This window comes from Eulemur rufifrons, chromosome 2 (genome assembly GCF_041146395.1).
Source record: "Eulemur rufifrons isolate Redbay chromosome 2, OSU_ERuf_1, whole genome shotgun sequence".
NCBI lineage: Eukaryota > Metazoa > Chordata > Mammalia > Primates > Lemuridae > Eulemur > Eulemur rufifrons.
Genome location: NC_090984.1, coordinates 36,307,912 through 36,380,000, shown reverse-complemented (window position 1 = coordinate 36,380,000; position 72,089 = coordinate 36,307,912). Strand labels below are relative to the sequence as shown.

At 40.5% G+C, this 72,089-nt stretch overlaps 1 protein-coding gene across 2 annotated transcripts; it reads left to right on the top strand.

Annotated features, from left to right (window-relative positions):
• The first annotated feature begins 18,045 nt into the window (after positions 1 to 18,045).
• AQP9 (aquaporin 9) lies at positions 18,046 to 58,145 on the top strand. 2 transcript variants are annotated; one of them, XM_069483469.1, is made up of 6 exons: positions 18,046 to 18,376; positions 39,016 to 39,142; positions 43,382 to 43,519; positions 44,672 to 44,790; positions 50,852 to 51,069; positions 56,199 to 58,145. In XM_069483469.1, exons 1-6 carry the CDS (start codon positions 18,266 to 18,268, stop codon positions 56,371 to 56,373), a joined length of 888 nt encoding a protein of 295 aa, XP_069339570.1. In that variant the 5' UTR covers positions 18,046 to 18,265; the 3' UTR covers positions 56,374 to 58,145. The 2 variants fall into 2 exon arrangements, with proteins under 2 accessions (XP_069339570.1, XP_069339576.1); XM_069483475.1 differs by lacking the exon at positions 50,852 to 51,069 and having other exon boundaries at positions 56,199 to 56,350.
• The last annotated feature ends 13,944 nt before the right edge of the window (positions 58,146 to 72,089 follow it).

Genomic DNA, 72,089 nt, shown 5'->3' with positions numbered 1-72,089 from the left:
GAGGCACCACACAGGATCAGAATAAAAATTCAGTTCATCTGAGGACTTAGCATCTCCAGGAGGAACACTCATGTAATGAGGAAAAACAGGGGCTAGAGCTCAGGCTTGGACACAAAAGTGAGAGAATGAACAAGAGAGAGGCCAAAGACAGAGCGTGAGGGACTGTTCCCCAGCAAGGAAGTGGGTATAGCCAGAGAATGATCAACTGGAAGTTGCTCATCGTGGATGATCCACATACCATGGAGGTAGCTGTGAGGATGATGTCCCCAATCTGTAGCCACCAATTCCTCTAATCAATATAATGATTGACTTCTACCTGAGTTTCAACCTCTGAACCAGATCTGTTCCTAGGAGGAGGGAAATTTAGGAACCCTAGGTCAAGAATTCACTAACTCTAAGATTAATAAGTTGGTTTTCAGTCAGAGGGATATTAAGATGGAAAAGTATAGTTAATTGCTTCTGAATTGGGGCAAAAATAACAAAAACAACAGAAGTGAAACATTAATAAAGCACAGGACATAGTGCTTTATTTATTAATGACAAAAGGTATAACCAAACCTGTCCCAGGAAATTCCAGACATCTGGTCTGACTTGATCATGGACAACTAGGTCTACGTCATTATTTGAGAAGTCTATACTAAGGTGCCTCTACAATATGCAGACAGCTCAAGGGAAAGTTCACTTTAAATTTTATGAGGGAAAGGATAGAACATTCTGGAGAAAAGCATGGAGTCTGGAACCAGGAAGGCCTCTGTTCAAATCAGGACCGCTACCATTGCTGCCCTTCCAGGCAAATCTCCTGATGCCAGGAAGCCCACTTTCCTCATCTTTAGGATGAGGAATGTACATCTTTCCTCATCTTTAGGATGAGGAATGTACATCTTTCCTCTGCACATTATGATGTTTCAGTATCTTAAGAAAATCTTTCTGGCTGGGGAGAGACTGCAGCTCCCAGGGCTAGCTGATTCTTAAAGATTAACAAAGGGCCAGCCAGGAGCATGTCTTTGGTATACAAATCAACTGCCTGGAGCCACATACTGTCTATCTGGTCCATACACTGCAGGAGTCAATATTTCTTTGCCTTAATCACCTCATGGCCAGGTGCCAGGCAACTTGGGACCACCCCTCTATCCCCAAACCCACTGAAATGATCAATCTAGCTATTTAATCCTTAACTGTTCACCCTGTCTGACTTTCACTTCTTTTGGAAATCCCAATAAAGGCCTAAACCTTCCCCAGGTCCTGTCTTCTGCCCTTGGCCACCCTAGTGTCTTTCCCACGTAGCCCCATGTGGGGTAGCATGGCATGCCAGTCCTCCTGCCTCCAGGACCTGAGAGTATAACACATTTTGTTTTTTCCTGAGCCTCTCCTCTCTCTCCTTGTGGCCGCACCTGACTGACCATCACATAAACGATTACAAAACAGTATTCACCAAAAGCAATTTGTGTGGTGCTGGCACATCACTGTAATTAGGCAGCTGCAAAGTGGTCCACCCTGGAGGTGTTAAACAAATGTGAATGTGCTCCTCTTGCAGTCACATCCTACCTAATCTAATCTCCTGCATCAGATCAACAGGGTGCTACCATGAAACTATAACCCACTCAACTATATTGCAAAACATCTGAGGTCATGGTGCTGTTATGAAGGAAAGGGGCTGCTTGGAATCTAGAAAAAGTGTAGACAAAGAAGAGTAATAAGTATGGTGTTTATACTGTGTCACATGGAATAATTTACTCCTCAGAACAATCCTGTGAGGTATGACCCATTATAATTCCCTTTCTACAAATGAGGAAACTGAGGTGCAAAGCAGTTAATAACTTGCTCAAGGTTCCACAGCTACTAAATGGTGAAAGAAAAATAGAAACCCCAGCTCTCTAATTCTGGGGCCTTCAAACTCAACTCTATACTCCAATCTCTCTCTCCAGAGTAAGGAAATGGTCTCCGGCACTGCTTTCTCTGAGTGGTGAAGTCATGACCACTGAACACAATGTTCTGGTTCCTTCCATGGAGAGATCCCCACAACAGAAATAGATGCACCAATCAGGTTACTGTCTGAATCCCTCCAGGACAAAGTGGTGGGGGTGAGAGTGCTAGACTTTCCATTACAGAAGGGTTCTGGTTGCTGGGCTAGATGTTGGAATGGGTAGGGACGGTGCCAAGAGTTATCTGAAGGACGGAATCTTGGGGTGAAAGTCAAATTGAGAACCAGGGACCATTTCAAGAAATATCAATCCCAGAGCAGATGGACTGAAAGCTGAAAACCTGGCTGAGGAAAAGGGAGTATGAAATGGAGCCACAGGGTGGAGTTATCAAGTTTAAAAGGATCTGGAACCTGGAGTGTGGAATATGAAGCAAATTCTTTCTTGAAAGGAGCCAGCCCACGGGTGGAAGGAGCAGATCAGTCAGTGAGTGGTTGAGGCTGCCGATTTCCTCTGTTCTAATCCATGTTCTCTAGCCTCCCAAGAGGAATGCGGCTTCTCTGGTAGACTTAGCTGCTAAGGAGTTATGTGCTAATCAGCCAACAGGGCAACATGGTTGTTTTTCTCATTGTAAATTGATAAATAGGCATCTTGTTCATTAGTCAGTGTCTTGTTCATGAGTCAGTTCACTGGGACTTTGTCATATTTGGGCAACACAATAAAATTAAGTTCCCACGTCTGCAAAGCTGAAGACAACACCCTGGGTCTCAGTTGATTCCACTAAAAAAAAAAAAAATCTTCTTTCAGAGTTAGCCTCTCACTTTAACATGTTTTTAGGGCAAGATGTTCTAGGAATTCTATATACTAAGAGTTCATGTAATTCAATTGCATGCAAATTAAATGGCAATAGTAAATTCCATAAGCAGTAGTGGCACTAAGAGATGGCTTGTGGGACTTTAGAAATCTCCTAATCTCCATCACCTCCTTCAAGTCTTTGCAAATTTAATTATAACAAGCCTGTTTTCAATGTGTATAACTGGTGTTTTTCAAATCCTATGTAAAGTATCTTCACAAAACAGTTCCTTCTGTTGATGGTGCACACAACACAATGCCAAGTCACATCTTCCAGCTCCTCTTTCAACCAGACTTTTGACCCTAAGTCCCCCAGTGTGCATGAGTGAGACCAGTGGCAGAACAAGGAGGGACAACACATTCTAGGGGAGAGGACATAGGATTGGGAATTAGGATTCTCTCTTCTAGCATTCTAATCCTGCCCCCACCATGAGCTGACTCCAGGGAAGTCAGTGAGCCTCTTATGCCTTATTTATGATAAAGGATTTGGGTTATGTGTGTGTTAAAGCCTTTTTCAGTCCTAAAATTCTGTGATCTTGTGAATTTCTCTACAAAAAAGTAGATAATGTCATATAAATTTCTTTGAAAACTTGCCAAGCAAAGTGATCAGTACTTGTCAACCAGCTAGTCCTCATCTCTGTTTAAATTTCACCCTAGAATATTTGATAATATAGAAGTTCCACACATTTACCAAATTTACCAACACTATGTGGTTTCTTAATTGGATTAAGATTGTCTTGAGGGCCAGGGCTGCTTTTCATTTATCTTCCTGTGCCCAGGACCTAGCAGTGTGCTAAGCACTCATATACTCAAAAAATGTTTACAGAACTGAACCAAATCAATATGGTTAAGAACAATATGTCATAATATAGACAAGATAGGCAATATGCTCAGTCAATAGGTTTGAAAACAGTGGATTAAACCACTTTCAAGATATCACTTTATCTTTTTCCATTTACCAAATATAGCAAATACTTTAAAATTATAGATAAAATGCTCATTTAAAAAAATTCAGAATATTATGGGTGTACAAATGTTTTGATTACATAAATTGCTTTTGTACCATTTGAGTCAAAGTTATAAGTATGCTCATCCCCCAGATAGTGTGCACTGTATCCATTAGGTGTGAATTTACCCATTCCTTCTTCCCCACCCCCTACCTGCCTGATTTCCGATGAGTGTTATTTCCATATGTGCACATAAGTGTTGATCTATTAGTTCCAATTTAATGGTGAGTACATGTGGTGTTTGTTTTTCCATTCTTGTGACTTAGAGGAATGGTCTCCAGTTCCATCTAGGTTAATACAGGAAGTATTAGTTCACCATTTTTTTATGGCTAAGTAGTACTCCATGGTATACATACACCACATTTTATTAATTCACTCATGTATTGATGGGCACTTGGGTTGTTTCCACATCTTTGCAATTGTGAACTGTGCTGCTATAAACATTCAAGTGCAGGTGTCTTTTTTAACCTTTGGATAAATACCCAGTAGTGGGATCGTTGCATCAAATGGTAGTTCTACTTTTAGTTCTTTGAGGTATCTCCATACTACTTTCCATAGAGATAGTACTAGTTTGCAGTCCCACCAACAGTGCATGAGGTTTCTATCTCTTCTCATCCATGCCAGCATCTGTTGTTTGGGACTTTTTGATAAAAGCTGCTCTCACTGGAGTTAGGTGATATCAAATTGTGATTTTGATTTGCACTTCCTTGATGATGAGAGATGTTGAGCATTTTTTCGTGTGTTTCTTGGCCATTAGTCTGTCTTCTTTTGAAAAATTTCTTCTTTTTTTTTTCTTCTTGAGACAGAGTCTTGCTCTGTCACCCTGGGTAGACTGTAGTGGTGTCATCATAGCTCACTGCAGCCTCAAATTCCTGGTATCAAGGGATCTTATTGCCTCAGCCTCCCAAGTAGCAGGGACTACAGGTGTGTGCCACAATGCCTGGCTAATTTTTTCATTTTTAGTAGAGACGGGTCTCACTCTTGTTCAGGCTGGTCTTGATCTCTGGAGCTCAAGCCATCCTCCTGCCTCAGCCTCCCAGAGTGCTAGGATTACAGGTGTGAACCACCATGCCCAGTCTCTTTTGAAAAGTTCCTGTTCATGTCCTTTGCCCACTTTTTAATGGGGTTGTTTGATTTTTTTCTTGCTGATTTGCTTGAGTTCTTTGTAGATTCTGGTTATCACCCCTTTGTCAGATATGTAGCATATTAATATTGTCTCCATTCTGTAGGTTGTCTGTTTTCTCTATTGATTGTGTTCTTGGCTGTGCAGAAGCATTTTGATTTGATCAGGTCCCATTTATTTATTTTTGTTGTTGCTTTTATTGCTCTTGGGATCTTCTTCACAAATTCTTCACTTAGGCTGATATCTCTAAGAGTTTTTCCAACATTTTCTTCTAGAATTCTTATAGTTTCATGCCTTAGGTTTAAGTCTGTTATCCATTGTGAATTAATTTTTGTGAGAGGTGAGAGGTATGGATCCTTTTTCAGTGATCTACATGTGGCTATACAATTTTCCCAGCACCATTTATTGAATAGGGATTCTTTTCCCCAATGTATGTTTTTGTCTGCTTTGTTGAAGATCAGATGGCTGGTACCCATACTGCAGAAATTATTCCATAACATTGAGAAGGAAGGAATCCTCCCCAACTTATTTTATGAAGGCAATATCACCTTGATACCAAAGCCAGGAAATGACACAACAAAAAAAGAATACTACAGACCAATATCCCTTATGCATATAGATGCAAAAATTCTCAATAAAATCTTATCAAACCGAATTCAACTGCATATCAAAAAAATAATTCACTGTGACCAAGTAGGCTTCATCTCAGAGATACAAAGACGGTTCAACATACACAAACCTATAAATGTAACCCATCATATAAATAAAAGCAAAAATGCAGAAAAAGCATTTGAAAAAATTCAACACCCTTTTATGATAAGGACTCTTAACAAAATAGGCATAGATGGAACATACCTCAAAATTATTAAAGCCATATATGACAAACCCACAGCCAACATCACAGTAAACGGAAAAAGTTGAAAGAATTCCTGCTTAGAACTGGAACCAGACAAGCTTGCCTGACTTCTATTCAACATAATACTGGAAGTCCTTGCCAGAGCAATCAGACAAGAGAAGGAAATCAAGGGTATCTAAATGGGGAAAGAAGAAGTCAAACTATTACTCTTTGCTGATGATATGATCTTCTGTCTAAAAAATTCCCCAAAGATTCAACCAAGAGACTCCTAGAATTGATAAATGAATTCAGCAAAGTCTCAGGCTACAAAGTCAATGTACACAAATCAATAGCTTTCATTTATGGCAATAACAGTCAAGCTGAGAATCAAATCAAAGGTGCAATACCTTTCATAATAGCATCAAAGAAAATAAAATGCTTAGGAATATATTTAACTAAGGAGGTGAGATAACTAGTTAGGGAGAACTATGAAACACTGAGGAAAGAAATTTCAGAGGATGTAAACAGATGGAAAAACATATCATGCTCATGGATTGGCAGAATCAGCATTGTTAAAATATCTATACTACCCAAAGTTATCTACAGATTCAATGCAATCCCCATTAAAATACCAATGTTATCTTTTGCAGACCTCAAAAAAAATAGTTCTAGTCTTCATGTGGAACCAGAAAAGACCCCAAATAGATAATGCAATCCTATATAATAAGGATGAGTCAGGAGGCATCACTTTACCAGATTTCAAGCTATACTTCAAGGCTATAGTAACCAAAACAGCATGATACTGGCACAAATCAGAGACATAGATATGTGGATCAGAACAGAGAACACAGATATGGTTCCAGTTCTAAGCGGGAATGCTTTCAATTAAAATGCTCATTTGAAAAGTGCTATTGACTGCCAATTTGTTTGAAATACATTACAATGTTTTCTTTATGTCCTTTAGTTGCATACTAAATTTCAAAAGTCTCTTTGATGTCATGAAAGAAACAAAACAAACAAAAACAAAAGTGATCTTGCTTCATTTAGTCAACTCACTTTCCCTTAAATTCCCTCTGAGCAAATATTTGGATAAGTAGATGGTCTTCATCTTTGTACCTGAAAGATCAATAAACTCAGATCATTGAGGACATGGAAGTCACAGAGTCCTTGGTGAGCACACATCAGCCAGGACTATGTTCAATTCAGATTGTTCAGTCAAAATAGAGCTGATTTAAATTTTTTTGTACTGCTTATATGATCATTAATTGATTGATTACTTTTATCAATTCAACTATCAAAGTCACTCAGCTTTGTGGGAATTTGATCACCTATTCAGAGATTAATCTACAAAAGGTCTATCTAAGTAAACATGGTCAAAGTCTCCAAATTCTTTGTATTAAACCAGAGGATGTTTCAAGGTATTTTTTGAGAGAATACTTCCATTGAGAAATAGGGCATTTAAAAGCATGCCTTTAACTCACTACCAGGAGCAAAGGTTTTGGTGCCAGGAGCATATTCTGCAATGAGTTCCTAGATAATGGTCTATTTGAGGCGATGTAATTTTGTTTTTAATTTTCTAGAAGTCATTGTAGCATATTTTTAAACAGCTAGCAAGTTAATTTTTTATTGTAATAATATAATCCTTGCTAGTTTCAGGAGATGAGGGAAGGTTCCTTTGCATATGTGTCTCAGTGTCTTCTGAAGGTCTATGGATAGCCATAGGATGTTCTTCAGGGAAGGATGCCACGTCTACTCTGAGAATAAGGCAAAGGTCATCTAACTGAGAAGTAGATTAGTGATCATTGCTGATTCTTTCCATCATGTTACAAGAAATATGATGTTAGAAGATGACTATCTTGAAAAGAGCTCTAAAACCTGATTTTTGTGTCCTCTGTGCTTAGTGGAGCAGTTGGAATTGTAATTTGTGAAGTAGCTTCTGGAAAGGGAGCCTTCTGATATAGAACTGTTATAGACATGACTGACAATATAACCAATTGAAAGAGTGATAGTTACTTGCTAGAAAAAGAAGGAATTCCCAGATTCTTGGGACTGAATGGAAAGCATCCTGGGCTAACATATTAATACAAAAAACCAGTAGGTATCTGGGACATTCTACTGGCAAAGCTCAAAAAGTAAGCAATGGACTCCTGGCCCAATTGCTGAGAGATATGGGGGGACTTCAGTGTCTTTCTCAGGAGATTGTGTCAAGTATCCTTGCTAGTGAGGTAGCGGTGGGGGTGGGAAAATGCATGGACCTACAGGGAATGGAAGTCCTAAATTTTTTAGTCTACTAACACTAGTTTACTAGTGTGGGACATGTGATTTCTCACCCTGATCCCCAACCTGGTGAGCAATTTAGGCTCCTGAAATACTAATGTTGTAACTATAATACTGTCTTATACACAGTTGTTGCTAATGCCCTATCATCAGGGCACAGGCTTTTGTGTTTTTGCAGTTCTGGATTTGAGTTTGCCCTAGATCACTCCTGCCCTGTGTGATCAGCTGGTATGACAGGGAGACTCACATGGCTGGGGCTGTGGAGTCCATCTGGGGCAAGTGACAAAGACCAAGCCCTTGGCCTCTGCCTCACTCTCACAGAGAGCTGCAATTCCACCTAAGGGAGCTTTTCCCAATTCTAGTGTATTCATTCTATGAAATATCATAATCATAAAGAAATTAGGGTAAGTTGAACAAAAATCTATCCGTAAGCCAAAATCTCCTTTCATTTTTGACAAAATGGGATTTCTCTGTTGTGCTTGAGCCATGATGGTAGAAGATACAATAGATCAGGAGTCCAGAGGTTTAGATTTGAATCCTCACTCTTCCACTAGCTGCTTGATTTTGGACAGGCCACTGCTCTTTCTTGAGCTTCAGTTTTCTTACCTACAAAGTGAGAGTTCCTTTCCCTATCTAACTCAACATGCATTCATTGAGAGATTATGCACCATGGACACACTAGATACTGGGTAATCTAATAGTCAACATAGTTTCTAACCCTTAAGGCTTGCACAGTGTAGGCAAGTAATAAGAAATTGCAGTTGCAATTCATATCTATCCCCTTTAATTTACAGGATTGTTTTTAAATACAAATAAAATAATTTATGCAAATGCTCGATCAACTGTGAAGAGCTGCTATGAAAAAAAAGGTCCAGCATTCTGCCCATACTTGGTTCTCTGTAAATATTTCTTATTTCTATGATGGTAATTTTATTGTATGATGTTTTGAGTGTTTGGTAAAGATAAACTTTTAGGTTTTCTTAGTTCATGAAAATGCAGTACATTGAAATGAGGTGATGTTTCTGAAGCAGAATATCTAACATGCCCACCTTGATCTCTGGTCCTTTCCCAAAGCCATATCCATCTGTCAGCAACCTTTCCTTGCTCCTGAACCCCCTTGGCCAGAGGTAACAACTATCTTGAACTTATTGTTATTATCCATTTGTATTTCTTCATATATTTGTCACCTATGCTTGAACTCTAAAAGCATGTTGAACAATTTTGTATTTCTTTTAAACATAAAAATAATGTTCTTTGTGCATTCTTCTGTAGCCTGCTTTTTTTGTTCAATGTTATATTCCTGAGATTCATTTATGTTGTGTATAACTGTAATTCATTAATTTCTACAGCTTTATGGAATCTCATTATAAAAAGTTACTAAGTTTGTTTATCCATGTAACTATTGATCAGCATGTGTGTTTTTTTCTCGTTATTTTGTTATTAGAAACAGTGCTGTCCTGAACTGCTGTATATATTTCTTAAGGTACAATATGTGATCATTTTTTTCAGTGTGTATTCCTAGGTGTGAAATAATCAGGTCATTATGTACACATATCTTCAAATTTATTAGATAATGCCAAACTGAGTTTCATTTCAAAAGAGGTTTTTACCAATTTACACTGTCACCAGAAATGTACTGATGACCCTACGTCTTTGCTAACTCTTGATACTGTAAGTTTTTATGCCAATCTGGTTGGTATTAAGTGTTATGTCATTGAGATTTTAATTTGTATTTGTTTCATTACTAGTGAAGCAGAGGATATTTTCATGTTTATTGGCTTTTGAGGTTCTTCAAAGTACCTCTTCAGATCTTTTGCCCATTTTTTCATTTGGCAAAATGAAAAAAATGGTGATTTACTTTTTCTTTATACTTAATATGTATTAGATATGTCTGGTATATGTGATGCAAATATTGTCTTTCAAATGTCTTTTGACACCCTTTATGACATCTTTTGATAAACAGACATTTGTTAATTTTAATATAGTCAAATATATCAACATTTTCTTCTACAGGTTGTGCATCTGATGTCTTAAGTTTAGGAAATCCATTCTATCATGACAACAGATGTTAGGCCTAGAGTTTTTTTTACTTCATTCTAAAGTTTACTGAAGGGGGGAGAAATGAGACACCATGACCTACAACAGTCTAAAGGTTGGATAAGAGAGAAAGAGTCAGACCAGTCACTGTTAATTTCAACTGTCCACACAAAAGATACACAAAAGATTTCTAGAAATAATTTATTACAATTTCCAAATATGATTAATTCAGCTTTGATTAAAATTGAGACCACAGACCACAAACCTCAGTAGCAAGAACTTTGACTTAAGTAATCTTGAGAATAGCAAGTTCTAGAGTAGCAGGTCACCTTTGTTCATATAGACAAGAGGGAAGACTAGTGATAGTTACATACCAGTTACAAAAACTTAAATTATATCTATTCTTATTCTAAATCTTGTCCCCAGAAGATTGGCTTTGTTTGTTTACTAAAAAACACAAAAACTTCCTTGCAATATTGAGAGATTTCTTTTCAAGTTTCAAGGTCTGTTGATTTGTAACATTTAAAATATGAATGACAGTTAAAGGAAAGGTATTTATTAAAATGTTGGTTTCTGAAATTTTTATTTATACACCATCTGGGGATGGACATACTTGAAGCTCTGACTTGGGGGGGGGGGCGGGACAAGGGTAATATATGTAACCTAAACATTTGCACACCCATAATATGCTGAAATTAAAAAATATATATAAAAAACTTTTTATATCTAGACCCAAGAAAACAACAACAACAAAAAAAGAATACTAAAAAATTAGTTGATTTTAAATAAAACAAAACTGTAATTAGCAAATAAAATTAAGGCACAGTTTTTAAAAAATAACAATAAAAATGATATACTTCTGGCAATTGAGACCAAAGAGAAAAAAAGTAAAACATAAATAGATAATGTTTGAAATGAAAAAGGATACTTTACTACATCTGTATTAATAATTTTGAAATTCTAGATTAAATAGAATAATTTCCAGGAAAGCACAAATGACTAAAATTTACTTAAGACCTATAGACAATACTAACTATAGTAGATACTAAAATATTCTCAAAGATCTGCTACCTAAGGAGGAGTTTGGCTTATATTTATACATAAAGAGAGCCCATCAACTTTTATGGAACAGATAATTTTTGGGTTATTTAAATTGCTACATAGGATAGAGAAATATAGAAATCTTTCCAGTTCATTTGTTCATGGCTAACATTAATAAGATATCAAAGTCTGACAAACACAAATTACCCTTTTATAGTTTTACTTGTAAATATCCAAGTAAAAAAATTAAAAATAAATATTGAAAAATTAAAGCTAACAGTATGTGTATATGTATACCATGATGAAGCAGGGGCCTTTTCAGGAATGCAAAGCTGGTTCAACAACAGAACACTTCAAATGTAAGGTAATTTATTAATGACATAAAGAAAAACAGAAGTTTTTGAAATGAATACTTCTCATTAAATATTCAAAGACATTTGATAAAATCCAACATCCATTCCTGTTTAAGAAATAACATTTCTTAGTAATTATTAATAACAACAAGATCCTTATCATGATAATAGGAAATATAAAACTTAATGAATGAGGCATTGTCTTTAAATTCAGGAACAATACAAGGATGCTTGTTTTCATTATTATGACTCAATATTTTTATAATGGTTTCAGCCAATACAATAAGACAAGAAAAAGAAATAAGAAAAAAATAGAAGTATTAAAATGGAAGACATGAAATGATGACTATTTATAGTTCATATTATATTCTACCTCAAAAATCTAAGATCTTTAATAGCTACATGCTTCCTTGCTCATGTCCAGTGGATGACAGAGAACTGAGTTCTTGTGACTTTCACAAAAGTGAGGAACTCCTTTCCAAAGCCCCAAAAAGCCTTTTATCAAATCTCATTGGCCCCAAATTAACTCACATTATTATTCCCAAACCAGGTATCGTTTTAAGGGGGGGAAATTTATTCTGATAGACTTATATTAATAATCATTGTTTACCCTTAGACCTAAGAATGGTCAGTCTCGTACCCAAAGCCCATAGTAGCACAGAAAAGAATGTGGATCTCCAAATGCAAATTTGTTACTATTAGAAATAGAGTTTAATAGATGCTAAGGAAGCAACTGAAAGTGTTCACTACAATAACAAGTAGAAACCTATTTTAAACTATAAGAAAGTCCAGTAGAGTGGGCATATACAAGATATATACACAGAAATAAAGAATTTCGCTTATTATGATCAGTTAGAAATTAGAATAAAAGATCTCATCCTAACTCCAAATATGAACACAAATAAATATCAAATGCCTAGAAGTAAGCTTAACAAGAAATTATGACCCAGTGGAGAAAGCAAGCTACCTTAAGAACATAAAGAATACTTGAATAAATAGAGAGATGGGCTATATTTCTGATTGGGAAAATTCAGCATTATAACTTTACCCATAAAGTTAATGCCTTTTCATTAATTCTAGTTGGAAGGAGATTAAACTTTAAAAATGATTCTGAAGTTCATCTAGCTAATAAATGTTTGAAAATAATAATGAGAGGAGACCTACTCTATAGAAAGACTTTAAAAAGTATAATAGTAAAGGAGTGATTAAAATCACAATTTTACTTCTGGGAACTTTTTATATTAATATATGAGAGACAAAAGTTCAAATCAAATAATATTGAAAAATTTGTCAAAATATTTGGGAAAAAATATTAGAGTTCTACCTTATACTATACATCAAAATATAGTCTAAAAAATTAAAGATTTAAATGTAAAATATAAAACCATAAAAATGCTAGAATAAAATATATGACAGGTTAATATTCTTGTAATTTTGGGATAGAATAGGTCTTTCTTAGCATAAATACAAAAGTTAGAAACCATAGAGAAAAAGGTTTACAGAATCAGGTGCATAAAATTTTCTAAACTTCTATATGAAAGCCAAATACCATCATCATACATCAAAAGATAAACAATTAATTGGAAACTGGTGTTTTATGTTTAACAGATAAAAGATTTATATCCTGATATCGTAAAGAGCTAAACCAAATTAACAAGTAAAAAGTGAACATTACTGATGAAAAATGAGCAGAGTACATGAATATAAAACTTATAAAAGAAGAAAAACAAATAGCTAAAACATGCATAATGCTCAACTTCCCTGTTAACTAAAGAAATATATAATAAAACAATGTTATCTTTTATGGGAAAAGGTTTACATCACCCAATATTAAAGGGAATGGGAGAAACAGGCATTTCAAAACACTTTAAATATGCATACTCTTTGATGAGTAACTCAACTCTAAGAATTTATGCTAAGAGACAGAGACAAGTATATAACTAAGGGTGCTCATTGCAATGTTGTTTTAATGGTGGTGAATTGGAAACAACCAGTTGTCTATCTAAAGGAACTTATTTAAATTATGATAAATTTATACAAGGGAATATTATATAATCATTAAATAGATATATTATACATTGACATAGAAAGGTGAATGGAACATTTTAAGTGCAAAAAAACTTTAATCTAGTAAATGTAGCATAACCCCACTTTTAGTGGAGGAAAAAGAACAAATATTTATATAGATCTACTGAAAAATTCCACAGGGATATATTCCAACTAGTTAACTGTGGTTATCTCTGAGGCCAGGGATTATGAGAAATTTTAATTTTTATTTAAATCCTTGTGATTTTTTCCATAGTTTAATATGGTTTTAGACTCAAGGGGAAAAGTTTATTTCTTCCTCAAATGGAAAAGAAAGAGAGTAGAGAAGATAGATGAAATGGTAATTCTACATGAACAACTTTGAAGGAATATTTTTCAGCAGAAGAGAGATCTGAGCTTGTTTTGGCCCCTGGGAAAAAGCCAATATTGGAAAGAGAGGGGAATGTTGATTGGCCAATGTCCCAGAGGGGCTGGAACAGAATACCAGCAAGGAACTAACTTGAGGAAGAAGAAGAGAAGGAATGAAGGACAACATAAATAGAACTAGGGCAAGTTTTTGAGAAGTAGAAACAAAAAAGGGAACATAGCCAATGATCCCTGTTTGTTATCCCAATGGATTGGGAGAAAAGCTAACCAGCTGAGTAGGAGGGCTGGGACTGTGAGCTGGAGGGCATAGAAGAAGCCGATGGCTGCTGCAGTATAGAGTGAAATATGGGGTTGGGATCCAAATCACCAAGTATGCTTGTGAGATACCTGGGCTCCAGCCCAGATCTAGAGCATCAGAGTCTCCAAGGGCAGGTGATTCTGACGCATGCTAAAATCTGGAACCTTTGAAATCAAAGGGTAACTAAGGATACAGGGCCACAGCTGATGCTGTATCACAGTTATGTGCAATAGAGTCAATATCTATGTGATATACATTTATGTTATTTTCTTCAGCATCATTCAGCAGCCTGGGAAGAGAATATCTGAGAAAAAATAGTTGGCTGGGCATACCCAGAGTTGGGCTTTGGCAATGTGGGTGTGGAAGAAAGTCACCAAGGTCAGTGGAACGTGAGATGCTGGTAAGCGCATCATTAGCCTGGGCAGTCACCAAGCAAGAGCAAGGAAGAGAGGGAGGGAGAAGGAGGGAAAGGGACTGGAATTTATGAGGAGGATGTCAAGCAGATCTCGGAAAGTCAGCAAGTGGGTGAAATGTGAGGACTAGAAGTCAGTGAGATGAGTCTTGCTATTAAAGATTGTGAAAGAGGAGCAGTCCTGGGTGGTGACACAGTGACCATGCAAAGGGACTTCTGAATTAGAGTGGAGGTAAAGGCGGCCACAGTAGGAGAGGTCGGGGACATGAGGCCAGAGGGAGAGGTGGTTACCCTTCGGAACACAGGCTTCTGTCCTGGGATGCCATGAGTGCAGGCAAAGATGGTCACTCAAGGCAAAACCAGATAGACCGAGAAGAAACTGCTGGTGAGAAGAAAATGTCAGGAGGGACAGAGTCAAGGGGGAATTAAAAGAGCTGCTTAGGCCAGGAAATTCAACAATTTCCTGTGGAGCACATCAGTGTTAGAACCATTGACAGAAAAATGAGGCACTATGTTGGCAAAGGCAGAATGACCTCTCAGATGTCCTTGTGGTGATAGCTGGAATTTTGGTTCCGTACCTTGCTCACTATCTTACTGTATGGTGTATTCCTTTGGAGGTCTTTGTCACTTACACTATGAATTCCTTACTAGTAGAGATCTCTCTTCCTCATTTTTAAATCACCACTACTTAATGCTGTGCCGGACACATGGTAAATGCTCCATGAAAGGTTTTTCTGGATGGAAGAATGAAAGAAATTAAGCAGCCTCACGCTTCCAATGAGAACTTTGGAGTGAGGGCCTCCTCCTGGGTGGAAGGAAAGAGGGATGCTATTTGTTGCTTACCTTCTTAGGATGCTTTTGAACATTTTGTTTGGTGGCTGTCTGGGGAATGTGAGTGAACTATGAATGATGAGGAGCAATTCGTGGTGCTGGAGATGAGAAGCATGACTGTCACCTAAAAAATAAAAGAAATAATGATGATGTCATCTTCTACCTAAGCATGAAATGTTCAGTGTCTCAAGCTTAGTCTCTGCTCTCTTCAAGCTCTCTCCCAGGGAACCTCCTCTTTACCTCTGGCTCCAGTTATCACCTCTGTGAGCACACAGACATTCCTTTTGTCTCTGGACCCATGTCATCTCTCAGAAGCCTCTGATGCTCAACTTTGCATGAGCAGAATTAATGATCTTCCACTGCAATCTTCCAGGGTTTCTCTCCCAGAGTTTGGCACCACCTTCCCCAGAAAGCCAGGAATCAACCTTGATGAGTCTCTCTTGCTCATCTCCCACATTTAATCCACCCAGTCCTTCCAATCTGAAGACATAAAAGACCTCTTGATTCCTTCCATTTCTGCATTGTCAAAGCTACCACCTAGTCCTGGGATTCTGTAATATCCCAGAAGGGATCTACCTATGCCTATTCCAGGCCCCTGCCAATCTCCTCTCCACCACACAGCTAAGATGATCTTTTCAAAACTCAAATCTGACGGTGTCATATTCCTGTTTAAAGCACCTCTATGACTCATGATGCTTTGAGCCCTAAACACTACTTATGAGGAAGCTCCATATGGTCTGACCCCCTGCCCATGGCTCTGGGCTCATTTTGAACGTTGTTTATTCACTCCCTCTGGGGGCCAGAGATGGGTTTATCTCATTCTTTGACAGTCACTGTGCTGTCCTGCGCCCCTTCCCACCCTGCCCAACCTCCACCAAAGCCTTTGTACGTGCACATCCATCCCACCTCAGGTAGTTAATCCCTGTACTTCTTTCTGATCTCAGCTCAGACGTGATGTCCTTGGAGAAGCCATTAGCTAGTTCTCTGACAAGGTGAAATCCCTTTGTATATTTGTGCATAAAAATATGGCCCCCATCTTTATAGAGTACTTCTCAGTTGTGATTTTATTTTTGTGCATGTGGGATTGTTTCACTTATGTTTGTGTCCCTCACTAGACTCTAGGCTCTGTAAAGGGCAAGAACACTGTGTGCTTTTGCTAAGTGCAATGCTTGGCACACAATAAGTGTGCAATAAATAGTTGTTAGATGAGCGAATGAAGAGAGCAGAGAACACTCTTGTGTGTTGTTATTATTAATAGCTGTAGTCACTGTAATAAAGTCCTGTTTCTCTGGTCTATCCACTGGGACTTGGGAGTAATGTAGTCACAGGTAACTCTTTCAGGCAATGGTATCCATGACAGTTTAACCAAGAGTTAAGGCCAAAATGCTGGGTTTTGTCCTGGTTCTGCAGTGGTGTGTGGCCTTGGGCAAGTTATAACTTCTTTAGGTCTAAATTCTAAATTTCACCTACAGATTAGGTGTCACCTTCTGCCCTTGGACTCTTACCAGCTGTTTTCTCCACATCCTCTCCTCCCTTCCTTCCCACCTGCCTCCTCAGCTGGAAATGACTGAGGGCCTCCTGCAAAGGAAGGGAGGGCCTGAAACAGATCTGGCTTCTCCGTGAGAGGATTGAGAGGAAGCACACCACGTGGGGTGGGTACCGTGGGTGCCTTGGTATTCAGAACCTAATGCTGTATTCTATTTCTTCAGACAAACCAGTTTTGAAACACAAGGCTTGAATATCTGGCAGGACAAGAAGCTAGTTCCAAACAGAGTTTGTTGCATGCAAGCATGTTAATTCATCAAATTTAAATGCAATGACCTAGGAGCCTGGGTTAGGTGTATTGGTCCCCCTCTTTGTTTAATTGGGATGATGTATACTCAGATCGATCTCTTCTAGCTCAGTTATGATCATGCAGTATAGAATTTCAAGCTGCTATTATTTATTTTCTATGTATTTTGCCTAAATATTTTATGGTTAATGATGGGGATTAACTTGTTTTTCAGATTGGAATCCTTCTTCAGAAGAAACTCAAGAAGTTGACTCCTTCATCTATCTGATTTTTGGATCCCAAACTATCCTCAGCAGACAAAGTCCAATTTCAGTAGCAAGGAGGCGGCCCCATCCTGTCTTACAGACTTGAAGTATGCAGCTTGCAATGGCCTCTCTGTGTGTTAATTTCTCCATCTCTAGATGGTGATGGTGGTTCCTACCAATCTCAGAGTGATGTCATGAAGTCACTGAACGGACACTGGAAGGAAACAAGAGTGATTAATCTTGTAGGACAATAAATCTATATTTTCCTCAAATTTTCAAGTTTGCATAACAATCTTCTCCAGAAAAGAATGTTTACACTGGATGCATCTATACCTGATCTGACAATTCCAGACTACACCCCAACCACCCACTTCCGAATAGGGAAAACAAAAAAATCAGAAGGCTGCAATTGTGTAACATGTAAATCTCTTTTGGACCAGGGCCCATCACTGTGGTTTGGCAACACAACCAGCACATCTCTTTTCTCATCTCTTGGGGAAAAAAAAAAAAAAAAAAAACAGAGAAAAAAATACCTTGAGAATAAAGGTAATGATTAATCTATCAGGCACAAAAAGGATCGTTTTGGGGATTTCAGGTTCTAACTTGCGAATTCCAACAAATAGCAGTGAACAGAGAATGACAGGTCCACCAGAAGAGGATTAAGTCACAGCCTCTAATTGGGACAGCATTTGTACAGTCAGAGAACCTCACCAGACATCTCCAGGAATCCGTGAGCAGTTGTCAAAACTTCCATTTTCTCGTGCGTGTGAAGCGGGGGGATCAGAACAGGCAGGTGTTAGTGGAAACAGTCGTCATCCAAGAAGCCCCACAATGCAGCCCGAGAAAGGAGAGAAGGGGAAAAGCTTAAAGCAGAGACTGGCCTTGAAGAGGAGCTTAGCGAAAGAAACACTGGCCGAGTTCTTGGGCACGTACATCATGGTGGTAAGTATTTCCTAATTCCCTAAATTCTGACCCAATAATGCCTCCCTAGTTGCCAAACTGGCGGTGGAGAGTTTTGCTTTGGTTTGTTTTAACTTAGCTATCAGATTTGTCTCTTCCAGGAAGCAACAAGTTACTAGAGGCTGTTTGGCTATTTAATGGCCGTAATATTAGGTTTTCATTTACTCATTGCATTTATCCACAAAAGTTGGTGGGGATGGAAGAGGGGGAGTGAAGTGCTTTCTTCATTTCAAGTATCTGCTCAGACTCTAAAATGGCTTTATGATTTAAAAAGCAGTCGTTAGGAATTGTTTTCACTGATGAATTGATCTGATCGTACCCTGCTGTTCTGGTAACTCTGTTACCAGAAATAAGCATGGACAGTCAATAAATACAGACGGCAAGAAACTTATCATCATGAAGAGTGCTTGGCAAAGCTTGTGTTGTCAGATCACTTGACTTTTAACAAATTTGAAATTGCACTAGGTAGAAGTAAGTTACTATGCAATAGTCAGCTTTGGTTTTGTATCATTTTTTTTTTTCCTCTGTTTAACTCAAGGTAATCTCTAAAGATCTTTCATTAGACAGTTACAAGAACCTTCTTGATATAAATGAGGGACTGATTCTAAGAACCTCTCGAGGATTTGTCCAGATATTTACTCAGCTATTAACAAGAGACTGGGAAGATTACTTAAGTGGCATGGGCTCTAGGATTTATTCTGCTGCATGTTCTAGCATTCTCTGAATCCTGCAGCCAGACCATTTGTGAATAGCTAGAGCTATTCTGTTTGTGAAGAGAAAATTATTGTCATGTGGCAACTATTGATTTCAACTATTTTTATATATTAAAAAAAAAAATACCTGCTCAAAGATTTCCTACTTCAGGTGTAAATAAATTTATTTTTCTTAAGGTTATAGAGAATTGCTCACAAACTTTATACATTAAAAGTTCTTTCCATATGATAAATATATAATAATTTAGAAGAATAAGTTTAGAATTTGTCAGCTAAGCTAAGATTGAGAAACAAATGTAAACTCAAAAAATTGAACTAGTGTAATATGAAGAAAGAGTCAAAGGTTTTCTGGTCTCTGAGAGATTCTTCTTACCCAGTTCATTTCAGTATTTTCAGGGAGTTATGGACAGGACTAAGACCCTTATGTTACTTGACAATTTGGCCCCAAAGAGGAGAGCAGTTGTCACCACAGACTGGCCCCAAAGAGGAGAGCAGTTGTCACCACAGACTGATTTCAGCCTCATGGTGACATGTGTTCCAGAAAAGTGAAGCAAATTCAGTTACAATTCTTAGTGCTCCGCAGAAAACAAAGAGAAGTGAATGAAACATCCTTTATTTGGCAACTGAAAAATTTAAAACCCTCTTTATTTCTTAATGAGAACCTGTTTCATAATCCCGTACTTTCTAAATTGAGAGGATACATGTTGCTTTTAGCCATTCACTATTCTGCTTGTGCAACTGGTAGCGTGTCTTCCCCAGTATTCAAGGTTGGGGATAAAGAAATAATATCTTCATATTGTATGTTGAAAAATTAAACTTTGTATCCTTGGGCTAGAGCCAATCATTTCCTGAAAGAATTAATTTCTGTTTGTACTGTACATTTATTTTCTAAAATGAACTATGATGAAATCTGTAATTGTGATTATAATCTTCAGTCTTGTTGAGGCTTATGGGGATGTGTAAACAAGGAGTTTTTGCATGAACACGGTATTTTTAACCAATAAATTTACATGATTTTGCTCAAAGGTTATAGAAAATAATTGCTTCTGCTTTATTAGAAAATATACATTTTGCCTTGCTTTTTCTTGTAGAAAGGTTTATATATTGATAAGATATGGAGAAAGGGAACATTAAAAAGATGGCAGAGGATATGCAGGACTCACTGGTTCTTTAAATTTTTAAGGTTGGTTTTTCCCTTGACCTTTGGAGTCTGGTGCCATTCCCTGCCCCTGCCAAAAGCTGCTGTTAGAGGAAGCATCTCAAACTCATTCACACTATGGTGTAAAGGACTGATAAGACCTACTGGTAGCATTAAGGGAAGAAAGAGTCCATGAAAAATTCTTTGTAAACTACATGAAAACCAACAATAATTAATTCCTAAGCCAAAGAACTTGCTCTAATTTGGGATAGAGAGGCCTTTCACCTTTACTAGTGTTGGGGTAAGGTTTGCAATGAATCTTCCCTATCACAGAGAAAAGGTTTCAAAGTGTTCAGCTGCAAAGATAGGGAACATGTGTTAAGTACCTAATATATGTTAGGTTCTTTGAATACATTTGTTTAATCCTTATGGTAACTGCATTAGAAAGGCTTTATTTTCACCCACAAGCAGTCAGAGAAAATGAGGGCTCAAAGAGATGAAGTAACTGGCCCAAACCAGAAAAGCATCGAACTGGGGTTCTTTCTAATTCTAGAGTCTACGCTTTTTATACCACTTCCCATCCATTGCTGGAATCCCTCGGGGAATATCCTTGGTAGATGTGGAATCAGACTGCTTCTGCTTCAACATGTCCATAGACTGGAGCTGTGAGTTAGCTGTTATTTGCTTATGGGCATGGGAGGGTAACTGGTGGGCATCCTGAGGAGTCAGACTATTAGCTCTACCCTGAAGCCAGGGTCTTTGCTTTCTCTGAAGCACAAAAGACTGCTCCATGCACGTGGACAGGTGTGAGGCAAGCGTAGCAAACAGGGGACTGTTGAGCCCCCTACACCTGCGCTTGGGGCCTGGGGACGTCCAGCTGCAGAAGCTGCGTCAGCACAGAGATCCCCCAGGAGAACTAACACTGTCCACCTGCTTCCCGCTGCGTCACCTGACTGCATTGTTAGGCTCGAGGGCAATGATTTTAGCATCCTCGGTGAGTCTCAGTTTCCTCAAAATGAGGTAACACTTCATAGTATTTTGTGAGAATTAAATACATATTACATGTAAAGTTCCTGACATAGGAAATACTCGTTAAATGCTAGCTCCCTTTGCCCCTTGGAGCCTGTTTCCTCTTTTACTTGAGAGACCATCTACTGTTTGAAAATAGCTGCTCTGTCTCCTCCTGGGCACCCTGCAGGTGAGCTGAGCACTGCACAAACACAGACAGGACCCCGTGAAGGTGTCTTGCATTGAAATCTCTGCCTTGGGCTGAACTTCACAGAGTCTCTAGTCATTTCAAGTCATTGCTCACAGGGACTATGTTCGCTTCTGCTGTTCTATATATTCTCCTCTGTCTTCAGACCTTTCAGGATGCTTTGGCACAGAGCTCATCTTATTGACGATGCTGAGGTGAATCGCCCAGCAAGCAGCCACATTTCCTCCCAAGGTGGAACAATGCTCTTCCAGGGCAGGACTTTTCAGTAGCCAACGTCTCCTCCATGTCGTAGGGAAGACCCTAAATTGTTTCTCACCTTGCCAAGCTTCTGTATTAGAGATCTTACTTTTGACACCTCTGAGAGTGAAAAAAAGTGCAACTACTTCTGTGAAAAGTAGCATCCTTGATCTGTGCCCTGTAGGGGAACAGAAAGGAGCTATCCTGGAACCCAGAATACAGAGGTGATGTGGGGTGGGTCGTGCAGGAGGGGAAAGGAAGGATGGGGTAGGTCAACCATATGTGAGAAACCAGGCAGTGTTTCCTACTTCCTGTGGGGATCACAGGGTTTTTCATTCCATTCTGGGAGTATCCTCAGTCAGATATGCCGGCTATAGAAATTCTAGGGCTTTAAAATGACTATTACAAAGTGTGTTCAGAACTTGGGGTAGTTCTATTCCATTTTAGAGAGCTTTTGAAACAGAAGAATATGTGATCAGCATTTGGAGTGAAATTAGAAAGTTCTTAAAATAAGCCAGATTAAAGGAGACATTTGCTTTGCGGGGCATAATCCAGGACAACTTTGGTCTACCATGTTATTTAGAATCCCAGGTACTGATAGGAGAGCTCTGCGATAGGAGTGGGCATATATCACTGGCCCCTGTCATTGGTGGAGAAGCTGGGGCACAGGCTGACACTATCCTGTGTCCTCAGAGCCCAGCTGTCCTGCCCTGGGCATACACAGCCCTCTTGAGTTTCCACTGTGCTCTTACTCCAAGGGACACAGAATGTTTGCTCATCCAGATTCTTATTTTTGTTTGCATCTTTCATGGAAGAGAGAAAGAAAAGAAAGCAATTCCATTTTGCCAGGTGGGGAAACAGGTGTCATGTAATTAAGAGCCCCACCCACAGTCATCAGTCCTTGAATACAAGAGCTGGGCTTGATGTCTTGATTCCAATCATTCCCAACATACTCTCATTTGATAAGAATTAACTCCTGTCATGTGAAAGCCCAAGAGAACTTGATTAATTGTATAGCCTAAAATACATTCAGCATTAGAGGTATCAAAAGGTGATAGAACAGACATAATCATGGTAGGGACATTTTATAGATCTGGTAGCAGGTTTTTTGGACCTCTTCACCATCCACATTCAAACCTCTTATAACAGCAGGGTTCTGAGATGCTTTAGCTGTGTATTCATGGCTGCAATGAACACATTGACCGTGCACTACATTTTTCTTCTACTACTTCTATTTTCTAGATTCTCCTCAAAACCACCTTTTTTGCTCAGTGCAAAGGAACTATAGGGGAGTGGGCCTCAGGGGACCCCATAACTCCTCTCTCTTATTTTCTAGCTCAGCAGTCCCCTGCCCTTTCTGTTTCTTCCCTGCTTGGTTCTCCTAGCTTACCTGATGGCAAAGCCATCTGCCTCTCCAAGCCTAGGGTGCTCAGGACTGAGGATCACATGGAGACAGAGCTGCCAGTTTGCTAGCAGATGATGGGTCAGAAGCCTATGCTGTCAGCAGTGCCTTGGCTGATTCTGGGCACAGATGGTTTGTCTGTCAGAGCTGTGGAGGGATCCACAGTCCTCACACAGTGGCTTTGGAATAAAGTGGTCTCTGCTGTCTGACCCTCACATCTTTCAGATGAGGGAAAAGAGACTCACAGTCTCATAGAATTTTATCAAATGCTCTTTCCATCAAGCAGAACATCAGAGAGAACTTCTACACTCAATCATACCTGCCTCTTGTTATGATTTATGTTGAATACTCAGTCCTTCATGGATTTGTACTCCTGCACTTGGGTGTTCTGACCCTTCTGGAAAGTCCAAGGCTCTAAATCTGAACATGCAGAAGAGCTAAACCCAGAGGGTTCTACATGGGTTCTTGCCCAATACCCTCATCTGGGTGCAGAGAAGCCTTACTGAAAAGGCTCCCTCTCATCGAACATATGACGGGGACAAGAGAGGGTGAAGGGGATTGCATTGATTGAGCCTACTCTCCATCCTAGGTGCTCTGTAACCCTTAAAACATCGCATGAGGTAAGAGTATTGTTCTCATTTTACAGGTGAGGAAATAAAGGCTCTGTACAGTTAAGTGACTTGCTCACAAGCAATTGTGTGGCAGAGCTGGAATAGAATCAAATCTCCCTGGTTTCTCTTCCCCATGCTAAAGTTAACATTCTCATGTTATGCTTTTGAACTTTTACTACTGTCTCCTGTAACAATATGTGCTATTGTTTTGTATGTTTTGAAAATTTACACACATGGCTTCATAACTTGTATACCTCCTACAACTTGGAATTTTCCCTCACAGACACATTTTGAGGTTTACCTCTTTAGGGACATATACATTTTAACTGTTGTATAGAATGGCTGATTTATACATCCATCTTCCTCATGAACGATTGCTATTGTTCACAATTACCAACACCGCTGCAGTGAACACTTCCGTACGTGTCTCCTTGTACACACGCTCAAGAGTTTCTCTTGAGTATATACCTAGAAGTTGGTCTGGTGGTCCTAGGGTATGTGCATCTTCAACTTTACATGTATTGTAAAATTGCTCTCTAAAGTGGTTTTGAATTCATACTATCAGTAGCAACACAGGAGTTTCCATTCTACACATACTCAACCTTGACATTATCCAACTTTTATACTTTTGCTCATTTCACAGATAGAATTTCACTAGTAATTTTAGTCAATTCCAGTGTGGTGCTCATCTTTTCACATTTACTGAACCTTTAGCTTACTTCCTCTATGAATTGCTTGCTCAAAGCCTGTGTACATTTCTCTTTGGGATGTTTTGCTTTTTCATAATAGTTGTAGGATATTTGGTATTCATTTTAAATCCAGACACCAAGGATATTTTTTGTTTTCTTATTAAGGTTTAATATTTTGCTTTTCATATTTGTGTCTTTAAATAATCAGAATTTATTTTGGTGTGTCATGTAAAGTAGGTGAATATTATCTATGTCTGGAAGGATAGACAATTGTCACCATACCATTTTTGACCAGCCTGTCTTATCTCTTCTGATTGCAATGACATCTATATCATAAACCAGTTTACATATATATGTGGTTCTATGTCTAGACTTTCAGTTCCATTGGTCTATTTGTAGGAACTTGCACCAGTGACATATATTTTTATTATAATCACTTTCTAAATATCTTCTATTTTTTCACATTTGGCTATTTTTGACCTTTTATTTTTCCATATGAATTGTAAGATTAGTTTATCAAGTTCCATACACTGTAGATATTTTTACTGGAATACATTGAGTTTGTATATTATTCGGGATAGAACTGACTTTTTATAATATTGAATTTTCTTATCCATGAACATGAAATAGCTCTTCTTTCATAATTGTACATTTTGTATGTCTTACTAAGGTTTTATATTAATAATTTACTTTGTACGAGTCATATATATCTTTTGTTAGATGTATTTCTAGGGACCTTATAGTTTTTGTTATTATGGTGAATGGTACCTTTTAAAGTTTTTTAAAATTAATTTAATTAACATAGAAATTAACAAATAAAAATTGTATATGTATTTATGGTGTCCAACATGATCTTTTGAAATACGTATATATTGTGGAATGGCTAAATTGAGCTAATTAACATATGCATTACCTGACATACCTTTTTTTCTGGGTGAGAACACTTAAAATCTAGCCTCTTAGCTATTTCCAAGTATATAATACATTGTTATCAACTATAGTCACCATATTGTACAATAGATCTCTTGAACTTTTTTCTCCTGTCTAACTGAAATTTTGTATCCTTTGACTAACATGTCCCCAATCCTTCCCCCACCCCCATGCCAGCCCCTGGTAACTACCATCCTACTCTGTTTCTATGAGTTCGATTTTTCAAGATTCCACATATAAGTGAGGTCATGCAACATTTATCTTTCTATGCCTGGCTTATTTCACTTAACATAATGTCCTCCAGATTCATTCATATTGTCACAAATGACAAGATTTCCTTTTTTTGTAAGACTGAATAGTATTCCACTGTATGTGTGTGTGTGTGTGTGTGTGTGTGTACTTCACATTTTCTTAATCTGCTCCCTTTCTCCCAAAGTGGGATGTGTGGCTGCGAATGATGAAGGGACCCCATGCTTCCTCCAGATGAGTCTGGTTCTACTCACATCCTTAGACCTGGAGTCAGTACCAGCTGAAAGAGAATTTTCCTGTGGGGCTCCCCTTATCAGCAATGAATGTGAAGGGCCAACTCGCCTGGGAAATTCCACAGTTCCAAAGGACTTGGGGAGAAAAGCCTGTTCTGGGTCACTGATCTAAGGGCTGCACACTCCTGTGGTCAAAGTTGATTCTGCCAAACAGGACTCTGCTTTTTATCCATGAGTTTTAATTTCAACCCAGACAACTTGCTATTTTCAGTGACTTTCAAAGGGGAAGTATTTTTTTTTTTTTACTTTCCAGGGTTTGCTTAGTTTTCCTTTAGTGACAAAGCCCATTGCAACACATTCTCATTACTTAACAAGAAAGGAGAACATAGGAATGAGAGCAGAAGCTGGCTCTCGTTTACTCATCGGCCCTGTGATGAAGACACGACATCAAGTGAAGGGCTGGGAGGAGGAGAAGCCTCATAAAACTGAGATAACAACCAATGGAACCATTCGAATTGCTGACACAGTCCAGCCGTGAAGGCTACTCTATACACCTAGTGGGCACCTAAGTTCATGTCTAGGGTAGGATTGCTGGGTTCACTGAAACTGCTAAGCAAAACAAAAGCACTGGGAGACAATATGCCAGCAAAATGTCCCTCCCCTTTTTCTCCATCTTGGTAGGTTGGACGATTCTGCTAAGACATGACTGTCACAGTCCACAAAGAACTTGTGGTCCTAGTCCCTCTCAGCCTAGGATCAGCCCACATGCCTTAGAGTCTGTCTGGAAGTTCAGGCTTTCTTATGGGAAAACCTCCCAAGAAAAACCTATGTGTCTATCAACAGGTGACTGGTTCAAGAAATGGGGGTACATCCATGCAATGGACTCCTTGTAGCCATTAAAGATCATGTTTACATGTAGATACGGAAAGAGTGCTAGGCTATTCAAATGAAAAAGCAGCCAGAAAATTGTATGCATAAAATATGCACGCGCATGTGCACGCGCTCCCTCTCTCTCTCTCTCTCTCTCTCTCACATTTTGACAGAACATACCAGAAAGTATTGATATTAGTTACCTGTGGAGAATAATATTTGAAATTTAGGGAGACAAGGAAACAAAATTTCTTATATTTTATCATGTACCATTTTGTAATTTAAAAACTTTTACATGTTCATATGTATTTTCTTCATCCCCTTGCCCCCCCCCATGAAAGAGTTCACCCAGTGGAATATGTCTCTTCAAGTGTCTTAGGGAGTTGCTCAAGATGTGTTCTAGAAGCACTAGTTTCGTAAGAAGTGAGTAAGAATTAAAGGAAAGAAAAGATGCTATCTTTCCCGTATATGCTTGGGAGACACTGGCTAAGCAGTTTTCTCAACTGAAGGAATTGTTAGAGCCTTCAATGTTCACTGTATACCTCTACGAGGAGAATAGACTATACAGCTTCCCCCAGATCTACTTAACCCCAAAACCCCCTTTTTAAGGAGCATCTTATAGGACTGATGACCTGTGAACATACTTTAAGAATCATAGGCCCTGGAATGCACCTAAGAAACACAGCAGTCCCCAGAACTACTCCATCTCCAGGGGTCTTCCAGGTTGAGAGTGACTCGAGGCGTACTTGACATTGTTGGCTCTGTGGACGCAAGGACGACTTTTCCTCAGCAGCCCCCTTTCAAGCACAGCCTTCCCAGACCCATGGTTCCCCTAATACAAACAAGCACACCTTAACAAGTAAATGCCTAGTTTTTTATCCTGGCCCTTGGGATGGTGACCAAGTTCCTGTCCAGGTCAGCATTTGGGATGAGTTGAGGGATGTGGATGCCTGGTGGCGTCAGAAAAGGAGAGCATTGTTCTTTTCAGCCTGGGAGAGATAATGGAGTTCAATCACCTCTCATTTCTGAGTCCTGAGTTGGTTCTTGGTACTTTTTTCTACTTGAAGAGCACAGAGGTTGGCCATCTGCCCATTCACCTGCTTCTCAAATTGCAGATTCCTCTTTTTTTATGAGCCTTTCCTAATATCGTCTCTTTTCAAGTACAGCTGGTCCTTGAGGGGTGATTGATCGCATTCTGATATTCTCTCAGGCTGCATGCCACCAGATAACTTTCTTTTTAACCAGAATGTCCAGGTTTTAATCTTGGTTCTTTGTGAGTATCTTTGTTATGAGTGAGAAAGTTTTATTTTCCAGTTGGAAAACTAACTGACTGGAAAGCTGTGCATAAATATGCATTCTGTTCTAATAAAGGGAACAAGTAGACTCACAGAAGCAGCCACGGAGACTGCATGCCCCGTCTTAAGGGGGCATCTGCCACTCAGACCCTCTCCATTGTGGCTAGGCAGGAATGGGATAAGGCTTTACCAGATTTTCCAGTTTTTTAAGAGTGGTCAGAAATCTGACGTTCGATGTGTAATTTTTCTATTTTTAAATACTGGCAACAATTAAAAAAAAATTTTTGTAATTACCACGTGGGCCAAAAAAAGGTACATCTTTGGGTCAATTCTACTCATAGCTGCCTCCAGCCTTGGACTCCAGTTTGTGACTCTGCTCTAAAGATACTCTTAGCTACATTCTATAAAGACAAAATATTCTCACCAGGAAAGGGCAAATGAAGAGACTGTGAGAGTTTAAGCCTTCTGCTTGGGATCCTCTGTTTACAGGAGGCCTTGGCTATTGGAAATTGAAAGCCCATATGTGCTATACCATGGTCCTTTTCTCTACCACCTGCCAAAAGTGGTTGAGGAAATAGCATGTAAACCATTTTTATTTAAGAGAAACCTTGATCTCATAGCATCTTAAATTCCTTATGCCAATTTGTTATACTTTCACATGCCTATATTAATATAATCTCAGATATAATACTATTATGTCAGATGATTCAATAATTTGGGGTATTGATCAAATGATTCAATAATTTGAGGAGACGAATGTTAAAGTAGCCACCATCTACTTAGTAAAGCTGGGTTACAAAATCATATCCCCATGTGCACTTTCTCTGGTCATAAATGTCTAAGCCATTCATTAACAAGCTTATAACACTAAATGACAGTACCACACTTCATTCGTACTGTCCTTGTCATTCTTACCACTTGAGTTTGTACTAGAGTTGTGTACCCCATCTCTCCTACTGGTCTTCAAGCTCCAAGAGGACCTGTGCCTAACATTCTGCGTCCCTGCTACCACCAGGCACCATGTTTGACAATTAGAATTTTCAAATGTACATACATACGGAGGAATGAATGAAAGAAGGAAAGAATAGTTGAGTAAATGCCAAATCCCAACTAGAGGTGCTTGTAGATTTGGGAATCTTAGTTTTGCATAATTTGATTTTTTGAAAGACAGACGTCTAGAGCACAAATCTGTATAAACTACTTCTTTGACTCAGGTATAGTTGAGGGCATTTTAGTGTAAGCGAAGGAACATGAACATAGGACACAAATAGTAACTTTGGGTTCAAAAAGATCCTTTCAGCTGCATGTCCTCAGGCAAATTAATTTCTTTGTCCCAAGGTTTCTTTAGATGGAAACAGGAGAGTTTTCCTCCACTTGAGATTATTACAGGGACTAAATGAGAATACATATATGCATACATGTACATATATATGATACACATACATTTCATATGCACACACATACATACATGTACATTTACATACAAAACAAATCAATTGATTTAAAATATGTGTTGCCACAGATATGCTCCTTTAATACTGTCTTCTCTTTTATAAACATTTGCATCATTTAATGACAAATTGTCTACTTGAGGATATTTTTAATTTAAATGTATTCCTTCTTACATCCAAGAAGACCTACAGTAATGCACGAGGTAAAACAGTCATCTGTAACTGGTGTTCTTGGGTCACACTGCTGCTTCCCACATGGCACATAGCAAACGTACCATGAACTGGCACAACGGGATTAAAGGAGGATATTCGCCTCCTAGATAAGCCTTTAAGAGAACAAAATAAAACAATACTGACTGCGTGAGATTTAAAGGCGTTGAGGCAGTTTAGAATGTGCACCCGGGTTACTTGTTTGGCTCTGGTTCAGCAAAAGTTAGTTAAGGGGCAGGCAGAGGTGGAGGATTGTTTGGCTTCTTGGGGTTTGGTGTTGAGAATAACTGTGAATGCTAAATAAGTTCCCCGAAGCTGGCAAGGGCGCATAAAGAACATGTGGTGGTGGGTGTGGCTCATCAGTGTGGAAAGGCACACACTAGGGCCACACTCGCTGCCAGGAGTGGGGATGTGCAGTCAGCGTGAGAGGAAGTGGGTGGTGATGACCACAAAGTGGGAAGATACTATGAGGACAGGAGAGTGCAAGAAAGGACAAGAGAAAAAAGGGCTGAATCTGCCTTTCAGCCTAGTTTTCCACTGGTGAGCACCTGGTCATGTAACAGAAGTTGTCTATGTGGGGAGGGGGTGGGGGGGTAGAAATCAAGCAAAAGAAATGGAGAATACAGGGTTTGCATAAATTGAAAAAGCTGGAGTTAATCACCAAAATATCTCACTGATCTCTGAGAAAGGAAGGGAAATTGGAGCCGAAAAGGATTTTTTCTCTGGGTCACCGGGAAGCTTTGATGAAAATGCATAAATGCTGGGTATTTTCTAAATCAGAGTGACCACATTTGTTGTCACCAGAAAAGCCACTTGTCCAGAAACTACAAGGAGGCTCCCAAGTTAGTTTCAGCCTCAGTCCTTTCTCCTCAAAGTGACATACCCAGTTTACAATGAGGCCGTTTATACCGAATAGATTGGTAACAGAGGGCTGCTACTTGGGGTCTCCAAGTCCTCACTTTCCCAAATGGCCATTTGCTTTCAACACGCAAGTAGAAAAACTGACACCCTCATCCCACATCCTGTGGAAAACCCAGTGTTCACCTTGAATATTTCTATGAATTCTTGGAGGCATTGGTTGCTTCTGACGACCTCTTACTCCATGGTAATGGTTAAAACCTCAGGCCCCTGACTAAGACAGACCTGTGATCAATGGTTCTGTCTCCTTACAATCATGTAAAATTAGGCAAGTTACTTGACCTTTCTCAGCTCAATTGCCTCCTCCATAAGATGGAGATAATAATACTTACCTCCCAGGATGATTGTAAGTTAGTGATGGGATAGTGATAAAGGAATGCAGATAAAGCACTTCGAATGAACCTGGCACAAAGAATGAACCAAATAGATGGCAGCTGGTATTTGCATTCCTTTATTCACACTGCCCTCAGCAGATGAGTCAAGATGATAAACACTTTGTACAGTATTTATTCCAAAGCCCGTGACAATGTTTCCCAAGGAGAACCTTTTAGTTTCAAAAGTTTTTAAGAACTCTGTAGGCTAGTAACTGTCCTTTTAGTATCCATTGATTCTGAAGATACTGAATCACAAAAAGTAGATACAAGACATGTTATTTTTTCCATTTTTGGACAACATTTGATGCTCACAAAAAAAAAAAATCACAGATTTCTTGCAATAATTACATTTCCTTGAGCATCCCTGGCCCCAGGTTGCATGCCTTCGCAAACATTTTTCTAAGGAATTCCTAAACTTCACTTACTACTGTTTTTTTTTTTTTTAAAAGACTCAGGTGTTATATACTCACTAAACAAATATTTATTGAGTGTTCTTTATGCGCCATGCATTCTTCTAGGAACATCTCGCTTTACACTTTAAAGGAGGTAATAAAAATACAAAAGATTTGGGAAGGGCCAAGTGCAATAAAATCTGCAGGGTGGGTTTTCCCTTTCCCCATCCCCAGCATTTCAATTTATGATAATCACTTCATCACGTTAGGTTTCACATTGTGTCCAGCAAACAGCTTGTCATAGGGTCATGACTCAGTCGGGAACTGCCTAACAGTCCCAACTGATATTTCTAAGAAATTACATCTCCCATTTTCCACATCCTACTGCAAAACTAAGTTTTCTTAGAGTAAGATTCCTATTTATTCATTATTTCCATATATTTTTTAAAGTAGGATTATTCAGTATAGTTTTGTTTCCTGGCTTTTTTTTTTCAATTGATACATATTAGATATACATATTTGGGGGGTACATGTGATTTGGGGGGTACATTTTAATGCAGTCACATAATGTGTAAAGTTCAAAAATCAGGGTAATTGGGATATACATCACCTTAAATATTTGTCTTGTCTTTATACTAGGAATATTTAAATTATTCCCCTTTAGCTATTTTGAAATATATATTAGATTATTTTTTAACTATAGTCAACCTGCTGATATATCAAACATTAGGTCTTATTTCTTCTATCTAACTATGTATTTGTACCAATTAATCAACATCTCTTCATCCTCCTCCACCCTTCCCAGCCTCTGGTAACCACCAATCTACTCTCTGTCTTCATGAGCTTCACTTTTTTTTTAGCTCCCACATGTGAGTGAGAACATGCAATATTGGTCTTTCTATGGTTGGCTTATTTCACTTAACATGACCTCCAGTTCCATCCATGTTGCTGCAAATGACAGGATTTCATTCCTTTTTATGGCTGAATAATATTCCATTGTGTTTATATAACACTGTTTTCATCCATTCACCCACTGACAGACACTTCAGTTGATTCCTTATTTTGACTATTGTGAATAGTGCTGCAGTTAACATGGTAGTGCAGATATTTCTTCAATATATTGATTTCCATACCTTTGGATTTAAAACCCAATAGTGGAATTGCTAGATCACATGGTAGTTCTACTTTCAGTTTTCTGAGGAACCTCTATACTGTTTTCCATGGTGGCTATACTAATTTACATCTCCGCCAACAGTGTACATGTGTTCCCCTTTCTCCACATCCTTACCAGCATCCATTATTCCCTGTCTTTTTGATAAAAGCTATTTTAATTGAGGTGAGATGATATCTCATTGTATTTTGATTTGCATTTCTCTGATGATTAATGATGTTGAGCGTTTTTTCATATACCTGTTGGCCATTTTTATGTTTCTCTGTTCAGATCTTTTGCCAATTTTAATAGGATTATTATTATTCTTATATTGCTATTGAGTTGTTTGAGCTCCTTACATATTCTGGTTATTAATCTCTTGTCAGATGGATAGCCCAAACTAAGTTTTTTCTCTTTTTCTGCTTTCTCTTAAAAGCAGGGAGGGGAAATGGGTTTTTCCCCCTTGCTTAGGTTTAGATATTTTAATACCTTTGATCAAATATTATTTGAGCGTGAATATACAGAAAAATGAGCTTCCCTAGTAGGCAGTGTAGTCTTAGTGGGGTGCCACAAGACATGGTGGTAGGTATGTAATAAGGTGACAATGTACAGACGTGGTAGAGGAGGCAAAAGAGGCCATTGAGGGCTTAAGTTGTCAGAGAAAGCCCGTGGAGAAGGTAGGATTTCAGCTCCGCATTAAGAATAGATTGGGTTTAGTTGCAGAAGGAGAGGAAAAGGACATTTCTTCTGAAAGATATAGTATGAGCAGACGTACATAGGTGGGAATGAGTGTCATCAGCTCAAAGGACTCAAAGTGACTAGGATGTCAGAGTGGAAGATGCAGAAGATTTATGCTAAAGAATACTGGGCAGAAATGTGGCTGGGAATCACGAGACAGGGCAATGGAGAGCCCTGAGTACCAGCATGAGGACTTTGTGCTGGCATGTCCTGAGTAGCAGAGAGGTAGCATAGACGTGGTGCATCATCTGGCATGGTCACTGGCTGTGGAGAGATCGGATGTGGGTACCCTAGTTGGAGGCTGCAGACGAAGGCTCATAAAGATGCGAGAATGACTGACTATGGGTGACCAAGGGAGAGAATGGGAAAGAACACCAGATGGTTCCAGAATATTTGGTCTGGGTGATTGGGAATGACTGGCGGAGGCCACCTTGCACACCAATCAATCTTTTGTAGAAATTATGCCTTTCAAAAATGTCTTTCTTCCTTTTCCATTGAAATTCTTTCACTCCTGCCATGCATGGAACTTGATAATAAAAACAGCATTTGCCCTTCTCTTCTCTAGAGTTGCTTTCCTACCAAAAGCACTAAAAACCTGCCAACTGTGAAATGGTCCATCTTTGGAGAATCATCACAAATAGGCATAACAACCTGAAAATTTTATCAGCTTCCCCCTTGCCTTCAAAAGTTGATCCCATGACTAGGAATGAAACAGCAACAATTTCTAGTATCTGTCGTAGATGTACTTTCTCCATTTTTATTGCCTGGCAGTGCGTTAGCAGTTAAGTTCATGGGTCCCATTGTCTTAACTTATTTATCCTAAACTAGAGTTTTCTTCCTGAGTTTATACTAAAAACAATAACATCCTGCATTTAGTACTGCCCTTTGCTGTTTAATTAGTGCCTTCATTAATGTTATCTCATTTGATCTTTTGTTGAAAACCCTATGATACAACCTGGCAGGTATTATTATTCCCCTTTAACATATGAGCAAGCTGAGACCGAGAAATAACATGTTCGTTTACACAGCCACCAAGTGTCATGCATGGAAATAATGTCAAGGATCTGTTTTTTAATTACCACCAATGTACTAGAAGCTGTTACAGAAACAAAGAAGTTCAATGCATTATCTTGCAAATCTTCTTATAACATTGAGAAAATCAGGCATAAATATGTGTGAACAGTAAATATCCTATGGCTAAGTGCCCCACCAGATGGCAATAGAAGCCATGAGCAGAAGGTGCAGGTTCCTTGCCATGTCATAATGTGATGCACAAATGTGGGAGGATTGCGCCCATTCCTGGGCTCTGTGTTTTAAGAGGGATACTGACCGCCTAGCTCATCTAGGTGAGATCTGCTGGGATCAAAGATGAAGGGACAAGTATCCAGAAGAAGGTGGGACTCAGGGAGGACATCTTGCTCTGTCCACTTATTAGAGTGTCTGATAAGTGAAAGAGCCTATTCTCCTTGGTCCCGAGAGTGGGCGTGGAGCTAATGGACAGAAGTTACAGGAAAGAAGCCTTCAACTTCATATAAGGAAGGACTCCCCAACCACTGGAACATAACAAATATGTAAAACAAGCCATCTAATATGGTCATGAGCTCCCTATCCCTAAAGGTGATCCAACATGGGTCAGGTGAACACCTATTTAGGATGTTGTAGGGAGAATGCCTATATCAAATTCCTTCTGTGTGCTATGGAGTTCAGAACCAGCATGATGCTATAGCTGAGAGGTGGTGTGGTGCAGGGTTCAGAGTTCAGTCTCTGGACCTTATATGATGCTCACTCTTGGAACCCAGCCACCCTGCTGTGAAGAAGCCAAGTCACACAGAGGAGCCATTTGTAGGCTCCAGTTAAGGTGTCAGCTGATAGCCCGCATCAACCCCTAGACACATGAATGCGTGAGCCTCCAGATAATTCCAGTGCTCTAACTTTTGAGCCACTCCATTTGCTACCAAATGGAGCAGAGGTGAGATGCCTCCAAAATCCTGCCTAAACTGCAGATTCATAAGCAAAATCATTTTAAGCTGCTAAGTTTGGGGATAGTTAATTATGCAATTCTGGATAACGGGAATACAATGTTTGTATGATACTCTGAATTGCCATTGATCTTCAAGTCCATGAATAGGTGCTGAGTCAAGTAGAAGGTGGTGTCATTTTGTTATTTGCAGAAAGGCAGTTGGGTTGGTTGGACTGAAGAGAGAAGAGAAGTCTTGGTGGAGCTATTGGGAGAATATGAATGAGATGAATGAGGAGCTCTGGGGACACAATGAAGGACACAGTGAAGACTAGATCCATGGCTTTTTCATGCCCTCCATCTCCTGCGTGATTATGTGACTTTTCCAAGTCTTATGGAGAAGGCAGCTAGATATGAGCAAAGTGCTAGATCCTGTCAAGAAGGTGGAAGAGACCTTGGAGGTCTGTAGAAGACCTGCAGAGGAGGAACGGGTGGTAGACTTGGGAAGCAGAACACCCAAGGGGACAGAATAAAGTAGAAGAGATCAGCATATCATTGACTATTGCTATGGAAAGGAACCGTAGAGATTGTTTTCTAGATAAGGAAATCAAGGTCAGGCATTTGGAAAATAACTAAGTACTTACTGTATAGTACGGACAGTACAACTGAATTTCAGAGAAGAGAGTTAGTTAAAAGAATGTGAATGGGCAATGGACCTAAAAATGCTTTCTAGATGGGGAGACAAGAAAAATTAAGACACGATGGATATGGTGATGGGCTCTTTCTGTATCTAAGAAGGGGCAAAGTCTGGCAGTTCTTAAAGGTTAGAGCAGGGAATCATGTTGGAATTTTATCGACAATATCATAAAGAACAGTTCTCTTATTTTTGAAGGAAAAAAAAATATGCTGAGCATGCAGAAGAAGGAAACCAGAATGCCCACGATCTGCCTTCCTGGTGCCGTGGATACAGGCGGGAGCAGGCAGGCGAGGGAAGATCCTAGTAGGCAGCTACCTATCGGCCTCATTGCTTTTCAGACTATAATAAATATATTTTAAAATTAAGATGCAATGCTGTAAATCTGGGCTGCAATCTTCTGAGTGGCAATGCTGATGAGGACAACTGAAGTCCCCACATTGCTCATCTCTTCTCCTATTTCTTTCCTGCAGCACACAGCATCGATTACCCTCCTTAGAAAAGCAATTTCAGCATCTAGGGTGGAAGAGGAGAGTATTAATCATAGTGAAATTTGACAGGGCAGAGGCCTCCCCAGGTCCACTTGAGCCATTTAAAGCTTTTACGTCCCCTCTAGACTAGCACAAGTGCATGTGCATCATAACCATAAAAGAGGGGAGACACTTATTTGGAAAGCAATAATAGCTCAGGCCTGGCCTCTCTCTGGGTGTGTCTCTTTGTAGCCCTGGTCATCTAAATCAGGTCATCTCAGCCGTCAGCATTGTTTTATTCCTCTTTTCAGGAGATGCTACTAAAATGTCAGTTATCTTGGAAGTTGTGCCCAGAGCATTTAATTGGCTTTAAATTAAAAAGAAAGACACCAATGTGTTTTTAATTCTGACAGTTATTATAATAGATAGGGATTCTAGAAAAAATATTGTCAAATCTAGGTGATATTGGTAGGCTATGAAATGGACTCAGGGGATTTTTTTTTAAGGGGAAAGGGAACATGTTCTGCTGTGACTTTATTTAACGCTCAGTGCAGGGTATGGAGCCAAGACAGTGAGTAAAGTCAAAGGCTGCCCTGTGCATGTGACTTGCAGACCAAGAGCTTCCCTTGAGGGGTCGGGCTCTCCTCCTTCCCCCCACTTACTATCCAGCAGTTAGAACGAAGACAATCGATACAGCTTAGAAGTATGTCCTGGAAGGAACATTAAAAGATCATCTATGCAATTCCTCTGCCTTCAGAGAGGAGTAAACTGAAATCATTCTCTGTGTATCAAATATCTCTTGTTCATAAATTGTATTTCTCTAAAGGAGCTCGCAAATGAGCCGTGGGGGAGCTATTTAGAATCAACTCATCACAAACAGGAAATTGTTTGTGTGCAACCTTTCATATTTCAGTTTCATACTCTTCCCTTTTCACCCCTTTGTGAAGAGACACAATAGCGAGTTATTATCTTCCTGATAAGAAGTCAACACGTTGGTAATCTCTTTTTTCTAAAATACATTTGTTTATGAAACATTTCCGCATAAGCCCTGTTTTCCTGCCCTTAAATGATACTGATAGCTTGACGCTGAGCCCTGCGTGAAGTCCGTTATTCTTCTTGGGTTGTGAACCCCAAACTGGATTCTATTCTAGGAAGAGTTTGGCCTATTCAACATACAAAGAGCAATCATCTAACGCTTCCTATAGTCTAGAACTTATACCTCCAGGGCCATGCTAGCTTTTCAAACCACAGCATGATGACAGCCGGTGGTCATTTGTTGTCTTGTTGTTTTCCTACCAAACTTGTGTGCAACTGTTCTGTCTTTTCCAAGAACTGTCCTTCACCAAACATTTCTTTAATGGACTATGATTAAATGGTTTCAGCTGGTTGTTCAACGAATATGTAAGACCCATTTTTCTAAAATTAGGAAATACATGACACTCTTTCTAAAATCATACTCTTTCTAAAAAAAGGGGAGGTATACAATAAAAAATTCTTTTCCAGCACCTGTCTCAGACATTAACTTTCCCCCATGAAATCCAACCCCATTTCCTGATTCTTGTCTATTCAGTAAAGAGCCCATGTATATAAAACAAAATACATATAACGTATTTTCAATACAATTGGCAGTATGTTTTAACACTGTTCTGCATCTTTTTTTTAAACTTTAATAATATACCTTGGGGACCTTTCAACTTTGGTACACACAGATCTCCTTCATTCTATTTTGTGGCTACCTAATAGTCTACTGAATGGATGCACCATAATATATTTATTCTAAACCATTCTGAATACTGACTCCATTTTGCAAAATATCCTCTACCAGCTGGAAGACCCACTGTCACACTTCATCTTCATTGTGGAACTGTCTGCAGAGTGCTCACTATGAGCACAGCACTGTGCATGATGCCACAGGGAAGACAAGAAGCAATGAGTTTGGCAGCCTCTGCTCTCTATCTAGGAAACTATAGCCTCATCAGGGAGGAAAGACATGGAGATAAGGAAGGCCTGATTGCCAAATCTATCCCCCCACAGTTTTCCTTTGGTTTTCTTGCATATCAGATACCTTTTCTAAGACATGGTTCAAATGGCCTTTCCACTAGTTGAATGTGTGCACGATTGTTTGTGTGCCTGATCTGGCTTATACTGGGAGCCTAGATCCTTTGAGCAAGGATCTCAAAATCCAGTGCCTACAGGGGCCAGGAAGGTGACCTAAATGAGTGAAGTGAAGTGAGCCAATGGGGAAGGCACAAGCTCTATTTCAAGGGAGCAGCCAACTGCTACTCTGCTCCGGATTATTTCCCTGTGGCTTGCCGGGTCTTCTGATTAATCAAAAGGAACCAATGCATAAAAGGTACATGAGACCTTTCTGTATTATTTCTTACCCACATATTACTCTATAATTATCTCAAAATAAAGAAGTTTAATTTTTTTTTTTAAAAAAGACCAGAAACCTGGATCATTGCATGAAATTATCTGATGTATAAATGTAGGCGAAATCTGAACACTGTGAAGACCCAGTAGAACAGATTTGTAAGCCAGATCCACCATTTCACTATCTGTGCATAGCTGGATCATTATAATTTGATTCGTATAAAATCCAAGGCAGCTCAAACCATGCATTTGCTTTAAAAATACTTCTTGTTACTGTGAGTTTCCATTGTTGAGTTTTCCTCTCATTCCAGGTCATTGGATGTGGCTCTGTTGCCCAAGCTATCCTCAGTCGAGGTCTTTTTGGAGGAATTGTCACTATCAATGTTGGATTTGCAATGGCAGTCGTAGTGGCCATTTATACGACTGCAGGTGTCTCTGGTAAGCAGTAGAAATAATGTTAGCTACTATTAACACTCCAATGTGCTAGCACAGTGCTGAGTGCTTTACATACCTTTATTTATTTAGATCTCAACAATCCTGCAGGAATATATATTGGATCCTATTATTATAGATGATAAAATTAAAAGGGCCAGCGAATTGTAAGTGCCTTTTGCAAAAGCAACATTTAGCAAGAGATAGAGATGGGGGTTAGAACTCACAACTGATTCATTCCTAGGTCTGGCCACAGCATCATGTTTTTCATCAGCTGATGGGATCTTTTACTTGCCCTATCCCACACTTGGAAGCCATTTCCCAATACCCTGAGGATAGCCTGTGAATAGCCAGTGAATGTCACTCCAACATAGGTAAGTCCCTGGACCTCTATCCACAGCAATCAGGGAGAGTCTGGGCCTCTTGCAAACTGGATGGTGCTTTCGTGGAAGTGCAGCTCTGATCTGGAAAGTCTCAGTCTCATTCTGCCCCAAGAAGTGGACTGATTAGAAGCCATTCACAAGATTCTCAAAAGCAAAATGAAACGATGATATTTAATGTAGTCTGGGGACTTAGGAAAGGGCTGTGGAAATGATCCAGGTGCTCAGAATCTTTCAACAGCCTGGTGTATGCTCTCTGTTGGTGAAAAGGGAAGGAGAACTGAGCCACCATTCCATGTTGTCCACTGTGCTGAGTGCCGGCCACCCTTTCTGTCCCTGTCCTTTACAACAGAATTAGAGGCAGGTATTATTGCCTCCCTTCTCCAGAGAAATCCCTCCTGGGGAGGGATTCAGTAAATTGCTGGAAATCCTGCAGCTGGTAAAGACACGAAGCAAAGATTTGACCCAAGGTTTGTGTGACCGTGAGGCTCGTGTCCCCATTCTTATACAACATTTCCAATGCTCTATTATGGGAAGGACATTGTAGGTAGGGCCTTTGGACAGAGGATTCTGCAGGCAAGCTGGCTGCCTGCTAGCAAACACTGCCACTGGACCACTGAAGAATGATTGCCTGGACACCCCAGGAACTCCTTGGACTGGGCAGCGGGAATGGCCATTTACTGGCTGGCACCCTTTTCATATTGTAGCCAGACTTGGATCCTGGGGTGGTCTGGGCTATAGATTCCTGTATATATGACTGTTGGCATGAGCAGTGTCTGTCTCCATCCAAACTCTTGTTGGTCTTTTGCTGTGATCCCAGCACCGTATTGCCCACCTCATGGCAAACTCTGAATAGGGCACAAGAACAACCAGCGGACTTACCTAATGCCAAGGCTTAACTAGAGTGCAGACCTTGAAACCAGACACCCAGCTCACTCTTGGCTTAACACAGCATGCAGGATGCTTCGCTGCTGCTCCCACAAGCTCCCACTACATTCACATCAGTGTGGTTCCTACAAACCGTGCAGTGTAGATCCAGGCATATTTTCAGCTATTTTTTAGGTAAAGAAATGCTTTTGTGGTATTTTTCCTGCATAACACTAAACTGAATATCATCAAGAAATTACTTGGGATTAACTGACCCCAGACGCCACCATTGTCCTCAACACCCTTCACCAGCACTGCAGTTTGTATCTGTTCATTGACATACTTGGGGATTTCAACTGTCATTGAAGGGGAAAAGGAGCAGGGACCAGCGGGAAGGAGAAGAGGGAGTGAGGGGATGTGTGAGGTCTTTTTTGGTGGCCCCTGAACTGGGGTTAAGACCCTGCGGTTAGGGAGCTGAGGGCTGGAACTGACAGCCCTGTTTTCACCAGAGGCTGTACTTCTGGGTGAGGGTTAGAACCTGACCAAATTGTTTATGAGAGGCCTCAAGACCCCACAATACAAACAGAATGTTGTCTGAGACTGCCTAATAAAAGGTGGCATTGGGTTGGAATGGGAGCCCTTATTGCTCCATCTCTCTTTGGAACCTAGCACAGTTCAGGCTCCCTGAGGACTGGTGGCTTTGGGAACATTTGGGGAACATGCAGAGACAACACTCTGGCCCACTGTGATGTCTAGGCAAGCAGTAGCATCAGTACTGGCTTCAGCAGCTGCAGGAATACGAAAAGATTGTGTGTGGGAGGCGACTTTCTCTTGATGGCTGGAGCTATCACACTGGTTTGTGGGCACACATGAGACCCTGTTTGAGGATTCCAAAAATAACTAATGTATATGGGCATAAATAAATGTGACCCCATTTTTGTGGTCCCAGACTGGTGAGGTCAGTGGACATTTGGTTTTTAAATATAAAACACCACCTTACTGTGAAGAAGTCACAGCATCCCGCTCCCTTGGGGATGTGCCAATCAAATCCGGTCAGTCAGAGCTCCCAACACCCTAATTATGCAGCGTCCCCCACTAAGTGTTTAGGCTGCCTAATAGTTCTTGCTTTTGATGTAGCATTGTATAAGTAAAATAAATGTATTGAGAAAGCAAATGGCTTTTCTTAATGACAAATAACATATAAGGTTATCTCTATCACAGAATAATCTTGATATTGTTTAGAATATTTATCTTTATGAAAGGGAGTCACATATAGAAAGAAACTGGCTGTGCTTACGTGGCTCATTTTTAATGGGGTTTTATCTATACATAAAGCAATAACCCCAAACATAATAGATTGATATAACTATTAACGTCAATATTTTCGTAGAAGTCAATATGCTTATACAATATACGTATAAGATTTAAATCTATGTCTAGCAATTCCCCAGTCCATGCCCAGAGGCTATAAAAACAATCTTAGGACTGAAAAGAGATGTTTCTTTAAGGAGAAAGGATCCCTGGTTTCTGGGCTGGGCCTATCCCTGAAGTATCAAGATTATTCTGTGATAGACATAACATTATATTTTATTTGTCATTAAGTTTTTATGGGTTGTGGGGACGAGGGGACTTGCACAGAACAGAACCTTGAAAGAGTTCACTCTGCTCACCTAAGACTTTCATCTTATGCCTCTCAGGCTCTGCCTGCACCCCTGGGCTCTTTATATGAATAATCTGATCATCCCAACGACCTTGGCAGAGCCAAGATTTCAGTGCAGGACTCTCTGACTCTAGTACTCGTGTTCTTTCCACCACACTGCTCTGCCTTGTCCTTGTGGTAAGCCAGGGGTGAGTGACCACTCATCTCTGCAGGCAGAAATTTCTAGTAGCTGCTTGGTCTCCAGCCAAAGAGGTCAGGATGCCACTTGTCCACTTCTCTTTGGAGCCTTTATGCCACCTCCAGGACCCTTTTCCTTGTTGCTTTGCAGATACAACTTCTCTGACTCCCAACCAACTTTCCCTCTCTGCATATCTCTGTAGTCTGAGCTATCTAAATATGGCCTGGAACCCCTACTAGATGCCTTGCATGCTGTGAGGTCCAAGGTGAATAATAGTTCCAGTTTCAGGGTGCTTGTGAGGAGCTAACAAGCATACACCTACCTAGGGGAAACTGTATTTTGGAAGAGGAGCTTGTTAAACAAAGAAATCTCCTATTGGTGGATTCAAGGCGGGTGTTTTGATAGGAAGTGGCTACCCCTGGCCTCAATCTGACCTCGTGACTAGATGAGAACCAAAGAGGCTGATTTCTAGCTGTCGTGTGGGCTGGGATAGGGAAGTGTTGCTGCCTTTCTGTGTGTGAGAGAAATTCATTGTTCATGCAGAGGAACTGAGGAGACTCCACTCAGACACTGTGATCACCTCAAAATAAACTATACCCCTAACTTCAGGGAGAGGCCCAGCCCAGAAACCAGGGATCCTTTCCCCTTAAAGAAACATCTCTTGTCAGTCCTAAGATTGTTTTTATATTCTCTGAGAATGGACTGAGGAATTGCTAGACATAGATTTAAATCTTTTACAAATATTGTATAAGCATATTGACTTTTACGAAAATATTGAAGTTGATAGTTACATCAATCTATTATATGTGGAGTTATTGCTTTATATATAGATAAAACCCCATTAAAAATGAGCCACTTAAGCACAGCCAGTTTTTTTCTATATCTGACTCCCTTTTCATAAAGATAAATATTCTGAACGGTATGTAAGGATGCCATGAGGATTATTTTTCCTCCCTTCCTCCCCACCAAACTCTCTCTCTCTGTCTCTCTCTCTCTCTCTCACACACACACACACACACACACACACACCTCTTTTCTCCTCACACAATTCTCTACCTAGAAGACTGAGTTCTGCCAGAGGTCTCTAGATAAGGCTTTCTTTATGACTCTCCTGCCTGGCCTGCCCTCTGGCACCTCTCATCATCTTCTCTTCCTTGCAGGTGGCCACATCAACCCAGCTGTGTCTTTTGCATTCTGTGTCTTTGGACGGATGAAGTGGTTCAAATTGCCATTTTATATGGGAGGCCAGTTCCTGGGAGCCTTTGCAGGGGCGGCAACCCTCTTCGGCATCTACTATGGTGAGTAGAGCCCCTGAGTGTGAGGGTAGGGAGAGCTGGGCATCATGTGAAAGTCAGAACCACTTGTGAGGAAGAGGTGAGATAAAGTGAGAACAGGAAGTGTTCTACAATTGGCAGGAAGTTTTAAATTTAAGAAAATGAGGCCAACATTATCAGTAGAGCCAATTCATGAAGCCTCTTAATGAAAATGGTCATATCTTAAATGGGGGACAGAACTTAAAGGGAGCCTATCTTTAAGCCCAACCAGCACAACAATGTGAATATTCCCAAAATAAGCAACAGGCCAGGGGCTTCCCTGCTGCTTTCTCAGATTGGGCTGGGGAAGGAGGTGTTGACCGGTGGAAAAGTAAGTATTCAGAGAAGGAATCTGGGAAGCTCTCTTTGAAGGAAGAGGCATGGAAGAGACACAGGGTAGATGGGGAAAATGAGATGACTGAATTAGATGATTCCAAAAGTCCTTCAAACTAAAAAATGGTATTCCATGAAATCAACTGTTACAGCAGCTTCTCTGTCTAACCCAAGGTAAGTCCGATATGTTAGGACTCTCAAACTGAAGACTGTAGGAACTAGAATTTATGAATCACCCAAGAGAAATAGGTTGGGAAAAAAGCCTCTCCCTACAGAGAGTTTCTCTGAGAATTAGAATCTAAAAGGACTAAAGTGTAATTCAAGACTGGACCAGAAATTCAGAGAGCCAGCTTCTGTGGCAGAGCAGCCTAGGGCTGGTGCTGTGTTGATGGTGATACCCTCAAATTATGGAGTGGCTTTAGGGGTTACCGAGAACCCTCTGGGAATTATGAGTTCTGCCTGGAGCAGGTCTGAACCCTACTTCAGCTTTAGGTTGATCTCAAAAAGTCCAAGAATTCCCCCCAAAAGAAGATTGGTTCCTTAGAACTCCACTGGCTAAGGATTTGGTTTGAGTTTGGTGGGCCATTGAGAGCAGCCAAGGGCTTCCTACTTTTGACCTGCCATCCTGGGATTCCCCTGGGCAGCTCTAACACTACCATACTATGAAGTGGAGAGAGACAAACGACGTGGATATGCCAAGCTCAGCCTGAGTGCTGGACTGCAGTTGTTAGCACACGGCTTGTACTAGGCCTCCCTTGACCCTTCCGAGAGAATGCTAATGTGCCGGAGCTCTGTCTTTCACAGATGGACTTATGTCCTTTGCTGGTGGAAAATTGCTCATCACGGGAGAAAATGCAACAGCACACATTTTTGCAACATACCCGGCTCCATATCTGTCTGTGGTGAATGCGTTTGCAGATGAAGTAAGTGTAAAGACTTAATTTTGGTGAAAAGACATGTTATAATAAGGGGAATGCATTGGAGCACTAGAGGCCTATCAGAAAGGAGAGGTTGCATTTCCAAAGGCAGAAGTCGATGAGCATAATCCAAGCCTTATTGACAATTTTTTGCTTTTGCAGAAGTTGATACCACTAGAAGGGTTTTGTGCTTCCTCTTTAGTACATACACTTGTTTCACATCAGTTAAGACCCAGAAAAGAGAGGATGACTGGATATTTCAACCTGTGTAGAGGAAAATGTGATCCACCTCACTACTGTTGTCTTTCTTTTGAGCACTTGGTCTAAGTGTGGAGGCCGCAGGAGAAGGTATTTCTGTCTCATGGCAAGAACTGGGAAGGGTAGTTAGTATTTGAGCCTGGGGTGCTACGGATCCTCTGGGCCTCACCATGTGCATAGGTTTCTCCAAACCCTCAAGGTAGCTAAAAGTGTCTCTGCCTTTTTGATATTTGAACAAGCTTCTGACACTCAAGCATCTGTGGTGTAGCCAAAAGCACACCTGTTCTGGTCAATTTTAGGCAGGATCCACATTGTCAACTCAAAAGAATCTTTCTCCCTTACTGTGTCCCAAGAAGGCTTCTGGTCATCTTCGTCAGGGCAGTGTAAGGAGGAAATGAAGGAAAGGAAAGAAAGGAAAGGAAGGAAGGGAAGGAAGGAAGGAAGGAAAAAAGAAAGAAAGGAAGGAAGGAAGGGACATCTTTTCCAGTATCTCTAAGTTCTTTCCTTGTGATCAGGACTTACACAATAGGGCAGACCAGAGAGGGCATATGTGTAAAATGGATCTTCCAGTTTATCAACCATGTCCACCTTCATTCAGTGGATGGATGAAAAACTATGCCCTCATGTCCTTAGCCTTTTTACTTTCCACCTCAATCAATAAATCAAACAGGTAACAAGTATTTATTGAGAACTCCCTATGTGCTCGGCCCCATGTCCGGAGCTTGAGAAACTGACAAATAAATGTGAGCTACAAAGATCCAAGCTTCAGAGTCTGGGTACCTGAATTAAAATAACTATTCTGCCCTAAACTCTCTATGTGGCTTCAACAAATTACCGAACTTTTTGGATCTCAAGTTTTTCACTTGTAAAATGGGGATAATATTAGCTCTCATCAGTTTACTTATAATGATAAAAAGAATTATATGATGAAAAGACATTGTAAACAGTATCTGCCTAGAAATTTAGAATCTAGTTGAGGAGCACAATGATTACAAAAGAACAAGAGAACAATGTAAAACAAATACAATTAGATAGAAAATCTGACTATAGGGGTCACATTAGTCATTTGAATCAGAGATCCTAGAAGAGTTAGGACAATAGGAAAAGTTTCAGTGGGAAAGACACAGAGAGGTGTGGCTGCCAGAAAAAGGAATGTTATCACAAGCTGCAATAATAAAGCGTATATTCAGATGAAGTAGTTGAGGACCTTACTATACTCTGCGCTGGGAGTGTTAGACTAATATCCGGGAGTGCTACACTTACAGGGGGTATGCTGCTGAAGGAGAGAACCAAAAAAGATAATGATGTCACACAAGCAATGAGTGCAGAATGGGATATTTTGGGACGGGGAATGGATGTGATGGGACAAGATAGTAGTTTTCAAAGAGTTGAAGGTCTGTCAAGCGACAAAGAGATTAGGATTGATGTGTATACTCCCACCCCAATGGAGATTTGGTGGAAGCACAATGCCTGGTACATAATAGGTGCTCAAAAATATTTATCAAATGAATGAACGAGTCCATAAATGAATGAAATTATGGTGTAATAAAGTTCCATTCAATAAAAGGAAGACTTTTCTAGAAATCGAGGCTTAAATCACCTACAAGGTCCTTTCCAGCTTTGAGGCTGGATTAGCCAGTTGGAAACAGAAGGCGTTTTACAACTAGGGAGCACTGGAGTCATCTGAAGGAAGAGGGCAGGATGGTAGTTGTTTCATAATCTTGGAACAGCAACACAGAAAACGCTATGAGGAGGGAAGGGTGGAGGTAGGGGAAGAAAGCACTGAAGGCAGGCTGGCAGGGGTCCCTGACCCTCTGGGCATGAGTCTATTAAGAGCAGTAGATGGACAGGGTGATTCTTTCTAGCTTCAAGTGCCAGGAGTCTATTCTCATAGGCAGGTCAGGAAGGACAGGAGGGTGGTACCTGTTAAACCCTAAGTGCCCATGCAGACCTAGAGCAGCCCATTATGTATTTGCTGAGTCAATAAAGGCACCAGTGGGTACCTCAGAATGGACTGTGGGGATGAGTAAGTGTTGCAGGGTTTCTTGAAAACGCTTCCATTCAGTTCAGGCTAAATTTATCTTATAATGAAGAAATTAGGAATGGAATACTGAGCTGCTGAAGGATCTTTAGAGATTTCTCATGGGAATTCAGGTCATTTCCATTAGATGCAAGAAAGAAAAAGTGCTGACTTTCTCCAACCTGGACTTGAACTGAAAAGAACTTTGTCTTTGTTCCTTGTGATTTGGACCCACAGCCACCTCCCTGTACTCTCAGGCTGTTCTGAGGATCTGAGGAGCAAAGTGAAGCCTCTGCCCCATAGATTTTCACCCCAGAGACAGCCCCTCTCCAGGGTCCTGGAGCGATGCTTCCATCCTTCCTGTAGTCACACTGTCCTTTCCCTCTTGAGAGCTGGCGGGACCCAGAGGTATCCCTGACACAAGGCCACCCGAGGGCAGGAGAGCGGCACAGCCTCCCTCAGAATTCTACAGTGTGCTGGGACATCCAGCTCAGCCCTGCCTCCTACCATGAGTTTGCCCTTGTGCTAGTTACTAAGAACCATCTGAAGCCTCAGTTTAGTCTTCTGATGGATGGCCTCAGAAACACCTGACCAATAAACCACAGCACTAAAATCCCTGGTACATAGTGGGCAGTCAACAAATGGTAATTTTTCTACCTTTGTCCAGCCCTCTCTCCCATCCTCCTACGTTTGTTCTTCTAATGGGATCTTGTAGACTTTCACATATTCTCCCAATTCCTATGAACAGGATGTTTCACCAAGTGTCTTGTCACAAGGAAATTGCTTGGCATCCAGTCAGAGGAGGTCCAGCCTCACTGAGGGTTACCCAAGTCTTGACTGAGGTAGATCCACACACCATCGTTACGCTTTCGCCACTGTGTCTGAGTGAGTTGCCGGCTTCTCTAAAGACCCTGGTTTTGAAGCCAGTTATTATGTATAGCCAGGTAGAGAAAACCAATACCACAAAACGCTGGTGCTCCAGCCATGAGCAATCCCTGAAGGCCCTCTGTATTCCTTAGGCTTGGGGGAGATCAGAAAATTGCCCTTTGTCATTCAGTCAACATCCGACAAGACTCTTGGCTATCATGACCATATCTTGGGGTCACCTTATATCAAGATTACTAAATAGTTTAGCTCTAAACATTGTTCAAGCATATTTCACAGTTTAGTTAATAATCAATCATTCATTTACTCGATAAATATTTATTGGGCACCTACAGAGCCAGGTGCAAGCTCCATGCTGTTCCTTTTTTAAGGAGTTCAGGGTCTGATGCTCAATCTGACAAGTAAACAGATTGTTCTGTTGCAGGGTGACAAGGGCAGTGACGGAAGTTCAGTTAGAATGCCATGGGAGCTCAGAGGCAGGAGCTTCTACTCTGCCCGGGAGACGTGGGAAAAGGGTGCTCCTGGGAGAACATGTCTCCTTGAATACAAATTCTTTTAATATTATTATTATTATGGAAAACAGATGAAATGGTGAAAAGCTTAAGCTTTAAAATTAGTTGCGTAATTCCCAGCCTGATTCTTACGAGCTGTGTGTCCTTGGGCAAATGTCTTAACCTCTTTCTACCCAAGTTTCCTCATCTGTAAACTGAAAATAATAATAGGATTTACCTCACCAGGTTATTATGCAGTTTTAATGAGATAAAGCATATGGTGTACCTGGTGCATAATAAATGTTCAATAAATAAAAGCTACCAGGCCGGGCGTGGTGGCTCACGCCTGTAATCCTAGCACTCTGGGAGGCCGAGGTGGGCGGATCGTTTGAGGTCAGGAGTTCGAGACCAGCCTGAGCAAGAGCAAGACCCCGTCTTTACTAAAAATAGAAAGAAATTATATGGACAGCTAAAATATATATAGAAAAATTAGCTGGGCATGGTGGCGCATGCCTGTAGTCCCAGCTACTTGGGAGGCCGAGGCAGGAGGATTGCTTGAGTCCAGGAGTTTGAGGTTGCTGTGAGCTAGGCTGATGCCACGGCACTCTAGCCCGGGCAACAGAGTAAGAGTCTGTCTCAGAAAAAAAAAAAAAAAAAAAAGCTACCCTTTAGCTGTTAAAGTAATGGTTTAGAAAGTTTATAAAATAGAAAGTGGGGGAAACACCAGGTAAAACCCACCAATTCAGAATACCTGTTATCATTTTTGTATATTCTCTCACAATTTTTCTTTTATGTGTGGTTTTGTTTTTCTTTTTTTTTTTTCTTTTGGAGACAGAGTCTCACTTTGTTGCCCAGGCTAGAGTGAGTGCCATGGCGTCAGCCTAGCTCACAGCAATCTCAAACTCCTGGACTTAAGCGATCCTACTGCCTCAGCCTCCCGAGTAGCTGGGACTACAGGCATGCGCCACCATGCCCGGCTAATTTTTTGTATATATATATATATATTTTAGTTGTCCATATAATTTCTTTCTATTTTTAGTAGTGACGGGGTCTCACTCTTGCTCAGGCTGGTCTTGAACTCCTGACCTTGAGCAATCCACCCGCCTCGGCCTCCCAGAGTGCTAGGATTACAGGCGTGAGCCACCACGCCCGGCCTATGTGTGGTTTTAAATATAGTTGACCCCCTATATCCACAGGTTCCACATCCATGGATTCAACAAACCATGGATCAAAAATATTTTTTAAAACATTTGCATCTGTGCTGAACAGGTACAGACTTTTTTCTTATCAGCATTCTCTAAATAATACAATATAACAAGGATTTACATAGCATTTGAATTGTATTAGGTATTGCAAGTAATCTGAGTTGATTTAAAGTATATGGGAGAATGTCCATGAGTTATTAATATATGCAAATACCATGCCATTTTATATCAGGGACTTGAGCATCCGTGGATTTTGGTAACTGCAGTATGTCATGGAACCAGCCCTCTGTGGATACTGAGGGACAATTGTATAAAACATAGTGCACATGCAATTTTATTTTTCTCACTTAATATCATAAGCATTTTAATGTTACTACATAGCTCTTATATTTATTGCTTTTAATGGCTACGTAGTAGGCTACATAATGAATATTTCACAGTACAGTTAGCTCTTACCTTATTGATGTGTACTTAGGTAGCTTCCAGTTTTTCAGTACTATAAATAATGCTAAAGTGAACATATTTGTTTTATGATTTTTCTATGTTTTAGATTATTTCCGTGGTATCATTCTCAAATATCCAACAGCACCAAGTTATATGAACAGATTAATGTTTTGTAATACATATTGCTAAATTATTGCTGAATTTCCTTTCAAAAGGGTGGCACTTGTTTAGATCTACTAGAAAAACCTGGAAGAACTGATATCCTCTTCCCAATATTTGGTATTATTTGCATTTCTTTTATTACAAATCAGTTTTTCCCACTTGTTTCCTAATTCTGTTCTTCTTTTATGAATTTTCTGTTCATTTCCTTTGCACATTCATCTATCGACACCTCACATCATTTGTCTCACCAATTTGAATAAGCCCTTCATTCATTTCAACAGCCTGCAGCATGCCTTTCTATTTAGCTGAGTAGTAGCTTAGCAGGACAGTGTCAGTGTTCAGCGTACAGTCCCCAGAGCTGTACTCTCTGGATTCAAGCCAAGTGCGTGACCTTGGACAGGTAACTAATCTATAAATGAGAATTATGTTAATATTAGCATCTACCTCTAGGATTGCTGTAGAAAGACGAAAGCTGGCACAGTGTACTTACCCGGTTGTATTCATTATCATTAGGTTTATTTTTAACAAGAAGGGGTGGATTTTCAGGTGGGCCAGTGGGCGGAATACAGGATAAAGCTCTTGCACATTGTCTCCCTCTCCAGGTAGTGGCCACCATGCTCCTCCTCATAGTCGTCTTTGCCATTTTTGACTCCAGAAACATGGGAGTCCCCAAAAGCCTACAGCCTATTGTCATTGGCCTCCTGATTGTTTCCATTGCTTGCTCTTTGGGACTGAACAGTGGCTGTGCCATGAATCCAGCTCGAGACCTGAGTCCCAGACTTTTCACAGCCTTGGCAGGATGGGGGTTTGAGGTCTTCACGTGAGTAACAATGGTGGGGAGGAGAGAGACGATTCATGCTGCGCCTTATCAGGGAGGGAGTGTTTTCACTTGGAGATCCAGGGGCGTTCAAATGACAGCATGCAGGTTAAGTACATACTCTGGTCGTAAGTGTGGGACATTTCACTGGTGTTTTGTGGAATGATGTGTGTATGTGTTTGTGTGGGAGAGAGAGAGAGCGAGAGCAAGAGAAAGAGAGAGAGTCAGGCTCTAGGTAAATTCAGTAGAAATAGGCCTGTCCCATATAATAATAATAATCCTCCAACTGGTATATGAATGTGATTTTATGTGAACATTTTAGCTGTATAACTTGTCTACAGATTCACTTTGTGACCAAGTTGGGAATTTACACCTTCTGATACTACTACCGGGCTCTTTCTCATGAACCATCGATCTAGGCTGTGTTCATTCAGCAGAGCCGTATTGAGAATTACCTGTGCTCTATATGCTGGGCCACTGTGCTAGGCGAGGACTTTCTAAAACCAGCAAAGACATTCACCTTGAGCAATATAATAAGTGCTCTGGCAACCCCTAAAATGCTCAGGGAACACAGCTAAGGGAGCAACTAACTCTGCTGGGGAAGTTGGAAAAGGCATGGCTGAAGAAATGAAAGCTGAGTTGGTTCTTGAGATAGGAGTAAGAAATTCCTGGCAGGCCAGACATCAACTAGAGCCTGTGCCCAGGAAATGGAAAGACCCCCATGCTTTCTACCTCAGAATGTGCTGAGGAAATATGCCAAATGTCGGCACCGGTCTCCTGGCACAAACTCTGCCCACTAGCTCCTTCCGGCTTTCTCCCCACAAAGCCACAGAGGCCCGTCCCCATCCACTCATGGCAGCTGTGGAAAGGAACTCATTTTGGTGCATCAGGAAGCAGGGCTCTACCACAGAGAAGGGGAAGTAGGAGAACACATGTGAGCAAATTCTAGTTTAATGTATGCTGCAAGGTCAAAGGACTTGAGTATTCCCAAATGCTGAGCTATACATATAGTCACATTCATGTCATGACTTTATTTAAAAGAGCGTTTAGGTTGCCTGTCACCAGTGTGGAAGACGAGCGGTTAAAATGACTGCTACCACTCAGATCACCACCGCAGACATCATTGAAAGCCTCGGTGTGAGAGTCAGGAGGACCTCGACAGCTTTCTCCTGCTGCACTCACAGAGCCCAGAGCAGGCCTGGGTCACAGAACAGCTCAATAAGAAGTACTGGATAGAATAACGAATAGATGCCGCGTGCCAGGCACATCCTGGGACTGGAAGGATACAAAGGCAATCAAGCAACATTCCCTGTCCTCAAGAAATAGACAATGCGATATGTTTTCTAGAACAGTGGTTCTCAACTAGAAGTGGGCAGTTGTGCGCCAGGGACATTTGGCAATGCCTGGAGACATTTTTGGTTGTCAAGATGTGAGGTGGGGAGAGGGGATGCTACTGGCATCTACTGGATAGAGGCGAGGGAAGCTGCTAAGCAGCATGTGGGACAGACACCCGCAACAAGGAATCATTCAGCCCAAAATGTTAATGGTGTTGTGGTTGAGAAACTCTGTTCTAGAATGATCACTACAACAGGAAAAGGTCCTCAATTAGAAAGGATCTCTTTGTACCTTCCCACAGAGTGTCAAAAACACATGTTCTAAAGATCTCCTTATTCACAGGGCCCAGAGTTAGCCCAAGAGTTTCCCTCATCCCACCTTCCAGAGCCTTGAGAGCACACTCCTCCCCCACTCCCCCTCAGCCCTCCGTGGTGATTCATCCAAAGCTCCAAGAGCCATGTGCTTCCAAAACAGATAGTGCTCTTGCCTGGTCTCCCTTTGCTTTGAGTATGTGTTAGGAGCACCCATGCGTGGGAGAATGCTGGGATCACCCAACATCCCTCATCTCTTATTAACGTCAGGGTTTTTCCCTTCGTGCATCCATTGAATCATTCATACAGCTCCTGATCTCTTCCTTAAGGGCCTGTGCTAAAGAGGATAAGACTCAGTTGCTGTCCTTCACCATTTCATTTATATTCTACACAAGAGGTTATAGCAGAGGCTCGTATACAAGGCTGAAGCTGTCAAGTGCCATTAAACAGATTTGACTAATTAACTTCAGGAGTCGAGAGGTTTATAGTTCCAAATTTAGGAATTATGGGGGTGGGAGTGGGAGCATTTTGTAGTATTTGGATGTGCTTAAATGAGCCACAGAGGGGACATCTCAGGCAGAGAGGACCCTGTATTCAAAGACACCATGTTATTATAAAATAGCAACTGATCTAGTCTAGCTAGGAAAGTGGATGAAGAAGGTTGGAAAGGGCAGTTGTCAGATCAGAGAGGACCTGGACTCCCAGAGTGAGAATTTGGGGGTTTTCTGCTCCCTGGTCTGTAGGTTTTAGGGAACAGCAAAGGATCTGGGTCAGAGGTTTGGCATGTTTGGCATGTTGATTTAACAAAATTAATATGGCATCACCATGTAAAATGGATTGAAAAAGGAGAGAGTGGAGGAGTAGAAACCCCTTAGGAAAGAGCTCTATTGGCTGGTAATTCTCAACCAAAAAGTTCTCCAAAGAACCTTGGAGGGATAATAGGCCTCCAAAGTGTCCTTAGAGTGTCCCATCCCTCAGAATTCTACATACAGGGTAAATCCCTCAGTAGATATCCTAGCTTGGCCCTGCACCTGGGGGCTCAGATAAAACCGAGGCTGCCTTATCCTCAGGCCTCACTTGCTCGCATGTGGCAGGTGGTGGAGGAGGGAGGGCAGGGAGAGTGGGGTGCCAGAGGCTCTGACAACCAGCACAAGTCACCCCAGCTGACTTTTACTTTTCCCTCAAATATTAGGATGTTTCTCATCAAAGTTCTCTCCACTAATTCATATTAGAGTGTTAATGACTTAATGGGTGAAAGATCTCTGAAAGTATTATTAACTTTTAAAACAGTTTACCCAAAGTAATGAATCCTGGAGATGGTCCTTTAGACAATTAACACAGACATGCTCCTGGCATCCCCCAAATCATAGTGTCCAAATGACCACGACCCTGTGTGCATGTAGGACTGGGCCAGGCAGGTGACCACATCTGAGTCCCTCCATTTATGACTTGTGACCCTGACACGATGTGTCCAGCCTAATAGAAGGAAGCAGGTCCAGCCAGTGAAAGAAGACATGTGTCCTGGCAGGTATCATGAAACTTAGTCTGCTAAATGACAAGGAGAGGTTCTCCATAAAAGGAAATGATGGACCAAGTAAGGGAGATTACACTGGCTTCATGAGCTGACTGACCCCCAGAGCAGACTCCCAGTTCTTTTTTTTTCAGCTTATTATGGGGGTACAAAAGTTCAGGTTATATATATTGCCCATGTACCGCCCATCCCCCCAATCAGAGCTTCAAGCGTGTCCATTCCCCAGACAGTGCACATTGCACTCATCACATAGGTATGCACCCATCCCCTCCCCCCAACCCCATCCCCCCGAGTCAGAACATTCAAGCGTGACCATTCCCCAGACGGTGCGCAACGCACTCATCTTGTAGGCATACACCCATCCCCTCCCCCCACCACCCACCTCAGTCTGATACCCAATTGGTGTCATTCCCAAATGTGCATTTAGGTGATGATCAGGGAAACCAATTTGCTGGTGAGTACATGTGGTGCTTGTTTTTCCATTCTTGGGATACTTCACTTAATAGAATGGGTTCCAACTCTCTCCAGGAGAACAAAAGGGATTCTATGTCACTGTTATTTCTTATAGCTGAGTAATACTCCATGGTATTAAAGCCAGATGGGAGAAGCAGCCACCCTCCCTGGGCCTCTCATAGAAAAGTGCGTCTGGATTTGGGGCCTGGGAAAGGGCTCTGTGAGAGCAGCAAGTGCAGCATCCTCACTCCCGTGCAGTCAGAGTGACACCTGGTGGCTGCTCTACTCAGTCTCAGTGCTCTTCCGTCAAGCTTGCATTGGTGATGCAAGATTCAGGAAACTACTTAGATGCTCCAGGTGGAAGGGACCTCGTAGATGCAGGAACAGGAGCTCAGAGAGAGCGGTGACTTGCTCTGAGACCTAGAGAGTCCTGCAGTTGGAACTAAGATTCTAGGACAGGGCTCTTGTTTTCTATTTATTTCCTTTATTATTCTTTCTAATCAAAATCTGATATAAACCCAAAGCCACATGAAACATATGTGTAGTTATTAAACATAATGATGAAAAGAACAGCTATGGATCCTTCTAGAATTCAACTAGAACACTGAAATCCTTACATGCATGTGTGTGCCTCCTCTTTCCCCGGCCTCCCCCCTCACATTATCCTGAAGTTTTGTGTTTATCATTCCCCTGCTTTTTAAAAGTAGTTTTGTCTCAAAGGTATATATCCTTAAACAATATACTGTATAGTTTTGTTTGCTCCTCAGCATTCGTGGTCCTTTCTATGGAGTTATATAAATGAATTTCCTCTCTCCAAAGAAATGACAACAAGTCACAAGGACACATGCTTTCTCCCTGAGCTATGCCTTTGCTGTCGGGCTCTGACATTGAGGATTTCTGGGAGAGAGAGAGAGAGAGTGTCACAGCACAAAAACCTTATCAGAGAGTTGAGCTATGGCCTCAAAATATAAGTGCTGATTTAAATCATATCCAGTAGGAAATCCACATATCCACCTTAGACTTTTTAAATCCATTCATTGTTTGGCAAACATTTACTGATGTCTTGTTTTGATTGCCCTCATAGGCTGGAGATGCCCACGAATCTCTCCATGTAGTGAGCATCTCCTTTCCCTTCATAATCCCCAAGCCTCATTATTTCAGGATGAGGGAAAGGTAGTTCCCGAATAACGGACCTGAGCTTTCCGTAGGGACCCTCAATCTTGACCAGGAGCTCAGGCACTACATTTTCCAAAAGGAAAATATATGGGAAAAAATCTCCCACAAGTGTTAGTAGGACAATGGAATAGATCATCTGAAGTCAGGTGAAGCAAAAAATCTAGGATGATGGTTGCCCTGCTACAGAGCGTGCCCTTACACTTAGCTCTTGCTGAGTTAAAATGGAGCTGTGAGCATGAGAAAGACTAGCTGTTTATTGAGCAACTGGACAACAATACCAGCAGGAAGGCCCAGAAATGTAACACTAATTTCTTGTTTGATTTCAGAGCTGGAAACAACTTTTGGTGGATTCCTGTAGTGGGTCCTTTGGTTGGTGCTGTCATTGGAGGCCTCATCTATGTTCTTCTCATTGAAATCCACCATTCAGACCCTGACCCAGACATCAAGGCAGAACAATCTGAGGACAAACCAGAGAAATATGAACTTAGTGTTATAATGTAGTGGTGTGCCCAGTTCTGGATGTGTACTTGGTCTGGTATTAATAGTTTCTTCAGAAAAGATGGCATCCAAGTTTCTGTGTTTTTGTAAGAATGAGGTGGAATCCACCCAATTTTCCCTGCTAGCTATGTGGGACACCTAATTGGAAAAACATCTGAATGAAGGTTTGGAAACGCTGACCTCTTCTCTACCAGTTTCCCACCAGAATAGCACTGACTGGCCCATGAAACTGCCTTCCCTAATGCCCTGTTTATTTCATCCTTGATGAAAATTCTTCTTACTAGGGGAGCACCAATAACTTGGAACCTTGACCATGGCCTTATTTGGGTGGTCTCAGCTGCATTATCTACATGAAAGTGTTACCAAAACCCTCTTCTTCAGTGTCTACAAAGATTACCTTCTAAGTATCAACCAAAATCTAAACTGAAAGAAAGAACCATGGTTTCAGTCAACAAATCCATGAATTAAGGAGTTAATGGGTTAAGTACCTAGTTACGCTGTGCTATTGTATTTGTATAAATACTGATATTTTCCAAACCTAGGGATGTAGGAAGCAATAGAATGTAGCTGGAAAGCAAAGGGGAGGACACTGTGGCATTCAGAAACCTCAGGAGACAAGATAAATTTGGGAAACCAAATGGAATTTTTTAATGGAAACCATTTACTAGATTAATCTCTTGCTCTTCTGTATTTTAGAGGGCACCAATTAATTTCCTGGTCTTTAGCATATAATAACCTAAAATACAATTGTAACCCTCAGTCATGAAAAATGCATCACTCTGTCTTTTCAGTTCAAATTCATTTTCCTGATTGCCCACTTGAGAGCAGACATTTGACAAGTTATGCCAATGGCTGCACTCATCCGTCATTCTACACATGCCCTAGATACCCAAACGGAAAGCCACTGGATCCTGGTCTAGCAGAATGTTTAGGGTGGAAGATCCCTGGAAAGATAATACTAACTTTTGGGGCTTATAATTCACAAAGCACTTTCACGCGTATTATCTAATTTCATCCTCATAACGATTGTCTGAGGTCAATACTGTGCTGCCCATTTTAAAGACAAAGAAACAAAATCTCAGGGAAGTTGAGTTGTCCCAGATCATGTGGAAAGTTGAACATTGTCCAATGCCTCCCTCCACCTTTCAGAAGATCAATAACTGGCTAAGAATCTTTGCCAAACGTTCCTGGCTGGCCAGAAGAAGTGGAATTGGCAGCTTCCAGAACATATATACCTTCTGGACATGATGCTCCAGGATCTTACGATATGAAGACTCTCATTCTCTGGGTTTATTCCCACTGTTACTGATGCACTAAGGAAGAAAAGCGGTAACAATCTGATCATAGCTTTCATTTGCTAAAATAACATTATCAGAAGACCTGCCTTCCTAAGCCACCCTTGGTCTTGCTAAGTCTTAATGTTCCTTCCCTGCCAATCCCAAACATTACATTCAGGGAATTTCTTCTTTCTTAGTCTCCTCCCTGTAAAGTTCTCTAATTGATGTTACTTTTGACAAAAGAGTCTCTGTGAGTCACAAGCACCAGGAGGCTTGCTTTACATCAAGGGATGCACCGTCAGTCAAACTGTCAAGCCCTACATTTCCAAAGGCATCCAGTTTCCCAACTGCTTTGTATTGGTAACAGAAAAACAAAACACAAATGTGAAATGTTTCTGATGGTCTATATTCTACAATCTATGGACATATGGGATTATTTTCTTGCTTTGAAGCTACCTAGATATTTCCTATTTGAAATAAAATTATTGGGTCATCGTTGGTTTGTTTGCTTATTTGTTTTTATAAATATTAAATTACCCTCTGGGTGCAGTGGCTCACACCTGTAAATCCTATCACTCTAGGAGGTGGGAGGATTGCTTAAGGCCAGGAGTTTGAGATCAGCCTGGGCAACATGCCAAGACCTTCCACCCCCTCATCCCCAGCCCCTCCACCCCCGTCTCTACAAAAAAATTAAAAAATTAGCCAAGCATGGTGGCACATGCCTGTAGTCCCAGCTACTTGAGAGTCTGAGGTGGGAGGATCACTTGAGCCCAGGAGTTCAAGGCTACAGTGAGCAATGAACAGGCCACTGCACTCTAGCCTGGGTGACACAGCCAGACCCCATCTCTACAAAAAAAAAAAAAAGAATTCATTTTTGTTTTAAAAGATTACTAAGTGCACTTAGTTCAGAGGTTGTCTGTCCTGTCTGCAAATGTGAATCCCCTGGAGGAGCCTTTAAAAAATACTAATGCCCAGGTAGGCCTTTGTAAATCTCTCAGGTGATTCCAATATGCAGTAAGGGTTGCAAACACTTGAGAACCATGTGTAGTGGTGGCCAGGTGATTCATGGTAGGATTCCCAGAGTCTTGGAGCCCCATGGATTCGAGCAATGGTCCTCAGTGGGGGCAATTTTGCTCCCTCCTCCCCTCTACTCAAGGGAACATTTTGCAATGCTTGTAGACATTTATGATTGTCACAACTAGGGAGAGGATGCTAATGGTATCTAGTGGCCAGAGACCAGTAATGCTGCCAAACATCCTACAATGCAATGACAACTCTGAATAACAAAGAATTATTTGGCCCAAAGCATCAGTAGTGCCCGGGTTGAGAGACCCTGAAGTTGAGGAAAGGTGAGGAGAGGAGTAAGAGAAGACATTGAAATCCTGCACCCTGATTCAATTCCAGCCAGGAACAGATACAAACAAACCAGGAATAGCCCCTGGGGTGGACTCTAATTCTTACAGCAAGGGGCAACCCAAATCTTGAGTTTTCTAAATAGCTTGTGCTTCTTAAACATTACTTGATGATTAATGACTAGGATTATGAAGAGGAAGTGTACAATTATGAAAATCAACCCCAGGAAGACTTTTTTTACATGGAAAAAAGTCCTCTTGCTCCAGGTGCTCACACTCAAATTCCCTCCCCTCCGCCAGTTTATAAGTGGGTTTTCCTTTGTCAGGTTCTCACCCAAGAGAAATGTTTATGAGGTTGAATTACTGGTAACAGAAATCAATTAGAGCCAGCTAACCTATTTTTAAAATAGCTCCTTTAGGAGCAAGAATTGTAACATCCCCTCTTCCCTCCCCCTTGTCAATCAAAAAACTTGATAGGAACATTTATCTTAATGCCAAAAATAGAATTTCTCTATGATTCCCCAAACAGTTGATATCTCAAAGCATGTCAAAAGTTTTAGGGCTCTTTTAACCAGTAACAACCAGAGTCAATACTCAGCTGTTGAATAGGATAAGTGGAGTAAAAATGTCATATTTAAAACCTTGATCCTTAAGATATAAATTATTGTTTCCTTTAAGTTGTTTACACACACACATCTTATGTTAAAGTATGTCAGTGTTCAGTAATATCACCACGGGGAAATTACAACTTCTGGTTATAAAGAAGGGTTTATAAGTTTTATTTAGCCACAGAACCTATTGCTCAAATAAAACCTCATGTGGTATCCACAGGTGAACTGGAGCTGCTATACATAAAGAGAGGGGAGGAGGGTCAGGAGCTTCATCCTGCTCGCAATGTCATCTTACACACCGCTAGTATAGTCCCTGAAGGGTCTCTGCAGAGAAAATATGAGTGTGTGTGTGTGTGTGTGTGTGTGCGCGCGCGCGCGCGCGCCAGGGTTGGAGATGGGGTCTTCAGAACACAGTGTCACAGTTTGAAAATCATTGATAAAGGCTTGGGACACATTGACGAACATTTTTATTCGAATTTCAAGCATAGAGCCTACCAAAGGCCATATTGATTCTAGAAAGTCTTTAGAAATGTCAGGTAATTTCTAAAGGCTCCTTAAATGAATTAGATAAGGAAAACAGAATTACTCAACCCACCAAACATCACCCACAAAGAGATGTTGTACATCAATTTTATGGTTAATTTAGATGTTACACATGGGAGAATTTACGTTCTCTGAGATAACATGTTTCCTAATAGCCCGTGGAGAGAAGCAACCATAATCTTGGTCATGCCCACTGTGTTGACTCTCTGAGTCTACATAAAAATAAATAGGTAGGTGATAGATAAATAACCAAGCAACCACGCCCCAACCCCTCTCTTGTTGCTGGAAATGAAGTATCTGTTATGCAAGAGAAGCTGTCTCTGGATTAATGAAAGGAGGGCCCCAAATAAACTGAACATGTATGATTCAGCGGATAAACACATTGAACAAGCTGAGAGAACCCACGGAACGATGTGCGGATGGAGACGCTTGCTGGAGTCTCTGTCCTCCCAGGGCTACGTTGTTTTTCGATGCTTTGGGCACTTCTGCTTTCGTGGACCTTTCTGCCCAAACAGACACAAAATTAATAATTTAAATAAATTATATTTTGTAATTCTACTGGTGACGAGCTCGATTATATTCTTTTTTCGGGATATGATTTTAGCAGAGAGTAAAACATTTCGGGGGCGGGAGTGGGGGCGGGGCTCCCGAAAGTGTCCCTGGCTCAAAGAAGGAAGAAATGGGCGCCGCCCCGCCCCGTCCCTGGTCTGGCGCGCCCCCTGCTGTCCCAGAGCCGCCGCCCCGCAGCCCTCCCTCCTCGCGGCCCTCAAGCCCTGCGTGGGGGTCTCAGGGAACAGGGCCAGACCCTCGGGCGTCCTGGAGGATGTGAGGGGCGCCCCAGAGGCCAAGCTCCCGGCCGTGCGGATGGTCCACGTCGTCGCCCTCCACCCTCCTCCTCGGGCACCCAGCAGGAGGGGCTGCCCGACCTCCTGTGGAGGAAGCAGGGAGGTCCCAGGGCCTGGGCATCCTAAGCTCCAGAGATCCTGTCATGTGTTATTAACACGCGATTCTGTGTAGTGTCTTGGTGTACAGAGCACGTTCATGCCCGGTACCTCGTGCAACTCTCAGAACAGCCCAGCAGCTAAGTTATTACCCCCATTCAAAGATGAGGAAACTGAGGCTCAAGGCGTTAAATGATTTGCACTAAGTTCCAGAGTGAAGAGCGGAAGAGGTGGGATCCGAACCACATGCCCGAGTAGGGTGACTAGCTGTCCCAGTTTGCTCAGGACTCAGGGGTTTTTATTTCTAGGATGCAAGTTTCAATGCTAACACCAGGAGGAGCTGATCACCCCATGTCCTGACTCAAGAGCCACGATCTTCCCTCCGCCGAGCCTCCTCCCAAACTGGTGCTCTCCCGTAGGCTCGCTTGTCCTGCAGCAGATAAAATGTTCCTTGATTAATTTGACTAGAAAAGAATGTCTTCATTTTTAATTTCAATTATAAATGCGAATAGGCCGGGCGCGGTGGCTCACGCCTGTAATCCTAGCACGCTGGGAGGCCGAGGTGGGCGGATCGTTTGAGCTTAGGAGTTCGAGACCAGCCTGAGCAAGAGTGAGACTCCATCTCTACTAAAAAAAATAGAAAGAAATTATATGGACAACTAAAAATATATACAGAAAAAATTAGCTGGGTATGGTGGCTTGCACCTGTAGTCCCAGCTACTCCGAAGGCTGAGGCAGGAAGATTGCTTGAGCCCAGGAGTTTGAGGTTGCTGTGAGCTAGGCTGACGCCACGGCACTCTAGCCCCGGCACCAGAGTGAGACTCTGTCTCAAAAAAAAATAAAAATTAAGAAATAAAATAAAATAAATGCGAATAAATGTTTTAAGAGTGGCACGGTGGTTAAAAGCATAGGCTGTTAATGAAAATTCTGTCAGCTCTATCTTCAAAATATATTCCACATCTGACCTCTTCTCACACACATTGGTGTTAAGCCATTGTCTCCTCTCTCCCGGGTCTTAGAGGAGCCTCCCAACTGGTCTTCCTGCCTTTCTGCTTTAACTCTCATAGCCAGCAAGCAACACAGCAGCCTGTGTGATCTTCAGGTAAAAGCCCAAATGGTCTTCAAAACATCATACACTCTGACCTTCCTGGCCTTGTCTCTACTGCTCTCCCCCTTGTCTGTCCTCTTGACTCCAGCCACACAGACCTCCGTCCTGATCCTTAAGCCCACCAAGCTAGCCCCTGCCACAGGGCCTTTGCACTTGATGTCTCTCTTGCTTGAAATTCCCTATCCCACCTCCTTCAGGTCCCTGTTCAAATATCACCATGTTAGTCTGGTTTTTCTCACCACCCATCATTCCCCATCCTCTTTCCTGCTTTATTTTCTCCCCAACACTTATCACCCTTTCTAAAATACACATAGTTTATATTAAATTTGTTGGGTGTTGTCTGTTTCCTTCCAATGAAATAGAAGGTGAATGGTGGCAGGCACCGGGGAAGCAGTCGTGAATTAGAGAGCGAAAAGTCTTGTCACCATTCGCCTTCATATACTTAATATATGAAAAACTGAAGCTAAATAACTTGGCTACTGTACTAGTAAGTAGAGGAGCTAGGATTTGAACCCAGAGAGTGTGCCTCTATACTTCCATTCACTTAAACATTTATTTAGCTTCAGTTTTTCATATATTAAGTAGTAATAATAACAATAAGATCATCAGTGTAAAGTTCTTAGTTCCAACTTCATGGTGTGTATCCGATAAATATGAACTGTTGCTGCTGCTGCAGCTGCTGTTATTATTATTAATAACATTATAACTTGTGGTAGTTTGAAAACATGGAATGAGATCATCAGAATTTGGCTACAAGCTCTTCTCTGCTCTCTATAATTTAATAATTCCCAGTTGCACATATCTTTCAGGAATCATCTTCCTAGTACCTAAGGATTCAGTTTTATTTTTCAATCTTTAGTAGAAATCAGTAGGATTACTTACCTTAATTTTTTTTACTATGAAAGATTTAAAAATTATACAATAGTTAGAAAATGGTATAATGATACTCCATGTACTCTCCACCCAGCTTCAAGAGTTGCCAACACATGGTCGGTATCGTTTCATTTATACCCCTTCTCTGCTTCTGACTACTCCCCCGGAACTTTTTGGAAGCAAATCCCAGACATGATGTCATCTTATCCATGAATATTTAATATGTATATCTAAAAGATAAGGATTTTTTAAAAAACGTAACCACAATACCATTATCACACGTAAAAATAAGTACCAATGACTTCTTAACATCATGAAATATCCAGCCATGGCGCACATTTCCGGCAAGACCACCTTTTAACTCTGGTGCATAACAATGTGCATTCTGTAAAGGTAATAGGTGATTTACTCTGATGTCTACTGGCTCGGAAGAACACCAGGGTTTTGCAGCACTGGTTTACCTCAGTTTTGTACCTTCATATCAGAATCCGCTGTAAGATTTTTGCAAAACATTTTCATTTTTAAACAAAAAGGAAAATATATTTGTCTGCTATTACCAAAAGTAGCCATCTGCCAGGAGTGAAATTATGTTTAAGCAAGGAGGAAGTCCTGAATTTATTTGAAATATCATTAATTAGTATTGTTACATTAAGAAATGCACACAGGCCAGGCACAGTGGCTTATGCCTGTCATCCTAGCACTTTGGGAGGCCGAGCCAGGAAGATACCTTGAGGCCAGGAGTTCAAGATCATCCTGAGCAAAGTAGCAAGACCCCCATCTCTACTAAAAAACAGAAAAATAGCCAGGAGTGATGGCACATACCTATAGTCCCAGCTACTTGGGAGGCTGAGGCAGAAGGATCACTTGAGCCCAGGAGTTTGAGGTTGCAATGAGCTATGATGATGCCACTGCACTCTAGCCCAACAACAGAGTGAGACCTTGTCTCAAAAAAACAAAGAAAGAAATGCACACAATATAAAATTCTTATCTTTTAAAAGCTAAAACGTACTGTGAAAAGAAATCCAAATATTTAACATCCATGCAGCCCTATGCAAGACACTGTGGCTAATTAAGGTAAGTGAAAAACTAGAAATTCCTAAGCTACTATAACATGTAATGGCAGTATTTATTTGATGTTTAATTATTTATATATTGTTACCCAACGACTTCAGACCTTTGGAAATAAAAGCTAATACAAAAGTGGCACAATACTTCCGGGTCCCAATCTTTGCATAAAGAAAATCTCCTCTATCAAGAGGGAGTTTCGATGGCCCTTGGTTTGCTCATCTCTGGTGATATTCTAAGAATAAGATTCTGATCAAATAGATAATATAATTGTAGCCAAAAATCACTTTGTGAATCATGGAGAAGAGAGAACCATGCATTGCTTATCCCAGAGCCATTCTCAGTCTGGAGCCAAGGGCAGAGAATCAATATTTTGTTGCTGAACTAATGACCTTTGGAACAAGACCATGAGGGTGTCTTACTGCTCACATGTTGGAGACTGTATAGCTAATGCTCAATATGTTAGGCTCTACAGACAGCCAGATTGAATTCCAATAAACCACTGAATATCTATGTGACCCTCTAAACCTCAGTCTCCTCATCTATTAAATGGGAATGATGCTAGCACTTGTGTTCAGGTTGTCAAAATATTAAGAACATGCCTGTGAAACACTTAACATTGTGCCTCGTAATAAGTGTCAGCTAATTCTACTATTATCATTTCACATTTACAAATTCAGCTATATATCCTGCTTTGCTAACGTATAAGAATAAGAAGCCTGAGAAAAATTTCCAGGAGTATAAATTTGCTCACATTTAAATAATCTAATTCATATGACCGGCTTAGCTTTGACAGTTCTCTTAATATAGTCAGGTGCAAAGAACCTACACAGGGCTATGATTAGTTCATGAATTACAGAGTTTAGCTTTGATAAAGAAATTAACTAGATTATTTAATTGCCTAATGGAGCTGCCAAATTAATCTGAAAATCCATCAAAAATAAATTAAAATGATTTACAGAGTTAATGAAACTCCAATAGAAAATTCAGCAGGCTTTTTTTTTTTGTAGAAATTAACAATCTGATTTTAAAATTTGTATGGAAATGCAATGTAGAAGAATCAAAACAAACTCAAAGAAGAAGAATAAAGTTGGAAAACTTATGCTATCTTATTTTAAGACTTTCCATAAAGCCATAGTAATCAGGACAGTGTGCTATTAGTGTAAGAAGGAGCAAATAGATTAATGGAATGTAATAGAGAATCCAGAATTTGACCCACACTTCTGCAGTAAATTGATTTTCAATAAAGGAACTAATGCAATTCCATAGAGAAAGGAAAGCATTTTCAACAAATGGCACTACACAACTAGAAAAAAGGTAAATCTTGACTCTTAACTTCATAGAAACATAATAAACACTAATTCAACATGGATCACAGACTTAAACATAAAAGTTAAAACTACAGAGCTTCTAGAAAGAAATGTAGGAGAATATTGGCAAGCTTCAGATTGGCAGATAGTTCTTATATAAGAATACAAAACCATAAAAAAATAGATCAATTATACCTCAACAAAATTTAAAACTTCTACCCCTTAAAAGACATCAGTAAGAAAATGAATGGGCAAGACACAGACTGGAAAAAAATAATTGTAATACTTGCATATAACAAAGGACTTGTATGCAGAATATATAAACGTCTTCAACTTAATAAATAAAAGGCAAACAAACCGATTTTTAAAGTGGACTAGGGACTTAAACAGACACTTCATTAAAGAATGCATTAATATATGAATGGCCAATAAGCACATTAATGAAGTTCAGATTAAAATCACAATGATATGTCACCGACACTACTGTAGTTATCCCCCAAACAGGCTGACAACATCAAATGGCAAGATGTGGAACAACTGAAACTCTCAAACATTGCCAGTGAAGTATAAAACGGTATGACTATTTTACAAAAATGTTGCTTATAAAGTTGAACTTATACCTACTCTATTATCTTTCAATTTCACTACCAAATATTTACTCATAAAAGCCAAAATATTTGTCCACAAAATTGTTATACAAAAATAGTTATTGCACCTTTATTCATAATAGCTCTAATCTGGAAAGAATTCAAATGTTCATCAACAGGAAAATGGATAAACTCTTTGTGGCATAGTATTATGATGAAATATTATTCAGAAGTAAAAACTAACATGAAATTAATATATGCCATAACATGAATGAATCTTAAAAATGTATTGAGCAAAAGAAGTCAGCTATAAATAAGTACATAATGTCTAATTTCATTCACATTATGCACGCATCACTCTATAGAATTTAAGAACAGAAAAAAGTACTCTATAGTGATAGAAATCAGAGCAGTGGTTGCTTCAGAGATAAGGAGTGGGTACTGTTTATTAAGGGGCTTGAGGAAACTTTCTGGAGAAGTGGAAATTTTACATATTTTGATTGGGCTAGACATTACATGGGCTTACATACATGTCAAAACTCACCAAACTTTACATTTAAAAATGTGTGCTGTTCACTGTGTATAAGTTATACAAGAGATCTTCAAAACTATTTACAGCTGATTTCTCATCAGAAACCATGAAGGCCAGATGGCAGTGGGATAGCATATTTAAAGTAATAAAAGAAAAAGATGTTCGTGAGGATGTGGAGAAATTGGATCTTGCATATATTGCTGTTTGGAATATAAAATGGTGCAGCTGATTTGGAAAATAGTTCCTCAATAATTAAACATAGACTTAGCACATTACCTAGCAATTCCAGTTCTAGGTTTTTACCCAAGAGAATCGAAACTTGCAAAAACTTGTACATGAATATTCAGCATCATAGCATAATAGGCAAAATATAGTAGCATTATTCATAATTGTGAAAAAGTGGAAGCAGTCCAAATATTCATCAATTGATGAATGGATAAATAAAATGTATCTCCATACAGTGGAATATTATTCAGCCATAAAAAAGGAATGAAGTACTGATGCAGGCTACCGCATGGATAAACTTTGAAAACATTATGCTAAGTGAAAAAAGCCAGGCACAAAAGGCTACCTGTATATGATTCCACTTACATGAAGTGTCCAGAATAGGAAAATCTACAGAGACAGAAAGTAGATTAATGGTTACCAAGGGCCAGGGGAAGGGAAGATGGAGAGTGACAGCTAGGTGGTTACAGAGTTTCTTTTGGGGGTGATGAAAAAGTTCGGGAATTAGATAGGGACGATGATTCCACACCTCTCTGAATAATCTAAAAACTACTAAATTGTACACTTTAAAAGGATGCATTTTATAGTATACGAATCCTTTCTCAATCAAGAAAAAAGAATGATATGGCCATTTGAAGGACAATCTGGACGTACTTAGTGATTGCAAATATGTGCACCCTCTATGACTCAGCAATCTCACTCCTGCCTATATACTTCTGATAATCAGATCCATATGGGCATGTGCGTGGGGTGTTTATTGTGTTGTTCTTGGTGGTAGGATGTTAGAGGCAATCTAGAGTCCATTCCTGGGGGAATAGATAAGTGAAGCGTGGAGGATGCACACTCTCCAACGCCACGTGGCAGCCAGCCACAGTGAGCCAGATGGACATTCTGCACTGTAAATAGATCATAGAAATGGTGTCACGCTAAAAAAAATAGAAAGTGAGAAACAGAACAAGACCTATAGCAAGTACAATTTATGTAAATTAGAAATACATAAATACAATCCATTCTTCAATGATGCATGCCAGTGTAAGAATAGAACATCTTAGAATGGCTCCCAGTAGTGGGAGGGGGCAGGCAATACAGACTCAGGAGGAAGGGGGAAAAGAATAAAATAAAACAGGAGCAGGCCAAGCACATGCAACAGTTAATAATGAGCCATGACTGAGGAATATAATAACCCGGCTCTCTGCTCTTGAAATCCAAATAGAGAAAGAAAAGGAGGAGAAAAAGAAGGAAAGGCAGATGGAGAAGAGGGAAGAAAGAAGCTAGCTCAGATACACTCCGAAATTTTAACAGAGATTATCTCCAGGAGGTGAGATTGTAGTGGGTTTATTTCTCCATCTCTTTTTTTTTTTTTAAATGTTTGTAATATTTTTTAGTTTTAAAAAGTTAAGAAATGCCAAAAGTCTTAGATGACTTTTGAGTGACATTTAAGGACACTTTGATGCTATCAACAGCCAGAGAATTTTAACCAGAACCATTCCCTTAGGTCATTAAAGTGGATTAAAAATGGCTGCCCTGTGAAATGTAGCCCGTCACTGTCTCTCTCCATTCCTGTCAGAGCTGTTCTCGCCTTAAACTGACATTTTGAGCCCTCAGAGAGTCACAAGTGACCTGGATTCCACTCAGTGTAGTTGAACATTGTCATCCTGCTGAAAGAAGGGCATCTAATAGGTTTCTGACCAACAAGGTCATCTCTCAAAGACTCAGAAATCAGTAAGAGAAGGACTCTCCAGGATTTCAATCAGGACTAGCCAAAGAACTGAATGCGATGAGCGAGCGTCAGGAATCTTGGAAACTCCCTTGGAGAACGTCTTACTAGCTCGGTTGGCTCTCTGCTGGGGCAGCACAGTAACCTCCACTGCTGGATCCAACTCAGACCCAGGATCCGGCATGTCCTCTTTTAGAGGGGGATATAAGGAACCCTGTGCTTGGCATTCTCTGGTTTCTCTCCTGTCAGCCCTGGGGCTAGTTCTGTGACTTGGTACCTGGTCCTTGCTACTGTGATTCTGTTTCCTTTCCCTTCCTGGCGCTCTGGTTCCCCCATGACCAGGGTGCTCTCCTGCCTCTCCATGTCCTGCTATCTAACCCCAGACCCCATGACTTCTTAGTGTTGACAGGTTTTCTACTGCTCCTGGCAGAGTTAAACGACCTCTAGGACTGGCCCAGCCTAGTCCTGGTGGTGATAGACCTATGAAGAGTATGTCACGTGAGACTTATGACCCCGGAGGAACATGAAGCGTGGCCACATGGGTTTGTCTGCCACCAGCTGGAGCCCCAAATGAGCTGAGCCATGCGAGGGCCACAGAGGGTGTGAGTTGGGCACAGAGGTGGAGAACGCATTTTAATTAATGTTTTGAGCAAGAAGAAGAACAACAGAAAAAAGATAGGCCCACAGTGTTGGGCAGGCGGTTAATGTGAACAGATGGCAGACAGAAAGCAGCACTATTTTTATTTTTGCTATATTCTTCAACACAGTGCCATAAGACTAGGGATAGTCATGTGCTCCTCAAATTTTCAGAGAAGTGGAGAGAAAGAGGTCAATTTCAGAGACTACAAATTGAGTAACAACTTACTATTACAATAATAAAACATTAACAATGCTGAAACTCAACATGCATTGGGTGTTTATTCCATGCTGGGCAGGGTGCTAAGTGCTTTCCACACATTATCCTGTTTTGATCATCACATCCCAGCCATGAAGGAAGTATCATTTTCCTCATTTTACAGATGAGGAAACCGAGGCTCAGAGAAATTGAGAAATGTGAGTAATTTTCACAATGGAAAATAGCCAGAATTTCAGCCCAGGTGTATTTTGACTATCAGACCTGTGCTCTTCAAATTCTCAAATAAATTACTCATGATTGTGTAGGAAATAAAGTGGTATTCACTGAGAGCCTACATGAGTTGATTAACAGCCAGTCATGTTAGACTAAATTTAAACCACTGTACTGGATAATTTTACCCTGAGAGTTCAGCAAAAGGCTAGAGACAAAATATGCCTTGACTTCAGCAATGCAAATTCTCCACGTTGTCATGATGAACCAAAAGTAGTTTGGTAGATGACAAATTAGGCAGCTTGTAGCTAGAATGACCATGTCCTAAAAGTGTTGTTCATTCAATAAAACAAAACCTACTAAGCAGGAGGTCTTTAGTGCCCTGCCAAAGGACTCTGAATTTGCTAGGACCTGTTTCATATGTATTGCACATTTGTCAAATTTTAGAAGATACATGGATAATTATTATATTCGATGACAAAACTAAAATCGATTTTTCAAATCTCATCAAGCTGGAATGATGAGCCACAACAGATAAGATGAAAGTTAACAAAAAAATAAAATAAAATCTTTTATTTAGGTCCATAACACCATTTAGGAAGAAATTGGGGAAAAACAACCAAACAGCAGTCCTGTGACAAATGCTAGAGATTTATAGGTGTGTGCACATTCAAACTGATGATATGATTGCTGAATGTAAATTAAATCCAGGACTGTGTTAATACTGTCAGGATAAACAGATGGATTCCTTCCTTCTTCAACATTAGAAAGACCCATTTTGGTTCCGGGAATATTTTTTGAGAGGATTGTTTCAGTTATCTATTGCTGTATAACAAATCACCCAAACTTAGTGGCTTAAAAATAATTTACGGTATTATTGTCTCTCATAATTCTCTATGTTGACTGGGCTCAACTGGGTGATTCTTCCATTTATCTCCCTTTGCATTTTCAGTCAGTTGCCAGCTAGGGTTGAAGTAGTCTGGAAGCCCATGGGCTGAAACATCCAAGATGGCTTCTTCATACACACATCTGATGCCTCAGTTCTTCTCCATGTAGAATCTCATACCTGGGTGGTCAAACTTCTTACATGGCAGCTAGCTTCCAAGAGCACAGAGATAGAAGTTGTCAGGGCTTCTTAAGGCTTAAGATCAGAACTGCCACAGAGTCACTTCTGCTACATTCTACATAGGTCAAAGGACTGCCAAAATTCAGGATGGGAGGACTACACAAGGACATGAATAGCAGGAGACGCCATGCATTGGAAGCCATCTTTGTCATTCATCAAAGAAGACAACCAGGTTTCTAATAAATCTTATTCAAAATCATGTGTAACATGAAAGACTGAAATAAATTTGGGGTTTTTACCCTAGGTGTTATGCTTTATCAGTTCACAAGAACTATTTTCAAATTCTTAGAAGAAAGTATACAGAAAAAGGTAGAGATATAACCTGTATAGCTCAAGAGAAAAAAAATAGAACTAGGGTAGGTTTCAACTCAAATGCTAAGCACTCAATTGTCAGGTATGGAGATAAATTTCTGTTTGAGTAGGAAGTCATAACAGATAGTCTCTAAGGCCCCTTTCTACTCTTAAAATTTAAGCTTCTAATTACATGCCTCCTCCTGTTAATTATTTCTTGGTATATTAGTCCCATCTCCTCAGCCAGATTTTAAATTGGAGAAACTGAATGAAGGAATTAAAAAACTTTCTGGACTAGCTTCTGGTCTTAGCCCTATCAGTGGTCAGCTGCTGTGTGACTTTGGGTAAGTCACTTAGTGTCCCTGGGCCTCCACTTCTTCATCTGGAAAATAAGGGCATTAGATTCTAACCTCCCTCTCAGTGCAAGGTGAGGATAATAAATGGCAACTTTCATAGGGTTTCTTTAAGGATTAAACGGAAATGAAAGTAGATAAAGTGTGCCTGGCCAATAATTGTCAGTGCCCAGTAAATATGAGCTCTCATTATTTCCACGATCATTGTCACATCTCTGATTCTACGACTTCCATGTGTAAGATAGGATCTTGAGTGACTTTAGACCTCTGCTTCATTTGCTCTGCATAGCGACGATCAGAAAGTGACTCTTCATCATCACTAGTCTAAGTCTGCTCACAGCGCCAGGAGCCCACCGGAACCTTGTACCTGGCAAGCTTTTGGTAAATAATTCAGTTAAATCTGAAATGGCTTGGGCAGCAAAGGTGTTCTCTTCCTCCATGCCCAGCAGAGGGAGCAAAAGAAAAGGAACAAATCCCTTCTCAGCTCAGGTACCAAACAAGAGAGGAAGAAGAGGCTGGGGCTTGTAGAGGTCTCCTTATTCACCTATCCCTGGCCCCTCATAGATTGAGAAACTGAGACCAAGGGAGTAAAAGGGGTTTCCCAAGGTTACCAACCAATAGGTGGTGAGGCCCTCAGAAAGACAGGCCTGGGTTCTCAGTCCCAATTCTTGCACCTTTGACCCAAGGTCCTTTTATGCTATTATGTTGCTTTCTTTTTCTTCAAGGAAATCAGCTGTACATT

Coding starts and splice junctions, on each gene's coding strand:
- AQP9 (XM_069483469.1), top strand. CDS start 18,266: ATGCAGCCCGAGAAAGGAGAGAAGGGGAAAAGCTTAAAGCAGAGACTG. Junction 18,377..39,015: donor TGGGCACGTACATCATGGTG/GTAAGTATTTCC, acceptor CTCTCATTCCAG/GTCATTGGATGTGGCTCTGT. Junction 44,791..50,851: donor TGAATGCGTTTGCAGATGAA/GTAAGTGTAAAG, acceptor CTCCCTCTCCAG/GTAGTGGCCACCATGCTCCT.